Below are 72,089 nucleotides of genomic sequence, written 5' to 3'. Positions count from 1 at the left end.
TAGTCTCCTCAATTAGTGGTTCAAAAAGTTCATTTCTCACTGAATTACTTAGATAGCTGCAATTACGTAAATTCAATCATATTGTCAAGCTTGTTTGAAAAGAAACAAAATGTTTCGTTTGTAAATTTGCGGAGACGCCTCAAATTTTAGCATATTTTAAGTCATAAAACCATGTGGGACATGCCAGCTTTTAAAATGGAGTTTAAGATAATTATATCTAGATGCCTTTAACAGTTTAAAAGAATTTATAGCATAGTGGAGGAGACTATAGAAGTAAACACCCTGTGAAATACTTACAAAGCTATTGATCATTCTAAAGGTAAAGAATAACTTACAAAATATTTTTTCACTTAGAAAATAAATAATTCTAAGACAGCAAGCATACAGAAGAAATTCATACAATATTAGCTAAATATGGTCATGACTAGATGACTGTTACAGAAATGTATAAAATTACAAACTGTAAAACAAAAATGCCTAAGTTGTAATACTCTTTCCAGGGCAACATCCATGACATGAATGCAGATTATCTGCCCCATCTCTTGTAGAGCATCTTAAAGGTTCTCATCAAAGTAGAAAGACTGCTTCTCAGATGCATTTGATTCAACTCTCTTTGGAAAAGAAAACACTTCATTAGGAGGCTTTTGCCAGTGCACATATAGACTAGGATCACCTGAAATTATTAGTTCAGAAAGGCAATCAAAGGACCGTAAGTCAAAAATCCTACTTGTGGTGTATAAACTAATGTCAAGTAAAATGGTCTATAATATAGAAGAAGATTAATAAATGATATTGATAGCTTAATGTTCCACAGAGGGAAAATATTCAAGAAAAGTCAATCATAAAAGAAAGAATTTTTATATTTGAGGGATCAGGGAAACAAATTAAAAGTAAGTTAATACATATATCCCAGGGTTTTTCAATCTTGACACTACTGACATTTGGGGCCAGATAATTCTTTGTTGTCTCTGTTTGGGGGGGCTGTCCTGTGCATTGTAGGGTGTGTAATAGCATCTCTGGACTCTATCCATTAGATGCCAGTAGCTCACCCCTCCTGGGACAACAAAAATGTCTCCAGACATTGTTAAAAGTCCCTTGTAGGGGCGAGAGGGCAGGATAACCTGGCTGAGAATCAATCATACATTCCTTTAGTGTTACTACTGTGCTGTGAAAGAAACTCCTCTACGGAAAGGGTTTTTCTGTAGGTATGGCTGTTTTGCTTTAGTCTGTTTCGTTAAATATTATTTGCTTGGTTGCACATGTAGAAATAATTTGAGACTATTTTCTGCTTGGATAGAACCTTTATGATCAATATACTGGATTGACTGAAGAATACTGAGTAATTACCCTTTAAAACTATATCATGTGAAATTATTGTTTTAAATTTAGGCATGCCTTTCCTTCTGGAACATTACATGTGAAAGAAGTCAAACTTAAGTTTGAAACTTGTACTTTTAAAAGTTTACTTGTCCGTCTTGAAAAAATAGGTATTTTGACAACTGTAATAACTGGACATTACTAGAACAATGCTAACACAGGGGGTTAACAGCTTGCACTTGTACAAAATACTTGAAGTCAGTCAGAAAGCCATTATTATGACCTTGTGCTGACCACATTCTATGAAGTGTTACATGATCAGGGACAGGGAAGTTGGTTAATGGAAGTTATATAGTAGCTAGTTGTATCCTTGTCACACTTCATCTAAACTGATACATTGCAATGGTCCACACTGCTCAGACCTGGCAATTACTGTCCAATTCCAATCTATTCCACACTGCCATTATAATGAAAAATAATTAGGAGCCTGAAAATGAGTTTTCACATGAAATGGTTTCAGTGCTTGGACACAATCGCCTTTGGCAGATGGCTTTGGGTTTGCTTTAATATAATAAAGACAGTTAATCATCTCTAAAGAGTGCACTGAATGAATAAACTTTTAACACTACTTTCTACAATGAAACTCTTATACTGATCAAATGTTTAATGCTCAGGGGTGGAAGTTGCTTTGGTAGAATTGTTTGGAATGAGCACAAAAATCACTGGAAAATAAATGCATCAGAAAAGAAGAAAATCGATTTGAATTGATCATCTATTATTGATGAAGAAAGATTTAAAAAGCTGAACACTAAAATCAGCTACTCTTCCTGAACACTGTTGCTATGATAGATTACGGTATTTTCAGATGTCTTTATGAACACCTGATTTTGGTAAGGCTGAAATACATCACTTTCTAACAAAAAATATACCTGTGTTACATGGAGCAAAGGTATTCTCTTCAACAAATGGTGCTAGAACTGGAATCCACATGCAAAAAAAAAAAAATGAATCTAGAGGCAGACCTTACACCATTCATAGAAATTAACTCAAAATGGATCATAGACGTAAATGTAAAACGCAAAACTATAAAACTTTTAGAAGGTAACATTAGAGAAAATCCTCGGTGTAGTGATGCCTTTTAGATACAACACCAAAGACATGAAGCATGAAAGACTCATGAAAGAAGGAATTGATAAACTGGACTTCATTGAACACTTCTGCTTTGAGAAAGAGGGTCAAGAAAATTAGAAGAAAAGCCACAGACTGGGAGAAAATATTTGCAAAAGATATATTTGATAAAGGACTGTTATCCAAAATATACAAAGAACCCTTAAGACTCAACAATAAGAAAACAAACAACCCTATTTAAAAAATGGGCCAATGATCTTTATGGACACCTCGCCAAAGAAGACACACAGATGGCAAATAAGTATATGAAAATATGATCTACATCTTGTCATCAGGGAAATGAAAATTAAATAGCAATGAGATAGCACTACACATCTATTAGAATAGCCAAAATCCAGAACACTGAAAACATAAAATGCTGTGCAAAAATGTGAAGCACCAGAAATTCTCATACACTTCTGGTGGGAATGCAAAATGCTACAGCCACTTCAGAAGAACAACTGGTAATTTCTTACAAAATTAAATATACTCTTACCATATAATCGAGCAATCACACACCTTGATATTTACATAAAGAAGCTATAAACTAATGTCCACACAAAAACCTGAACATAGGTATGTATAGCAGCTTTATTCATACGTGCCAAAGCTTAGAGTCAACCAAGATGTCCTTCAGAATGTGCATGGATAAGTAAACTGTAGTACATCTAGATAATTGAATACTATTGAGTGCTAAAAGAAGAAAAAAAAAGCTATCAAGGTATAAGAAGACATAAAGGGACCTTAAATGCATATTACTTCTGGAAAAGGCAAAACTATAGAGACAGTTCAAAGGTTAGTGATTGCCAGGAATGGGGGTGGGAGTGGGGAGATGAATAGGCACAACACAGAGGATTGTTAGGGCAGTGAAAATACTCTGTATGATACTATAATGATGAATACATATACATTTGTCCAAACCCATAGAATGTACAGCATCAAGAGTGAATCCTAAGATAAACTATGGACTTTGGGTGATTATGATGTGACAATGTGTGTTCACCCTTGGTAACAAATACACCATTCTGGTGAGTGATGTTTATAATGGGGGAGGCTATGCATGTGTGGGCATAGGGGGTATAAGGAAAACCTCTGTACCTTCTTCTCAATTCTGTTGCAAACCTAAAACTGCTCTAAAAAACTAAGTCTTTAAAAAAAAGTTTGTGAGTGTGTATACCTACCTACCTAAATATAAATAAATATGTATTTATATATACAACATATATAAATTATAAATAACATATAATGTATATGTAATTTTTAAATGAATACATAATTTCTCATGAAGGGAATGGAATCTGTTAGAAAGATAATTCAAACTGTACTAAGCTGTATATCATTTATCAACCTTTTCTGAGAACAAAGGATAAGTGAACTTAAATTCACATTTCTCAACTGGAAAAAAATATTTTACTAGAAAAGTAGAAAAATACCAATGCTTTAGAATTAAATCGATTTATTAATTGTGTGTTAATCAATATTGAATTCCACTGTGAAGAGCCTATATTCAGAAATGAACTGAGCTATGTTCTGAAAGTATTTTTCATAAATAAGATTGTCATTGCCAGTAACTTGGTGGTTTTATTAGAGATTCTATTTCATAAACTGATAGCATTTAAAGGTACTCAGCTGGGGTAATTTTTCTTCTTTCAATGACTTAATTTTGTAAATTCTGAAAATTTTGATCCTCATAGTTTCCAAACTAAATAATAATTTGAATATTTATATTCAGCAGCACTACTGATGGCACAACTTTTAACTTTACAGATATGCTTAGATCAACTCTCTTTACTGTCCTTTCTGGTTATATAAATATGTTACATCATAATCAGCGTTTGAGGTTTTGATGTGTTTTCCTTGAACTGCCTTTCTCTGAAGGGTAAGTAGTACTTTCTGAAATATACATACTTTAAAAGAATGGCAATACAAGTCTAGAATGGAATTATTGTTTTCATCTCTGGTTACTCAAAATGCTTTATTAGAATCAATGTTTATAAATTTTGAAATATAAATGTAAATCTGTAACTAGCACTGCAAAACTAGACACGCCACTCTTTATTTAGTATTGGCTGTTCACTTTTATATTCTATTTAGAGATTTGACTGGTAGTTTTCTGCTGTCCCCGTTTTCCATGAAACAACATCTTTTGGTGTTCTGGGTACAGAACTTTTTTGTTTGTTGGTTTCTTTAAGTCTTGATGTGCACACATCCACAACCCATGTTTCATTCCTGCATTTCAGGTACTATTAATTGTTATTTTGATTAATAATTAGCATGCTAGTTTAAGAAGTATCACTGGTTATAGTTAAGGAGCACCCTTCTTGGACCCTTATAAGATTAAACCTCGTTAGTATTGATGAATAATATCATTATTATGTTATTATGTTTATAATATAATAATTATTATATTATTATTATTAACTTTTGTAGAAAGGATATTACAATGAAAAACATTCTGAAAATGTAGTTACTTTTTTATTGTTTAAAGCAGCATGACATGAAGTTTATTTCCTGCAGGCAAAGCGGGTGTAGGTTGCCCTTGTCACTGTCCCCAGCTAAGTCACCTTAGGCTGCAGCTTTAGACTTGCATCCGGATTCTTTGTGGCTGGGTGGAGCTAATCCGAAAAGCCTACCTTTTGGGAGAATAATCAGGGCAGTGCTTCCTCCACTTGGCCACTCTACTCTCCCATTCCTGAGAGATCACAGTCTAAAATCAAGACGTATCCTCACCTGGAGGAGGAGTCAGAACCATTAAGGCTGTTGCCATAATTAGCGCTGGTTCATCAACTCCTCCTTGGACCAAAATCTCTGATGGAACGTAATTTTTTCTTGTTATGTAACTGCGATTACCACCTCAGTGTTCTAGCAGGTGCTTATGTGAATGGATAACCTAACAGAATTAATCAATGACATGTATGAGAAAAAGTATAAGCTCTGAAATCAGGTAGACAGGCATGTGAATCCAGGATGCACTACTTAGTAGCGGTGTGACCCTGAACAGAAGCAGAAAAAAATAGCCCATGGGGTTTGCTAGAGTAGCAAATGCTCTAATACATGCGCATAGCAAGTAGAAGTGGATCTATGGCAAAGTAAATCTAAACAAATTCTAATATGGTAATTATTCTGTAATTTGAAAACATCTTTTCTTTGTGCCTCTCCATGTACTTCCTGGAATTTGATAGAGAAAATGAAGCACATCTAATGACTTGTGTATTCGTTTGTTTTAAAAAAAAAAGTGTGGCTTATTTTTCTCTATATGCACTACCAATAAGCAAATATCAAGTTAGTTCAACGGACTATGTATACATAGAAAAGACAAAGTGGAAGGTTGACAGAAGTTTATACTGAGCAAACATTCTAGATGAAAAAGAAGACAGAATTACTAAATTTGCCTTTTTCAGAATAAACTGACATAACAAGATACATTATACAAATTCAAAATTGATTTCAATTAATCTAAGACATAAAATTAAAGTATATTATGAATTAAATGTAAAGAATACAAAGGAGGTAATTACTTAAATTTTAGTACTCACTTTTTGAAGAACTTTATTTTTTATTTTTATTTTGAGGAACTTTATTTTTCAGTCTTTTTCTTAGTTGAAAAAACTTCTGGAATTTAAGCCTAGATTTTATCAGCTCAGAAGTAATGATTCTTTATTTTATAAGGGTAAATTCTAGATAAGATCAAAAGGAATTTAGTTTCTATCAGTTTCTTTTTCTGTTTTACTCAATACACATGTAATCTACCAAAAATACTAAAAATTCAGCCAGTCAAATAAATTAAAGGATTCCTCTTTTTTAGCAGAGGATTTTGCTATAATTTAAATATTAAATCTCCTATTGTACTAAATTTAATGCAATTATGTATTAATTACTGACAAAATTATACAGAGTATAAAATGTGTACACATTTTATACATTGAAACATAAGGTACTTCAACAATGAATTCCCAACGAAGACTAATTCCTCTAAATTATGTCAACAAAGGATAGGGAAATGTAGGAACTTCATCCACGTGCTACCTATAAACTTTTTTTTTTTTTTTTTTTTGGCGGTACGCGGGCCTCTCACTGTTGTGGCCTCTCCCGTTGCGGAGCACAGGCTCCGGACGCGCTGGCTCAGCGGCCATGGCTCACGGGCCCAGCCGCTCCGCGGCATGTGGGATCTTCCCGGACTGGGGCACGAACCCGTGTCCCCTACATCGGCAGGCGGACTCTCAACCACTGCGCCACCAGGGAAGCCCTAAACTTTTAAATTTGTTTTTAATTTGAGTGCTTTTGTGGTCTGAAGTTAGAGATTAAAGGTTTTTTCCAGTTTTTCTGTACCCAACATCTAATATATTTAATTTCTATTTGTGCTTTAGATAGATTGCATAGACAAGTGACAAACAAGGAAAGTTAATATTGATACTTAGAGACTTATTTAGGGTCTATTCCTTTAAGATTTTTGTTACAGTTTTATATGTATACACACACACACATATCTCTCTTTCCTTCTTTCAACAACATCTTTACTCCAATATATAGCAACTGAGCTGTGGAATTTGGTATCATTTGTTTATCGAAATATCCACTTTGAGCTGCCTTAAATTCATTTAAGAACTCTCTAAAGCTCCTCCCTATGGTAGTCCAACATGAGGCTCTTTTTATCTTGGTATGTTGCCATTTATCATTATCTTATGTTTATATTTGTTCAGCCAACTTACTATCCATGTGACAGCGCTCAGATCCAGGTCAATTTGAATTCATTTTGCAAGTCAACATCCATGAGATATGTCATTGACTGTGTTTCTTTACTTCAGCCTGAAAATTTGTATTTTAGTTCCCCAAACTAATTAAATTTATCTGGTAAAAGATGTTTTTCACAAGTTGCAAGCAATAAAACTATGAAAAAAAATAAGTTTCTTCCCCAAAATAAAACCTTTGTTTTTCAGATGCATTAATAAGGATTTTTCTCTAAGTGCAATCAAATGTTCATTTTTTTAAATGACAAATCTATTTTATCTCTGTGGAATTTCACCTAAAACCAGATAATATTTTTATTTAAAAAAAAACTGAAACATTGAACTTGTTGCAGTATGAGGAAACATGAAAGTCTGAAACTAAATAATATGTTTAATGATTAACTCTCAATGTTGTTGAAAGATACTTATGTGAAAGGGACTGAGGAAAATATGATTGGGCAGTTCAGAAAGTCCATCTTGAAAATAAGCTTGTGCCTTATATCCTAAGGTACTTAAACCTGAACCTTTAAGACCTACGTTCTAGAATGGGAGAAATGATCAGTCCTATAATCTAGAAGGTTCATCTTGTCATCAAGGAAGGGGATAGGTTTAAGGAGGGCAGAATTGAAGCAGATATCCTAAAGTTGCAATTTTAATAGTTCAGGCAAGGGGTAGTTAAGGTAATCTAAAATAAATACGAGGTGGACTAAATATTTAAAACCAAATACATTAAAAATAATGAAAATACAGGCAAATATTTAACTCATGTTTGGAATTAAAAGAGTTTCTAAGTACACACATATTTAAAGAAATCTTAAATTGAAAACATAAATTTGGCAAAAAAATGTATACATGGATTCATGTGAAAATATTTAAACTAAGTTAATAATAAAATTAATATCAGCTTCTCAAAACTGAGTAAAAGTCTGCTAAAAATAGTTAAAACAATTAAATTTTTAATTGTGTAGAGACAACATAAAATTTAAAAAGAAATATTACCAACAACTTCTTAGGAAAAAACTAGCAAAGATTAGTATAAGTAATTCCCCATAAAAGAAAACAAACTGATAATACACATGAAGTTTATTCACATTATTGATCAAAAATATGCAAATTAAATTCAAAATAATACACTGCTTAAACCCAGAGTACAATGTTCTCTCACAAGTTTGCTTAACTTAAGGCAATGCTCAATGGTGAGCCCTTCTAATTTTCATCAGTTTATCAATCTTCATAGACTTCAAGGTTGGTACATTTGTCATCTTTTCAATACATATTCATTGATTGCCTATTATGGTTTGGGAATGATATATGCATTAAGAATATAATGGTAAACAGGGTAATCATGACCCCCACGATCAGGAAATACATAATCCTGCATGGAAGAATTATTTAATGGGAAAAATTTTATTTCTAGATAATGAAAATCCTATTAATGTATCTTAATTTACTTCTAAGCCTGAGCCTGCTGCTTCTTGATACATTTTTACTCGCATATCTGGGTCAATATTTTACTTGAGGAGTGGGCAAAGTTAAGCCATAGTATCTCATCTGAACATGCCCATTTTTTCCAAAACCTTGTGTAGAGAGCCTTGACGGCATTGGCGAACTCTCTGAGGACTTCAAAGCTGTGGCCACAAAATTGGTTAGGAGCTTTAGCCCAGTTCTAACTTATGTCTCTTAATGCTTATAAAAGAGCTGTGGTTTAAATATCAGGATAAGAGTCAAGACCAGTAGGATGGTCATATAACACTATCACAGGAATACTTTTGGGTGCTCTGTTTTTTCTCACTCCAAGGTTTAGGTTAAAGTATTATTTTAACAACAACAAAAACTACTATGTTTCTGAAATTAGTCAGGGAATGGGTGACACAAGTGAAGAACATGAGAAGCAAGACTCTTCCTCTCAGGGACCTAAGGGCCTGGTTTCACGGTGCTCTTGATGAACTTGGGGCTCTCCTTCATGACTTTAAAAACAGAAGGATAAGTTTTGTTTGTGCTGGGATATAGCTTTATTGTGGGCACAAGGAGAATCCTCAAATCCATTCTCACTAGAGTCAAACCTAAACCATTAAAGAGCTCCAGATTCTTCTATCAAGGGGAAGAGGAGGTCTCTTATTAAATTGCTTTATATAGATTTTTATCCCTATGAATTTCTTCATGGTCCAAGGTTTTATAATGAATATGTATTAATTTTGTAATAAGTTGTAAAAGAGTATAATTTTTTTCACAAAAAGTGTAAGACTATCTCAGTACAATGAAAACAGAGAGAAATATATGCAACTGAATGCTTTCCACGAAGAAAGATACATAGGAAATTACCAATACGATATGGTGGGGGCAGGTTAGGCGGAAGTACAGTGAAATATAGGCGACTCAGAGTTCTAATAATAACTACATAAATTAGGAGAAAAAGGAGATAGGTGAAAGAATAAAACTTCACTTTTGGACTCGGCAGTTTAATGTGACACTGGGAGAACCATGTGGAGGGATCCAGTGGGAAGTTATATATTAATACAAGATCTGAAACTTGGGAACTTTTTGAAATATTTGGTGGATATTGGAGAAATTTTCAAACATTCCAGTCTTTAATATTAGGAGTGAATCTTTTGAGTTGCAAAATTGGACGTGATATTGTGCCTAATTTTATCCTACCATATCAGGAAATAGATTACAGCATAAGATTTTTAAATTAAAAAATTAATAATTAAAACTATTTGCCTTACATTTGAATATACTTACATCCTTTGATCTGGGCTCCTAGCATACAGCTCAGGGCTTACATGGCTTCCTAAGAATTCATTGGGAGTCAATGCCATCTCCACTACTAGTTTTGCTAGCTTTTCCAGGGCCTCTAACAAGAAGGGTAGATGCTCTGTCTTCTCAGTTGAGCCGTGCTTTCCCTTTAGGAACCTGTCTACCAGAATTAACACCAGATGCTTGCTTCTCCATTGTTCATGAACACAACTATTACCAAAGATGGGAAAGCTTGGGGAGAATTAAAAATATTTCTTTCTCAAGAAAATAAAAGTCAGCAGCTTCTGACTTACTTAGAAAATATTCAAGAGGTTAACCTGGGAAGTTTTCGCTTAGCTTTCTTTTTCTCTGACAATAATCATGCACATACATATGACTTATGATTTATATAAAGTTAAAATATGCCTTGATTGTGTATAAGTTATCCAAGACTGTCAAGCTTGTTTAGGAAAAACAGAAGGTGGGTATTAACTTTTTTCAGTGGGTATTTGGATGAAGACTGAAAATAACTGTTTTTCTTTCAATCAGTGCATTGCATTTTATAGGACATAATAACCTGCAGTGGAGTCATGTTTCTTTGCTTGTCACTTCACATACAGAATCCCACCATAACACCACCCAGCAAGCAACGTTATATTTGTAAAGGCAGCAATATGATATTTTTCCTGAAGTTTAAAAGGCAACTTAATTTCACATTTTGTACCTTCAATTTCAATTCAAAAATATGGCTTGAGCGGGCAAAGGTTGAGTATCAGATCTTGATTATTTTTTGTCATGGGGCCAAAGCTTGGAAACCATCTCAAGTTGACCTGTACTTTCATCTGCAGCCCCAAAGCATAATTGAACTGCTTACTCAGGATGCTGTGCTACACGCAATAAGGGGGCATAATGAACAACTGACTTCATAATTTAGCAGGTGTGCACAACTTCTCTGTGAGTATAGTTAATGAATTTATAAATAACTGCTCGAAGTCAGACATTAGGTCATGGTTTTATGTAGATGAATGCTATATACAGGGGAAAGCAACATCCTTTTATAAATTGTTTCATTTTGATGAATGAGACATACTGAATAATTGTTATTGCAGTTTTAGAAGAAATCTGAAAATTAACATTTTTATCAGTCATCTTTAAAAATCCCTCTATTTTCTTGATTCTTTGTTTATTAAGAATAGCTAGGAAATGATTCCCATTTTATAGTTAAGATATAAATGTACACAAATATTTTTATAAAAACTTGTTCGTATAACTTAAATATATTTAGTTGTTTTAACATCTGATAAATAGTTAAAGCAGGAGTATGTTTTTCAGGGAGAGAGGAATAAATACAATGAAAAATCACATGTATTTCCTTACACTTTCATGGAGCAACCATCAGCTGATTTCCATTGCTGTAGTAAAAAGGCCACTTTCTATCCTGTCCATTCGCCACCTTGCATTTAGCTCAGAAGTATTTCAAGACAAAACTGGTTGACAATTCACATATTTTAATAGGTCTGCATCCAAACTGGTGCAATAAAAAAGAACCTTGTGCATGGCTTAGGATTCACACTGACAGCACTGTACGATTATGTATCATTGAACAAATTAACTTGCGGTGAATCTGACTAGTGTGAAGCAGGACTTTGCTGTCATTGTGTGAGTTCTCTTGTCCTGGTTCTTTATCAGCCATCTTAACAAGTATAACACTCCTTGTTTTAAGCCTGTTGGTTTATTATAATTTTTACAGTGGACCTATCATTCCCATTGTTGGCAAATGTACACATTCTCTATTTGAAAATAATTTTACCAAGTTTTCACAGTCAAAAAATAAACTATTGCAAACTTAATGGGCTCCTGGAACAATGAAGCAAATCATGCACAGAATAAACATAAGAACAGAGGCGATTATGGAACATAAATGTTGCCCCTAATGTGTCAGTTCTTATGGCCATGAACTCTCCATGTTCTGAGTTGTCAAACATAACTTAGAGTCATGTACATCAGTAGGAACTCTGGTGACTGAAAAATATTGCTAAGGTATTTGGAGTTCTTAACAAACATTCTAAAACACCTGGGGAGCTTTTGGGGAGCACCCAGGAACTGAGGGTGCTTTTGGGGAGCACCCAGGAACTGCGGGAAAAGTAGGTCTGCTTTCCAGATTAGTTATGATAGCTGACTCAGCTTAACAAGGTGCTAACAGTGTAACCAACCAGAAGAACTGCTCCAGGACACTTGGCTTAAGAATTATATTTTATGTGGTCTGTTTCCTCAAAATCAAATGAAATCTGGCTTTAAGTTTCCACTGAGGAGAGTTAGAAGTCTGATGTCAAGTCTGACTGCTCCCTTTTCCCACCCATCCTGTCCAGCGTGCCCCAGAGCCCACCTTGGTCACCCACAATGGCTCATGGGGCTCCCATTCTTCTTCTCCCAGAGCGGCGCCCCCTGCTGGCCCTTCACCACACCGCAGGCACTGCTCCTCTACAGAAGGTAACTAAGCCATCACCTCTTCCAAAGTCCTGTCTTCTGAGTCCGAGTGGGAGTGGGATCCTGGCCTCCACAACCTGCCGGATCCCTCAGATCCAGGCGGAAGTCCTCTCTACAGAAGGCTATGGAATTGATAACTCAAAACAAAAAGCCCTAACTGTCCTTCCGGTGGGCTAGAGGGAAAATGGTCTTTTCATCAATTTTTGCTGAGACTGTAGCAGCAAAAAAAGACAAAATACCAATTAATTCACCACCAGCTCTTTCCAGTATAAAAGGTGAGTGACTGCTACTGTCACCTTCCCTTTGCTCTTCTCACTTTCCCTGCGGAGCTGGGACTGTTCAGATGAGAATGTTCCCCTTTCCTCCTTGGGCTCTTGTTACAGCGTCCACACTTCTTCTGTATATTTTGATGCTGCTGATTCGTTAAGCAACTATAAATTATATACACTGCTTGCCAACTCCTATAAGAAGGTTTAGATAAAAATCTACGCTGCTTTTTCTTAGTACCAATTTTTTTTTTTTTTTTTTTTGCCGTATGCGGGCCTCTCACTGTTGTGGCCTCTCCCATTGCGGAGCACAGGTTCCAGACGTGCAGGCTCAGCGGCCGTGGCTCACGGGCCCAGCCGCTCCGCGGCATATGGGATCCTCCCGGACCGGGGCACGAACCCGCGTCCCCTGCAGTGGCAGGCGGACTCCCAAACACTGCGCCACCAGGGAAGCCCTCTTAGTACCATTTTTAAAAGAAAAGTAACTATGCTGAACTTCAAACTGGTATTTTCCTCCTCTTCACTCTCAAGCCCTTGAAACCAGTGTCATATCAAACAGTTCAGTCCTGAGTTCTTACTAATGTTTTCACCACTGCTTTGCCAAACTTCAGGTTACAATATGGGGAAGACAGAGCAATGATAATTGTATAGGTAACCAAAGCTAAAGATTGTGTTAGACAAGTAGCGGTAAAGGTCTGAGTCAGGGCTTTCACTAACTAGGCAGCAGACTTATAATGGAGAAACTGGGTTGGAAAAGGTTTTGTTCATTTTCAACAAAATATAATACTTTTTTAAAATTCCCTTTAATAGAAAAATGAAAGTTTTTCCAATACGTTTGAAGAACAGATTTAATTGTTTCTTATCAAAGGAAAGCTTGTCAGGTTGTTCATCTCAACATGGTCTACCTGCTATTGAGAATCAAAGTTAAGAATTATGTACTCTTAGTTTGCTTATAAAGAACACACATAAAGGGGCTTCCCTGGTGGCTCAGTGGTTGAGAATCTGCCTACCAATGCAGGGGACACGGGTTCGAGCCCTGGTCTGGGAAGATCCCACATGCCGTGGAGCAACTAGGCCCGTGAGCCACAACTACTGAGCCTGCGCGTCTGGAGCCTGTGCTCCGCAGCAAGAGAGGCCGCGACAGTGAGAGGCCAGCGCACCGCGATGAAGAGTGGCCCCCGCTTGCCACAACTAGAGAAAGCCCTCGCACAGAAACGAAGACCCAACACAGCCAAAAATAAATAAATAAATTTATAAAAAAAGAACACATTAAAATTTAGGCTTGAACATGTTAGGTGGAAATGAATGAATAGAATATCTTCGCCGAGTGTGTTATTGGGCTGAGTTATTAGCAGACTCTTTATAAATTCTAAACTTGGTTATAGCAGTAAAACAATTTTTTTGTTTCTTGGTCTAAACCTAATGCTGAATAAATTTTAATTTGAGAAGACACCTATTTTAGTATTAAACTAACACATTAAAATCCCACAGGATTTAGGCAGGAATTTATGAAATGCTATCTGACTGCTCTCAAATGTTGCCTTAAAGTAAGTAACAGTGGGTTCACCTGAGATCAAGTCCAATTTTTCTCCACATTTACCTTTAAATCTTAATTCAAAACATCTTTGAATTTTCAAGATTTGGTTATCATAACAGATAAAATAAAATATATTCATTTCTTCAACTCAATGACTTGGATTCAGTTTGGCTGGAAAAACGTATGACACAATTTTAAAAGTATAACTCCTCTGCCTCTGATGTAATTAGAAAAGTAGCATTCCAGGTGGTCTGAAAATAGAAAAATGTGGCAAAGAAGCCTGTAGCATGGCAGTCTTGAATTTAGGAGATTATTAATGATGTATATATAGACTGAGTCACAGAGACTTCAAGTATTGGTAATAAATGATAGCTTCCTAAGAAGGACTGAGTATGAATTGCTAATGTTATTCATTTTCTTTATCCATTATAAAGAAAAGATTGCCTCTCTTCCTCTAGACTAAGGTTTAGTTTTGTCTATGTGTAATACCCAAGTGAAAAAATTTTCTTTTGACTAAGACACAGTTATGAACTAAACTGATTTATAGCCAGTTCAGAAGCCAAGAGATTAGCACCAAAATAGTGGTGAGATAATAAAATACTGAACTTGGACAGAATCCAGATTGCTCAAATATGAGTTGGGAAGAAACTGCTGATCAGCTAAGATAGACCACAAAGGCTTGTCTCTGGATCCACTATTAGTAAGAATGATGATTCAGACCCATTTGGGGGTTGCTTTCACTCAAGTTTCCTGTCTGCCTGTTCAAGTGGTATACCCCAAATTGAGAATACGCAAATAGTTCCCATGCCTGGTGTCCCCTTATTTCTTAGGAAGGATGTTTTAAGTTCAGTTGTCAATCCACACCTATGAGGAGCAGAGAATTATTTTAGACTCACTATCTCTAGGCTGGAGAAGGCAGCTTTAGCACTCAGGGTAGGCCTTATTCCCATTTAAGAAAATCCTTGCTTCCTTAAGATTATAAATTTCCATGTTCATTTTCTACTGCTTCACTGGGCATACAAATACTCTGACTATGGTTCCCTACGGCTGTTTCTCATAATAAAACAAAATTCAAATATTTCCATATTAAGAGACACAAGGCGGAATAAATGGATTTTAGAATGCCAACTCTCATCCCATGAGGTTTGACTTCTTTTGACACTTTCTGATGATCAATTACATCCCACCATTGTTGGCTTCATTTGTCAGCCCTACCAACCCAAGCATACAATGTGGCTTTCCCCTTCATCTCCTAGTTCATTGTTGAAACAAAATTGAAATAGTGAAAGCTTAGTTATGTAGAAAAGGGAATAAATAGAGAATACATAGTTCAATAATGTGCTTTGCAAAGACTGGTTACCACTGTCACTTTGGGGTTCACTTGGCGGGCACTGTCACATCAATGCCAGCCTGCTCCACGTGGCAGCAACCATCTGCCCCCACTGCCAAGAGGTTCTTCAAGCACAGCACGTGTTCAAAGTCCAGACTTCAAAAGGGAAGCTGAGACAAATTATGGTTTGTTTGAAAAAAAAAAAAATCCCTTGATCCCTCAGTGCTTCGATTGCCTCCCCAGAAAATGACATGGAATTAAATAAACACACTCTTCAAAAAGAAAGAAGAGTTTCATGACTAAATAAAGGCCTGGGATGGTATAAGCAGATTCTGTTTAACATCAGGGTATTGCCACATTCATCACCGAAAATAATGCTAGTAATTATTTTATGTACACTTAAATTCAAAATATATATGCTTAATGTAGCAAGTTTAATTTCAAAAGGTGAAACAAATATAAACACAGAAATGCATACAAGTCTTTTAAATAGACATTACCTGCCCGTCAGCAGCTATATTCACAGGCAGAGATGTCCAACGACAACTGGCAGCTTGTGTACCCAGTAGTTGGTGGGGCCAAGAGAAAACCATGCCCAGCTGAACTCTGGGGGAAATGCTTAAACTTTTCATACATAGAAGTTAAGATGGCTGGAAGCCGGGCATTCAGTCTAACATTGTCAGCATATATAGACTATGGTGTTGGGTGATCTGAATGTTGGACATGCCTTTGAATCGCTGGTCATAGATGAAGACCTTATTTGGATTAGAGCTGGGAATGGGGGCCGTGGGCTTTCTGGCTTCTGCTGGGAGCTAGACATCCATGGTCTCTGCCATGTCCCTCTAGCCCACTGACTCGAGCACTTGAAATGGTATGTTCCTAGTCCCTAGTAGTATAAATGGATTCCATCTCCCTAGGCCTACCTCCTTCCCTCCATCCCAAATATTATGCAAAAGTTGAGGCCTGCTGCAAGGGCTGATGTCATTGTCTGGGCAGAACTTTGTCCCAACATTCACCCTCTTGTCCCTCTGGAATTCTATTCAGGAAGTGCTGGGATGAGCAAGCAAAGCCAGTTAGTTCTGAGCAAACACGTGATGTGTATAGAGTTCGTCCTCATTTTGCCACTTACTGGCTCTGTTACCTAGAGCATCATTTGACCTCTCTGAACTCAAATTTCATCATCTGTAAAACACAGATAGTAATAGTAACTACCTAATAGTGTTTAGCAGATGAAATAATGTCATGCATATAAGATGCTTGTATCCTGTCTAGCAGAGAGGAAGTTCTCAATAAATTGTAGCTAACATCTTCCAGCAGAATAAAAAGCCCTACCTAGGAGGTTCTCTTCTGTACTCTACTCCCTCACTTGATCTTCTTCAGTCCGATGATCAGGTACATAATGTTTTCATGTTTTGTTCTACAAAATGAATTGAAAAACAAGGAGCAGAGTCGACTTCTAACCTCAGGATAGTTATACTGGGGAAATGTGTTTTAAAAATACTGTTAATGGGCTTCCCTGGTGGTTCAGTGGTTAAGAATCTGCCTGCCAATGCAGGGGACACGGGTTCGAGCCCTGGTCTGGGAAGATCCCACATGCCATGGAGCAACTAGGCCCATGTGCCACAACTACTGAGCCTGAGCTCTACAGCCCACGAGCCACAACTGCTGAGCCCATGTGCCACAACTACTGAAGCCTGCGTGCCCTAGAGCCCGTGCTTTGCAACAACAGAAGCCACCACGATAAGAAGCCCACGCACCACAACGAAGAGTAGCCCCCGCTCGCCACAACTAGAGAAAGCCCAGGCGTTATAAGACCCAACGAAGAATGAAGACCCAATGCAGCTACAAATAGATAAATAAATTTGTAAAAAAATAAAACACTGTTAATTTTTGTACATTTCTTTCCAAAGATGAAACATGCCTCTTATTCTCTTTCACTAAAAGAAAACATAAGCTAGAATCAGAGCCTGTCTGGCATTTTTTTAAATGCGCAAACATGTGTTTACTATTGTGCAGAACAGCTGTAATTTGACTGCAGTTGGCTGATTCTGATTATGTTTGGTTTATGTCCTTCAAGAGCAGTCACAGAGAATTTACTTATTTGTGTTTTATATCATTTTAAAAATTATCTTCACAAAGCCATTACGTGTGGAAATGTTCTCCTTCCTTTTACCTTCATTATTGTTTAGAAAAGCAACTGTATCATGCAAAGTGGCTGTTGAGTCTATAATCTACCAAATTCATGGGGATGGTATTATAATGTCTTAGAATATATCAAAATTCAGAATCATCATCTCATAACTATTTTAGTGCATTTATAAAGATCTACTAATGTTTCTGATGCTATAAATATATACTGTGACAAATATTATTTCAACATTAAAAGAAAATTAAAGAACTTAGTAAATCAGAATGAATCACTAGAGACTGCTAAGAAAAGAATATATGCAAGCATCATTTTAGGACTTCTTTTTTTCCTCTAACATCTTCTCCCTCATTCTTTTCCTCCCGTGGATTTTTTTATTCCTACATCTTTTTAATTATTTTTTTAATCCTTATAAAGCTCAGGAATTAAAATAAATAAATAAAACACAGGTCAGTTGCCATTTTAATAGGGATTTGAGAACAACAAAAAGATAAATGTACACAATGTTATTTTAATGACTTTTATGTTTACTTTCTATTAGAGAAATACATTTTTCATAAAGAATGCATTGTGTTGATCAGGCGACTGATGAACTCCTGGTGGGCTTCTGGTGAAGACAGCAGCAAAGAAAAAAAGAAGAGAGAATTGTGGGGTGTATATCACGACTTCGGGTACACAGAGTCAATTACAAGGGGATAAAAGATGATACTTCAATGTTACTCATGAAAGTAAGATTCTTGGGTAGCTTTCAAATTAATATGCCAGCCCAGATTTTTCTGGCATAATGAGAACATCTTTTATGTGTCAGAACAGATTCTGATTATAACTAAATAAGTGAAAGCTGAGATATGCTGATAAGGTGACCTTTATCATAAAGTTTAAGAGTAATTGTCTAAAGTACTTTTAGAGAAGGCAAAAGATGAATAGGAATAAAGTATGTGAGTCATAGGGCTACCTGACCATATAATTCATGTTTATGTTTGAATAAAAATTGCAATTTCAAATACAAATAAAAGTCCACTTAAATGAGATGCTTATGTCATCACTTAATGCTTTTTTCCCCTCTACCAAGAATAATCAAGATTACTCTTTGGGGCTTCCCTGGTGGCACAGTGGTTGAGAGTCCGCCTGCCGATGCAGGGGACGCGGGTTCGTGCCCCGGTCCGGGAAGATCCCACATGCCGCGGAGCGGCTGGGCCCGTGAGCCATGGCCGCTGAGCCTGCGCGTCCGGAGCCTGTGCTCCACAACGGGAGGGGCCCCAACAGTGAGAGGCCCGCGTACCACAAAAAAAGAAAAAAAAAAAAGATTAGTCTTTGGCTAAGTCAGACCTTATGCTCACAAATACTTTTGCCTCATAAGAGTTTAGAACATTTGGACACATTGTTGTTAAGATGGCTTATAGCTATCTTATAGAAAGCATTCTTTCTTTTATTGCTTATAGCCTTATCTTTATGAAATCACTCTTTAAAAAGTATACTGTTTTATTTTGTAAATTCCATCTAAACATGAAATCAAAATGGATTTATTTGTATATTTTGGTCAGATTTGGGGAACTGCATTCAGTGTTTGGTGCCATATTTAGAGTGGGGTGTTTTCAAAGTAGGCTGTGTCCTGGAGACATTGTACTTGTGCTCCTTTCAAAGCAGTTCTAGGAAGCAGTTCTATTTAAAAATTACATATTGAAAACTCCCTTATCTGCCTATTGTATTTAGTTTTGGGGATGATACAGTGAAGTATTTGGCACTGACCTCATAACTTTTTTTGGAAAAGTGCTTCTACAATTCGTTTTTCACATTTTCATGTTTTTTTCTACCTAGCATGCTTTTTTCCTCCAACTCTTCCCTCATCATTTCTCTCCCCTTCTCCAAATTCTTTCATTCTTTAAAGCCAAATTCCAGTGTCATCTCGCTCATAAAAACTTCCTTGAACCTACTTCAGTCATATATATATTTTTTAAATTTTTCATGGAAATTTTTCCATAACCATCTTAGAGCACCTATCACTCTCAAATGAGCCATTTGAGTGGCTAAGATTATAAGCTCTCATTGAAGTGTGAGGCCCAGGGACAGGTAATGATCTGGTACATTGCATATGATAAGTACTCAATCCATACATGTTCTAGAGATGTTGCCTGAATATAGCATTTTCCTAATATGTAATAATAAATTAATAACAAAAACTAATTGCATGCATGTATGCATGTATTTATACAACAGTTACAACACTAACAAGTTCATATTGATGACAGGGTCAGCTGGGTAGTTATTTAATTTGGTCACTGAAACTGATACATTTACTAATTGTCACTATTTGGTCATTTTATTCACTATTTATTTTTCATTATTCATAATAATATGAATAGTTTGCATAATGATCAAGTTTGCTTAAGAAGGACAAACATGACAATATTAAAATCCAGTGTTGTCAAGTCACTGAACATCAGAAAGATGGTGCCAAACAACCTGTGACAAACTAAATCGTCATCAAGCAGATCTTATTCTTGGTCTTATATTTAGTATATTACGTGGCCCGACCCAAAATTTCCAAAGATTTCACAGGAATAAAAGTGGAAAAAAGTAAAACAAAAAGCATGCATGTGAAGTACCAGAATTTTTAAAATTCTAGTACTAGTACACAACCATACTTACTGAAAGTTATGGATCTCTAGTCAAGGAAAATCCACTTTAAACTTACATAAAAGTGTGGAAATTTCAACATCAAGTCTTCAGAAATTACACTGAAATGAGACATTGAGATCCCTTCTTTGGAAACAGTCTCTATTGCTACAGCAATAGTTTAATCATATATAGTCACGAACAGAATTTTATTTCTGTGGACACATTTTCCATTCCTTCCAAGTATTCAAAGACAATACCCAACCATAATGAGAGGATGTTAATGAAAGAACATAATGCAAGAACACAGGCTACTCATTTCTACAGGATTCCACAGTTATCTGAAGTCACAGAGTGGTAGAAATTCTGTAACACGCAGAAGCTGAAATGCCACTGAGAATGTTTCATGTTACCAACAGAAAATAGGAAAATGGAAACCAGCATGCATACTTCCTCTATATCATCTGCACTCAATAAATCCTGAGTTAAATTCTTACTTTATTTTTTCCTTATGACAAATATACTTAAGTAATTGGATGTTTCCATCTTATGGAACTGGGGATTTACTCATATTGAAATTCACAATCATGGCTTTTCATATGGAAATGTCTATTCCTCAAGTATACCAGGAAAAAATCTAGTTTTTATTACTTCAAACTTTGTAAAGTAAGACCAAATCCTGGTGTCACATAATGTATAGTGCATCGTTTACAAGCATTTCAGATTATAAGGAAAATTTATTTACCACAAATATGATGATGGCTCCTTTGAAAACAAGCACACTTTTAAAACTGAATCATAATGGATCTAAATATTTATAAAGGATATCTTAAGTAATATACTGAGTGCCTACAGGACATATTGCATATAAGTACATATTGCGTGTAAGTACACATCTAGGGAATAATGTTTGTATTCTGTGAATTTTATATCTTCTTACTAATCTTAATTTATCTCCTGACATATAAGCAAATTTAGGCTAAGCCTCTTTTATCCTGGACAGAGCATTTTTCCACAGTCTCAAAACTCTGTTAACTACTTATACTATTGAAATGAGGAGCTAATAAATAATAAATGGAGAATAACAAGCCTACCTTTTTCATTGTTTTGTAACTATATTTTCACATTGCACACGGAATCACAGACACTCAAAATCATATCATAGAATTATTGGGGTGAAAGGGCATTTAAAAGGTCATCTAACCCAATGAGTTATAACTTTATTTTACCAACAGAACTCTTTTTTTCTAAAGAGCTTTGTACATGGAACCCCCAAATTTGAAACAGATGCATAGTGTAGCAGCTCTGGTTTAAGAGAAGTATGCTTGGCCTCATTCCCTGAAGCAGAACTCTGAAGTCCCCCAAAGCACGGTTTGATGACCACTGATCTGGGTGATTTGTGCAATCGGCTCAGGATCTTTTCTAAAACACTTTTTGCCAGATAATCATACTGTCACTTCTGTAATAGTTCCAGGGACAGGATATACTTTTTTTGGAAATGTATCAATCATTATGAAATAAAACTATCCCCTATATTAAACCTCCAAGTAACATTTCTCATTATCTAATTCTTGTTCTCTTTGATTATTTTATATAATAACCCTTCAGACATTTGAAGGCAGTGTAGCCCTATATCAATCTGGGCAGAAATAAACTTGGCTGAAAGTGTTTACATTTCCTATCTGAAGGAGTGAAGTAGGTTCTGGCCTCTGCTTTGATCTCCTTGGGTTATGCTTTGTCCAGGAGACAGAGTGGCTCTGCCCTTTGGTTGTAGTCATGAGCAAAAAGGAATCATATAATGAAATCTAGATGAAGTTTGGGTTCTGATTAAAGGAGCCCCAGGAAGATATAAAGAGTCTAATATTTTCAAGACCTTGGGATCAGGCAGGTATCAAAAACCAGTCTCAAAGCAAGGGGGACTATAATAGTAATTAGACAAGACAGATGAAAACAGTTTGAGAAACAGAAAATAGATTGAAAGTTGAAACCTTATGTTGAAGGCAAAGAACATTTTATGGAAGACTTTATCTCATATACAGGGAATGCACTAATTAAATATGATAAATGTTTATGTGTTTCACCTACTCTGAGAGCCATCATTCTAACTATAAAAGTCTAATGGAATCTTTCAGGTCCATATTGTTATCAATAGCTATACCTGTCATCCATTTGTTTGGGGTAGTAACTCTGACATTTGAATTCTCAGCCCAGTATTTTTCAGTTGTTCTTTTCAATTTGCAGTAGTAACACCGCTGCAAGCTGAATACTTCCCATCTATCTCCTGGCCCTCACTTCTCATGGATTTTTCAATCAGTTAGTCGGTTCAAGTTCTGTTCTATTTACTTTCCATTATGCCATCATTGTTTTCTTAGAAAGTGAGGTTGGAGGTTACCCCAGTTTGGGAGCTAGATTTTCAATGTTTAAGAATGAGTAAACAGGGGCTTCCCTGATGGCGCAGTGGTTGAGAGTCCGCCTGCCGATGCAGGGGACACGGGTTCGTGCCCTGGTCCGGGAAGATCCCACATGCCGCGGAGTGAGCGGCTGGGCCTGTGAGCCATGGCCGCTGAGCCTGCGTGTCCGGAGCCTGTGCTCCACAACGGGAGAGGCCACAGCAGTGAGAGGCCCATGTACCGCAAGGAAAAAAAAAAAAAAAAGAATGAGTAAACAGAAAAAAAGTCAACAACAGGCTGTATAACTCCTAGAATAAAACATAAGGGAAAATTTCTTGACGTTGTTCTTGGTAATGACTTCATGGATATGACACCAAAAGCAGAGGCAACAAAAGCAAAAATAGACAGGAGGGAGTATATCAAACTAAAATGCTTCTGCACAGCAAAGGAAAATATCGACATAATGAAAAGGCAACCAACCTACAGAATAGGAGGAAATATTTGCAAACCATATATATAAAATCAGGTTAATTTCCTAAATGCATAAGGAACTCCTTCAAGTCAATAGCAGAACAAACAACCCAATCTAAAAAATGGGCAAAAGACTTAGACATTTCTCCAAAATAGCAAAAACGTACTATATGAAAAGAGGTTCAACATTATTAATGATCCAGGGAATACAAATCAGAACCACAATGAGATATCACCTCACACTGGTTAGAATGATTATCATCAAAAAGTCAAAAGACTTAAAGTGTTGCAGAGGATGTGGAGAAAAAGAAGGCCTTTCTACACCATTAGCAGGAGTGTAAATTGGTACAGCTACCATGGAAAACAGTACGAAATTTCTTCCAACAATTAGAAACAGAACTATCATATGATCCAACAATCCCACCTCTGGATATACACCCAAAATAACTGAAGTTAGGATCTCGAAGAGATATCTGCACTCCCACGTTCATTGCGGCACTACTCACAAGAGCCAAGCTATGGAAAAAAGACAAACACTCTTAGAGAAAATGGGAGCCGAAGAAGAGACAGGAAGGAAAAATGAAGAAGAAAATATAAGTATAGGGCACAAAACCCGGAAAAGCTCAATAACTGACTTGTCAACTGCATTAGGGATTGTTAAATCAGAACTGGCATGCATAAATTTAAATACATGATGAAGAGAGCTGGGAGGATATCCCAGGATGTGCGAGACGGGGAAAAGCTGGAAAAATCAAAGATGAAGAGGAGAAAGTACAGAGATCAGTCAACATTAGTATAATTGCTATACTTGACAAGAACAAACAGAACAGAAATGATAATCAAGCATATTACAGGAGGGTTCTTTCCTGAAATGAAAGGAAACTGAGTGATCAGATACACATGCTTCACTACATATCATCAAATGAAATTAAATGAGATAAGAATTTAGACACCCCAGAGTGAAATATTTCAATCAAGTCATGCTGAAAAGTACAAAAATCAGATTGACTTTCACTTAAAAATGAAAAAGTTTTGAGATCCAAGAGTTATATAACAAACATTAATTGTCATTCATGTGGGAAAGCAAAGAAAGACATGTATAAGAGCTGAAAAAAGTAAACTTTAACCATAGAGGTTTCCTGAAACCTTTTAGTTTAGAATTAAAGTGAAGGCATCAGGAGCAGGCAAGTCACAGTACAGGATCAATAACAAGGACTGAAATAATTTAACGTAAAATTGAAGGTAGTTTATTATAAAAACAGATGAAAGCAGAATATCATTTGTCAAAAGTAATTACAGTTACTGAATAAATATATGAATATAATGAGAATTAGAGTATACTCTCCCAGATTTGAGCTAAAACATCTGAAATTCAGAAAATCTGTTCTATTCAAAGGACAACTATATTCTCAGATTTGCTAGGAGAAAATAAGCAGAGTGTTTACATTTTGAGGTTGATATTTTTAAAAATATAGATGTGTTCTAAAACTCTATTAAGGAGGACAATAATTGAATTAAATAACTAAGCATGTATACCCCTCCTAATCACTAAAAAAAGAAAAGAAAAGAAAAAAGGAAAGAAGATTGAGAACAAATGCCATGTAATACACGATTTTAAAAAAAGAGAGAAGCACACTGTGGCATAAAAATCAAAATATATAAATGAAATTCCATAAACTATATCCAAGTTAAAAAATAGAGCCTCAGATTTGGTTAAGATAGTAAATTGGAAAGAAATATAAACTAGAGGTTTAACAGTAGAAAGATGGTTAATAACAACCCAAGCAAATATTTGGTTTTAAAATGTTAATGTCCAATATTGGCAAAAGTGTTACAAAATGAACACTGTAGTATAATCTTTGTGTATTGGTCAGCTTTTTTCTTGTCTATGCTGGGGCTACATCAAAATGTCAATGGATTACAAAATTCGTATTATATGTGAATTACGGTTCTGTTCTTCTCCACTTGGCTCCTTCATTCTGGGATACAGGATGAAGTAGCAGATACTGTCTGGGACTTATTCACGTTCTAGAAGGAACAAGTAACAAAGGAGCCAGGCAATGACTTGTCAAGCTTTTGCTCAGCACTTAACGTTCACATTTCATTGGCCAAAGCAAGTTACACATCTAAGTCTGAGGTCAATGGGTTGGAAATTATATACTTCCCACTGGAAGGGGCACTGCACATGCAAAAAGAAGAATCAATCAAAATATAACTATCCATTGGTAAGCACCAAAATCATGGTGATACTCAAAATACATACACACTTTTAATAATGGAGATCATGGCACACATGGAGCTTGGCTGGCTATACAAAAAAAAAACCCACTGTGCCTTCTTTTTCTAATTTAGTTATGCTGGGGGTTGAAATATCTTCATTGTGGTACCCAGTGATTTTTTTTTTTAAAGCTTTACTTATACAGCAGAAATAAAAGCAATGAGTTGAGTCAACCAATTCGACAGGTAGTTTGAGTTCATACACATGAAACAGCTAGTTAATTAGCTATATCATTCATTTTCAACCAATTGTTTTGGCATTGAAAAGTCAGAGCCTGGGCTTTTTGAAAGTGACATATGCCTTCCTATGTTATGAGTGAACTTTTATCTTTCAAATTAGAAACAAAAACAACAACAAAGAGAAAACACATTTCTTTTGGTCTACTCCATATGGGTAACTGACATTATCACAGCTAGAGTTGAGCACAGCCTAGAATATGTAATTTCTTTTTGTAAAATATTATTTTCATTTTGAGAAAGAGCAGTATTTGGCACTGCATCAATTCTGCTGCTTTTGTTCATCATTTGTTTGAACAAAAGTAATTATGTTTACAACAAACTAAGCATCAGAATTTTTCTTTTGTTTTCTGGTAGTGTATTTTACATTCAACTACCAGTTATGTCACTAAATATGTCTGGTTTTCATTATTTTCATGAAAAGAACAATATTCATTTTTAAAAATTTAGCTACAGCATGTTTGGGTTTATTCATGAAAACTGATAATTATTATATTGAAAAAGTCTATACAAATGCCTCAAAAACAAATTATTAAATACCGATGACTATTGATTTTGAGGTAAATTTTAAATCAGTAAACCTTTAATGAATACTGAGTAAATTTTAATTTTATATATTAAATGTGACAAAATTATTTCTTTGTCACCATACTTTAGCACCAAATTGAACTTAACATGTTCCAAATAATAGATGCCATTTATAAGTGTCTTATGATCCCTGAAAAATTCAAGTGTTTCTCAGGCATGACCTGTGGCCAAAATATGTGATACAGGATGTGGAGCTTTTAATATTCACATTTTATTGGTCAACTTCTACTGATTCTCCATGGTCACTTTAGTATAGATAGATTAAAAATTCCTAAATTTTATTTTGAGTAACAGGTACAAACTCAAATCTAAAAGTTGAGGGTTAGATCAATCATAATCTTTTTCTTAAACTTTTACCAAGATCACAAACAAAATTAGACTCATATTTTTTATTATTGTATCCATGGGGGAAGGACTGGTTCCAGGACACCCCAACGCCCAGCAGATACCTAAAGCTATGGACGCTCAAGTCCCTTCTATAAATGACATAGCATTTGCCTATAATCGGTACACATCCTCTCATATACTTTAAATCATCTCTAGATTACTTATAATAGCTAATATAATATAAATGCTGTGTTGTAAATACAATGTAAATATTTGCTGATGCACAGCGAATTCAAGTTTTGCTCTTTGGAAACTTCTGGATTTTCTTTTTGAATATTTTTTATCCTTAGTTGGTTAAACCCATGGATACAGAGGGCCAACTGTATTTGACTTTAAAAGGCCCAATTTACCACAAAAATTACCAGCGTTTAAAAGAAAAAGGTAATTTTCCCAAGTTCAGTTATTCCACAGGGTATTATAAAAAGGTAATAACCATTTATGTATCCATTATGAAACTTCATCACATGACTTATTTACTATGTCTCAGTTTTCTTAAGAGACAGAAGAGTAAAATGATAGCACCTTCCTTTATTTAAAAAGGATTCCTTTATTGATTTGTTTGACTGATGTTGCTTTTGTGGGGTTTGTTATTATTTTTAAGTGATATGTTCTAGAATCTGATTATGAAGTATAATCTTGGATGTTAGATTAAACTACATAAAATTTTAAATATAAAAAAGATTCTTGGGGCTTCCCTGGTGGCACAGTGGTTGAGAATCTGCTTGCCAATGCAGGGGACATGGGTTTGAGCCCTGGTCTGGGAAGATTCCACATGCCGCGGAGCAACTAGGCCCGTGAGCCACAACTACTGAGCCTGTGCATCTGGAGCCTGTGCTCCGCAACAAGAGAGGCCGCGATAGTGAGAGGTCCGCACACCGTGATGAACAGTGGCCCCGCTTGCCGCAAATAGAGAAAGCCCTCGCACAGAAACGAAGACCCAACACAGCCAAAAATAAATAAATAAATAAATAATATGGGAGTCCATGTATTTAAAAAAAAAAAAAGATTCTTTAAAAAAATTAATTAACTTGATTCTTCAGAGCCATTGAGCAGAAACTACAGAGTTCCCACATACCCTCAGCCCCCATATACAAACAACCTTCCCCACTACTAACATCTTACATTACAGCAGTACATTTGTTACAGTCAACCTACACTAACACATTGTTATCGTCCAAGGTTCATAGTTGATATTAGGATTCACTTTTGGTGTTGTATATTCTGAGTTTTAACAAATGTATAATGACATGTATCTAATATTGTAGTGTAATACAGAATACTATATTGTCCTAAATATCCTCTGTTTTCATCCCTCCCTTCTCCTCAGTCCCTGATAACCACTTGTCTTTTTTTGGTCTCCATAGTTTTGTCTTTTCCAGAATGTCATTTTGTTGGAATCATACAGTGTGTAACAATTTTAGATTGGCTTCTTTCACTTGTAATATACATTTAAGTTCCTCCAAGTCTTTTCATGGCTTGATAGCTCATTTCATTTAGCACTGAATAATATTACATTATCTGGTGTACCATAGTTTATTTTTCATTCACCTACTTGAAGCACATCTTGGATGCTTCCAGCTATTGGTAATTATGAATAAAGCTGCTGTAAATAATTGTGTGCAGGTTTTTATGTAGACGTGTTTTCAATTCCTTTGAGTAAATTCCAAGGAGTGTGATTACTGGATTATATGTTGAGAATATTTAAATTTGTAAGAAACCACCAAATTGTCTTCGAAAGTGTCTCTGCCATTTTACATTCCCATCAGCAATGAAAGAGAATTCTTGTTGCTCTACAGTCTTGCCAACATTTGGTGTTGTCAGTGTGCTGATTCTGGCCATTCTAATAGGTGGGTATTGGCATCTCGTTGTTTTAATTTGCATTTTTCTGATGACCTATAATATGTAACATTTTCACATGCTTACGTGCCATCTATATATCTTCTCTGGTGAGGTATCTGTTAAGATTTTTGGCTCATTTATTAACTGGGTTGTTTGTTTTCTTATTCAGTTTTAAGGTTTTTATATATTTTGGATAACAGTCCTTTATCAGATGTGTCTTTTGCAAATGTTTTCTTCCACTCTGGCCTGCCTTATTTTCTTGACATTCTCTCTCACAGAGCATAAGTCTTTAATCTTCATAAATTTCTTTCTTTCGTGGATCACACTTTTGGTGTTGTACCTAAAATGTCACCACCATACACAACGTCATCTAAGTTTTCTCCTATGTTATCTTCTGACATTTAAGTCTATGATCACTTGATTTAATTTGCAAAGTGTACAATGTCTGTTTATAGATTTTATTTTATTTTTTTGGCATGTAGATGTCTAGTAGTTCCAGCACCATTTGTTGAAAAGATTACCTTTACTCCACTGTGTTGTCTTTATAACTTTGTCAAAAATTATTTGACTGTATTTATGTGGGTACATTTCCAGGCGCTATTCTGTTTCATTTATATATTTGTGTATTCTTTCACCAATACCATCCTGTCTTGATTACAGTAGCTTTACACTAATCATTAAATTGGGTAGTAACAGTCTTCTGACTTTGCTCTTGTCTTTCAAAATTCTGTTGGCTATTCTGGGTCTTTTGCTTCTCCATATAAACTTTAGAATCAGTTTGTCAATATCCACCATATAACTTGCTGGGATCTTGATTAGGATTGTTGTAAATCTGTAGGTCAGTTTTTCATTTCATTCATCAAAGTTTTATAGCTTTTCCCATATAGATCTTGAATATACTTTGTTAGATTTACACTTAAGTACTGATTTTTGAATGGTGAACCAACCTTGCATACCTGGGATAAATCCTTCTTGGCTGTGTTGTAAAATTCATTTTATGTTGCTGGATTTCCTTTGCTAATATTTTGGTGAGGATTTTTACATCTATGTTCATGAGATATACTGGTCTATAGTTTCCTTTCTTGAAATGACTTTGGTTTTGGTACAGTCAAACCTCATTTTATTGTGCTTTGTTTTACTGTGCTTTCAGATACTGCGTTTATTACAATTTGAAGACTTGCAGCAACCCTGAATCAAGCAAGTCTATTACCATTTTTCCAGCCACATTTGCTCACTTTGTGTCTTTGTGTCAGTTTGGTAATTCACTCAGTATTTCAAACTTTTTCATTATCATTATATTTGTTATGGTGATCTGTGATCAGTGATCTTTGATGTTACCAATATGACTTGCTGAAGGCTCAGATGATGGTTAGCAGTTTTTAGCAATAAATTATTCTCTAATTAAAATATGTACATTGTTAAGACATAATGCTATTGTACATTTAATAGACTACAGAATAGTGTGAATGTAACTTTTATATGCACTAGGAAACCAAAAAAATTTATGTGACTCACTTTACTGTCATATTCACTTTATTGTGGTGGTCTGGAACCAATGAACAATATCTCCAAAGTATGCCTGTATTTGGGTAATTCTGGCCTCATAAAATGAATTAGGTAGTATTCTCTCTGCTTTTATCTTTTTGATCAGTATTATCATGGTATATTTTTCTCCATCTATTTACTTTTAATCTATATATGTCTTTAAAGTAGAACTCTTGTAAACAATCTACAGTTGGGTCATGTTTTTTCATCCACTCTGACAATCTGTCTTTTAATAGGTATGTTTAGATAACTGACACTTCAAGTGATTAGTGATATAGCTGGATTACAATCTACCATATTTGTTACTATTGATATTTTCTATATATTGCTCTTGATCTTTGTTCCTATTTTCGTCTTCTACTCTTTTTCTTACTTATTTACTTTTAAATGAGCATTAAATATGCTTTCATTTTCTCTCCTTTCTTAGCATATAAATTATACTTCTGTATAATTTTTACTTTTTTCACTGGTTGCCCTAGAGTTTGCATCATACATTTACAACTAATCCAAGTCCACTTTCACATAACACTATACTATTTCATAGGTTGTGCTAATACCTTATAGAAACAAAGTAACCTTAATTCCTCTCTGCCATCCTTTGTATCCTTTATTTCACTTATACATAAACATACATATATACTTAGGCATACATACACAAATGTGTATATATGTAAAAATAAGCATACATAATTAAACACATTGTTGCCATTATTATTTTTGAATAGTTAATTATTTCTTGGATCATTTAAGAATAAGAAAAAAAAGAATAAGAAAAGTAAAAACTCTTATTTAATATTCACTCATTTCTTTTCTGATGCTCCTGCTTTTTTATGTAGATCTGATTTTTTTACCTATATCAACTTCCTTCACTCTAAAGAACTTCTTTTACACTTGTTGAAGGTCAAGTCTAATGGCAAGAAATTATCTTGATGTTTATCTCTGTAAAATCTTTATTCCTCCTTCTGTTTTGAAGACTAATTTCACAGGGTACACAATTCTAGGTTAGTAGTTTTTTCTTCTCTCAATACTTTATCTGTTTGCTCACCTGCTTACATGATTACTGAGGAAAAATTAGGTGTAACTCTATTTTTGCTCCTGTATAGGTTCCTCTGGCTTACTTCAAGATTTTTTCTTTATGCTTGATTTTCTCAAGTTTGACTATGATATGCGTAGGTGTCATTTTTCTCCATATTTATCTTGCTTGCCGTACTCTGACCTTCCTGGGTCTGTAGTTTGGTGTCATTAATTTGGGAAAATTTTCAATCATTATTGTTTCAAATATTGCTTCCATTCCTTTCTCTTTCTCTTCTGGTATTCCCATTACATGTATGTTACACCTTTTGTAATTATCCTGCACTTCTTGGATATTCTGGGGGGTTTGGTGGGGGTGGGGGGGGTCCAGTCTTTTTTCTCTTTGTTTTTCAATTTAGGAAGTTTCTATTGATATATCCCCAAGCTAGACATTATTTCTTCAGTGATGCCTCGTCTAGCAATGAGCGTATCAAAGGTATTCTTCATTTCTGTTACAATGTTTTGGACCTTAAGCATTTCTTTTCATTCTTTCTTAGAATTTACATCTCTGTGCTTCCATTGTCCATCTGTTCTTCATGCTGTCTACTTTATCCATTTGAGCCCTTAGCATATTAAACACAGTTGTTTTAAATTCCTGGTCTGGTAATTCCAACACCTCTGCTGTATCAGAGTCTTTCTTTGCTCTGATTTTTCAAACTATTTTATGCCTCTTAGTATTTTTTTCTTGAAAGCCAGGTCTGATGTACTGGGTAAAAAGGAATCTGGCAAGGGCTCCTGCAGAGGATTCTGCTCATGGGTTTCTGTTGAGTTATGATTTCCTATATTCTCCTGTATGTCTCTCCAATTTGCGGGGGGGGGGGGGGGGGGGGGGGGGGCAATAGTTTGCCCTATGACCTAATTTCTCTGATAGATCTAAGAAGAGTTGTTCATTTTTCAGTCTGTTCAGCTTTTTTTACTTTCTGTTTACTTTCTAGAGTGACAACTTTCAGGCTCTTTACCGGCTGCACTGGAAATAAGAAGTTCATATTTGATTGTTAATGAAGGAAATTTTAAGACAACCCTTCACGGTCTGGTTTAGAAAGTGATACCTAGATAAGAACCATGTGCAGACAATGCAGTAGGAGTTTATTAAAATCACCTCACATCACACTTACTAAAAAATATTTTTAGTTTTGGTTCTACAACTTAGTTAAAATGCTAACAACCAAGGCTCTCTGAATAATTACATTCCTATCCTTAAAAACAAAGCAATAAAACATATGGAAAAATAAGTTTTTTATATTCACTTACTCTATTTTAAGGCATTTGAAGACATGGAAAATGCTTTGAAAAAGTTCTTTTATTCATAAAAGTCAAGTAGTTAAGAACAGCATGCAAAACACATTTGTTATGATGATCTCACATCCTTTTATACTGTTGTTTATTTTATCACTTATTTCAGTGGAATTTGTAGAAATTGATTTTTTAAGTTAATTTAAATTAATATTTACATACTTCAGTGAAAGAAATAACAGTACATAACCCAATCAAAAAATGGGCAGAAAACCTAAACAGACATTTCTCCAAAGAAGACAGATGGCCAATAGGCACATGAAAAGATGCTCATCATCACTAATCATTAGAGAAATGCAAATCAAAACTACAATGAGGTACCACCTCATACCACCTCAGAATGGCCATCATTAAAATGTCTACAAATAATAAATGCTGGAGAGGGTGTGGAGAAAAGGGAACCCTCTTACAGTGTTGGTGGGAATGTAAATTGGTGCAGCCACTATGGAAAACAGTATGGAGGTTCCTCAAAAAACTCAAAATAGAGTTGCCACATGACCCAGCAATCTCACTCCTGGGCATATATGCAGACAAAACTATAATTTGAAAAGACACATGCACCCCTATGTTCATAGCAACACTATTTACAATAGCCAAGACGTGGAAACCACCTAAATGTCCATTGACAGATGTATGGATAAAGAAGATGTGAGATACACACACACACATACACTCACACACACAATGGAATATTGCTCGACCATTAAAAAGAATGAAATATGCCATTTGCAGCAACAATGGATGGACCTAGAGATTATCATACTAAGCGAAGTAAGTCAGAAAGAGAAAGACAAATACCACATGGTATCACTTATATGTGGAATCTAAAATATGACACAAATTAACATACCTACAGAACAAAAACAGACCCACAGATATAGAGAACAGACTTGTGGTTGCCAGGGGGAGAGTGAGGGGGAGGAAAGGAGTGGGAGTTTGGGATTAGCAGATGCAAACTATTATATATAGGATGGATAAACAACAAGGTCCTACTGCATAGCACAGAGAACAATATTCAACATCCTGTGATAAACCAGAATGGAAAAGAATATGAAAAAGTATATATATATGATATATATATGTATAAATGAGTCACTTTGCTGTACAACAGAAATTAAACACAACATTGTAAATCAACTATACTCAAAAAAATTTTTTTAATTAAAATCACTTGTCATATACTCTAACTTATTTAAAGACTTTGGTAATGAATAATAATTATTCCTTGATAATGCCAATTATGGTCCTAATTTCTTTGATATTTAGTATCAATGGCAATTCACATTTTCACACATTCTGTTAGTAATAGCATTACATTAACAACCAAAATCCCAAAAATTGATACATAACGCTTATTATGTGCTTGCACAAATATTCATTAGAATGTTGCCTTAGATTTTCAAGTAGCTACAATATAGGTAATATGACGATGTAATCAAAAACTAGAAATGTTTCATCAAAGAAAATGTTCAAAAACAGAAATGTTCATCATTAAAAAATAGCAATCTGTTTGAAATTATGAGATGTTATGTCATAATATTTTCTTTGAGGTAAACAGATCAGATCTACATTTTCAGTATTCACCTGAGCCATCCTCATGGAAATGCATTCATGACTATACCTCCTCCACCACTCTGGAATTCAACAACTAATGAATGCAACTGTGCATGGCTCAGTTTTAGAAATGAACACAGTTACTCAGAGAGAAAATTTGACTAAAGTATTATGATGTATTTTGTTCAGGTAAGTTCATTCCCTTGATAAAATATTTCTTGGTTTTGTGACCTTCACATTCAATCCAAAGGTTATTTGGGAAAACAGGATTAAATATGAGAATCAAATATGATCCTAGGGACTATTGTCCTCATTAAGGCTACAGGATACAACTTCCAAAAATAATTCTATTGCAAAAGAAAAAGCCAACTGTTATATACGTGTAACATATAGTTTGCCATTTAGATAAAAAGTGTGAGTTACATGTGTATAACAGTGGCTTCTTTCTTTTTTATTAAAGTTATTAATACATGTGTCTATGTATAGTTTTCCCTGGTTCTATTTTATACCCTAAAAATAAGGATCATGGATGTCAAAATAAAATAGAAAGTTAATGAACTCACTCCAACCTTAGCGCACCCACACAGTGGATCTGTCTAGAGCAACCACCCACTGGTAATGGTGGGAGCATCATCTAGGCTTGAGATGTCTCACTTTAGTTCTGGCTAAGTGGTGAGGGACAGTGACCAGGACTTCAGGATTAACTACTATAAGTAACATGCTGAGTACTTGGTATTTTCCCTAAGTATTGGCTCTATGTAGAACAGAAGAAATCTGTCAAAAAAGGGAATATGGGAACTTATGCAAATATTAATATATAAAGAGAAATGTAGCCAGAAAGTAGAAACATATTTTGAACTTCCAAACAAATGAACAAGGTCATATTGAAGTTATATATTGACAGAGGTATAAATATTTGTATGTGTATGTAGCTACATATATGTGAGTATACAGATAGAAAGACAAATATATAGACATATTTTATATGTAATCATATATATTATACATATAACTTGATTATAATTTAAGTCATTTTCCCATTTCACTATATTGCTTGTTATTTGGATGAAAGCATGAGATGGAAGAATGTGAAGGGAAATATTTCAAAACAAATATTTGTACAAAGATTTTTTGGTTTATGAGCCAAAATGTCTTTTTATTAAAAATCAGCAAGCATTTCAATGACCAACAACACTCACTATGCTAATCAATTCCAATAACACATTCAAATCCATTATGGGATAAAATGTATACCACCTACAATCCTGAGTGTGGGTGTTCTCTGTGGACATTAAATCTCTTCAATAAACAAATACCTTACAAGTAATTTTGTAAGCCATATACCATGTACAGCCTAATTCACAAACAATGAGGGCAGAACAATCCATCTCAAAGGTGAATTTATTCATCAGCAGGTGTGTTTCATGGCCTAGGTGGAGAGTCATACTTTGGCAGGTAGTATTGGTTCTTTTTATTTTTTTTTTAAGAATTCTAAGGCAGAATTGTACTTCATTTTTGTTCCAATTCGAGAAGGTTAGCAATTATGTGGCATTGGAAGCACAATTTTGCCCATGATTTCATCAACTTTATATGAGTCTTTAAGCCTAAGTAAACAAATTTAAATACATATCACCTTTAAAAAGTGAAATTAAGCATAAATTGCTATACATACTAGAGTTTGTGACTAAAAAGCAAAAGTATATCTCACAATTAAGCTCTACAAAAGCAAAGTGTTTATGAACGTAATATCAGAATAAGTACAGCAGGAAAATGTATAAAATGTATTGAAAATAATTATTTATTAGTGTATCAACTATCCACACAAGTAATTTTTGCTCCACCTACTATTACAATGTAGCTTGAATCTGACTAACACTCCTGCAGTGCTATCTGGAAAAAATGGAGAAGTTATACTTTTTTAGAAAACAGAAGCACATGTTTTGAGCTCTGCATTCACCACAGCTTTTTATCTGAGGGCATTTTCCAAATCAAATCAATAAAATAAAGCCCAAGCAAAAGCAGCAGTCTCAGTAGAAAGAGCATAGTGTTCAGGCCTGGCAAATGGTCTGGGACTTGCCAGGCAATATCCCCCTCAAAAAACAGACCAGTAGAGAAGTAGCCCACGAATCTGCATCTAATGTTCCTAAAATCACTGGTGAGGTTCTAAATTGTACTCTCACGGGGCATGACTCCAATGACCCAATAGAAAACATTTGTAATATTAGTGAGCTGAGCAGTGATTTCAGCAGCCGTGCCTGTTGAGCAAAGATTCTGGAATTTAAACTCCAGCAAGGTGGAATGACCTTGGTTAACACCTCAGGATTTCAGCTGAAATCTTAAAGGGCTAGGAATTGGAATAAAGTTTACATTTTAGGACTAAGAACCAAAATCCAGAGTAAGGGGCATACCTTTGGAGTAAGGACAAAACTGAAATAGGTCAGCTCTAACAAAGCCTAAAAACAACTCTTTTTTTTTTTTTTTAATTAGCGTATAATTGCTTTACAATGGTGTGTTAGTTTCTGCTGTATAACAAAGTGAGTCAGCTATACATATACATATATCCCCATATCTCCTCACTCTTGGGACTCCCTCCCACCCTCCCTATCCCACCTCTCTAGGTGGACACAAAGCACCGAGCAGATCTCCCTGTGCTATGCGGTTGCTTCCCACTAGCTATCTATTTTGCATTTGGTAGTGTATATATGTCCATGCCACTCTCTCACTTCGTCCCCTGTCAACACTGTGAAAATGACTATATTACCCAAAGCGATCTACAGATTCAGTGCAATCCCTATCACACTACCAATGGCATTTTTCACAGAACTAGAACAAAAAATTTTACAATTTGTATGGAAACACAAAAGACCCCGAATAGCCAAAGCAATCTTGAGAAAACCAATTCTTAACAGGATCAAGTTCTTCTACCAGTATTCTATCTGCCAGCCAAAAGGAAAATTAACCATCAACAAGAACCTCTTTAGGTTTTATCCACAATGTCCAACAATCAATAGAAATTTGAAAGATGTGCTAAATATCAGAAATACATAACCTAAAGGAAATAAAATGAAATGAACTAAATGAAACAGAATGACTAAAATGAAATAAAACAGACACTGGAAATACATATTGCAGTTGACAGACAGGGACTTTAACCGTGATTAATATGCTTGAGAAAATAAATAGAAAACATCAAGTAGATGAAAAGTTAGAAAATTTCAATGGTAGGTTTAACTCTATAAAAAAAGAATCAAATAGACATTCTAGACATGAAAAATGAAATATCTGAAATTAATAATTGGATTGACTTAAAAACAAACTGAACACAGTAAGGGAGGATTAGGGAAGAGGACACAAATCTAAAAATATATCAAAACTAAAATACAGGAAGAAAAGAGAACGGTAGTAACAAAAGAAATACGTGGAACACAGTTAATAGTTCTAAATTAATGATACTCTAGTCCCATGGAGAGAGGAGGAAAGAATGGGAAAAAGCAATATTTGAAGAGATAGTAGCTACAAGTTTCCCTACATTGACGAGATGCATCAACTCAATGGTTTAAGAAACTCTGTTAACTCTAAGGAAATACGCAAAGATAACTGTATCTTGCTAATTCATATTAAACTTCTGGAAAAAGAAAATAAGACAATGAAATGAAGCCAAGCCAGACCATTAAAAAAATATAGTTTGTTCTTTTCTCTAATAAAAGAGCATTAAACCAGTAAAATTTTATACCAAAATTTTAACTGAAGCTATTTAAATCTTTTAAAGGAATTCATTTGAAATATTTTATTTTCTATTAGAGCAAAGTGATCACCCTAATAATTGCACATACGTTTATAATTAAATAGTACATTAAATGTGCATATTAAACTATATCTATATGCCTGAAAAAATATCAAATATAAATGAAAGATCTGGCATCATGTTTGTTTACACCCCTCTGAGGGGAAAAGTGGAGTACAATAGCTTTAAGAGCTATTCACTTTCTTTTGTAGTGGACTACAGATGTACCTGGATAAACAGAAGGAGATGGCAAGTTAATAATGTTCAGCAGGATAGGGGAAAACAAGGATGAATCCATTAACTATAAAATGGTCAGCTAACCCCAGTACTTAGTAGTAATATGAAACCATCATCAAATAAGTTTGCAGTAACTAAGAAAAACATAAAATACTAAGAAGAAATAGCATGGTTCTGTGAAAAGGAAAAGCAAAATTAAATGCAAGGTTTATTTCAGTGAATTGTGCTCATTAATTTAATATTTCACAACTTAAAACCAAAGTTTACCAACCACAATGGTTTGAATATTGAAGAAAATTCATTTTGCTGAAATAAATGTTTTCATCCAAAATTAACGATAGGGAAAAAAAAATCTCACTTTGGGGCTCTAAATAGTAGTAGGACTTGGGATTTCAACTCAAAATAACTCTAACTTTCTTAAACATTTATTTTTCAAAGATATTAAAAATCTTTAAAAGTCTCTCCAATATCAAAGGCAGTATAATCTTTCAATTCTGAACACAGTAGAGAATTACAGCTAATTGATCAAGCAGGAAAAAGTCTATTTAAAAGTAGTCAAATGAATCTCTTTTTGGAATTGGGATGAATAGGGAAATAAGCAAAGAATATTAAATTCATAACATGAAAATGAATACTAATAAGTCTGGAAAGCAAGTCATAGGATGTTCAAATGGCTACTTATTATCAGAGAAGTTGACATGCAATGTATAGTTGAGAGAAACTACAGGGAAAGATTTAATACACAGGCCAGGAATGGCAATAAGCCCATCTTCATAATCCTCAAAACATTATAGGGTCGTATTTCTACTACCCTTTTTTCTAATTGGGGAAATTGAGCCTTAGAGAGATTTAATTCGTTATTCCAGTATCCACAGCAAGTGAAAGCACATCTGGGATCCCACCCAGGTCTTCTGAGGTCTATCTACTATGTGCAATAGCAAGCTTCACTTGGCAGAAAGCATCTAGTCTTTTCCCAAATATTCTATTAAAAGAGAAACAATTCTAAGTTCCATGCAGTAAGTGAAGTGAGAACAAAATTACTAAACAGCTATACCCTTCCAATTGTAAAAATATCACCTACATTCCTGGCTCCATCAATTCTGTTTCAGGTCTGTGAACAATGCATCCAATCTTTCCTATTCCGCACCAATTCACTTGCTTCCTTGTTTGTTTATTGAGCAAGTGGTGATTGGAGTTTAGATTCTTTTTTTATTATTATTATTTAATTTTATTTATTTCCTTTTTACGCAGCAGGCTCTTACTAGTTATCTATTTTATACATATTAGTGTACACATGTCAATCCCAATCTCCCAGTTCATCACACCACCACCACCCCCTCCTGCCACTTTCCCACCTTGGTGTCCACATGTTTGTTCTCTACATCTGTGTCTCTATTTCTGCCTTGCAAACCAGTTCATCTGTACAGTTTTTCTAGATTCCACATATATGAGTTAATATACGGTATCTGTTTTTCTCTTTCTGACTTACTTCACTCTGTATGACAGTCTCTAGATCCATCCACATCTCTACAAATGACCCAAATTCGTTCCTTTCTATGGCTGAGTAATATATGTACCACATCTTTATACATTCGCCTGTCAATGGGCATTTAGGTTGCTTCCATGACCTGGCTATTGTAAACAGTGCTACAATGAACACTGGGGTGCATGTGTCTTTTTTGAATTATGGTTTCTCTGGGTATATGCCCAGTAGTGGGATTGCTGGGTCATATGGTAATTTTATTTTTAGTTTTTTAAGGAACCTCCGTACTGTTCTCCATAGTGGCTGTATCAATTTACATTCCCACCAACAGTGCAAGAGGGTTCCCTTTTCTCCACACCCTCTCCAACATTTGTTGTTTGTAGATTTTCTGATGATGCCCATTCTAACTGGTGTGCAGTGATACGTCATTGTAGTTTTGATTTACATTTCTCTAATAATTAGTGATGTTGAGCAGCTTTCCATGTGCTTTGTGGCCATCTGTATGCCTTCTTTGGAGAAATGTCTATTTAGGTTTTCCGCCCATTTTTTGATTGGGTTGTTATTAATAGTGAGCTGCTTGAGTTGTTCATATATTTTGAAAATTAATCCTTTGTCCATTGATTCATTTGCAAATATTTTCTCCCATTCTGATGGCTGTCTTTTCATCTTGTTTGTAGTTTCCTTTGCTGTGAAAAGCTTTTAAGTTTTATTAGGTCCCATTTGTTTATGTTTTTATTTCCATTACTCTAGGAGGTGGGTCCAAAAAGACTTTGCTGTGATTTATGTGTCAAAGAATGTTCTTCCTATGTTTTACTCTATCTGGTCTTACATTTGGTCTTTAAGCGATTTTGAGTTTATTTTTGTGTATGGTGTTAGGGAGTGTTCGAATTTCATTCTTTACATATAGCTGTCCAGTTTTCCCAGCACCACTTATTGAAGAGACTGTCTTTTCTCCATTGTATATCCTTGCCTCCTTTGCCATAGATTAGTTGACCAGAGATGTGTGGGTTTATCTCTGGTCTTTCTATTCTGTTCCACTGACCTATATTTCTGTTTTTGTGCTAGTACTGTATTGTCTTGATGACTGTAGCTTTGTAGTACAGTCTGAAGTCAGGGAGTCTGATTCCTCCAGCTACGTTTTTTTCCCTCAAGACTGCTTTGGCTATTCAGGGTCTTTTGTGTCTCCATACAAATTTTAAGACATTTTGTTCTAGTTCTGTAAAAAAAAAATGCCACTGGTAATTTAATATGGATTGCATTGAATCGGTAGTTGGCTTTGGGCAGTATAATCATTTTCACAATATTGATTCTTCCAATCCAAGAACATCGTATATCTCTCCATCTGTTTATGTGATCTTTGATTTCTTTCATCAGTGTCTTACAGTTTTCTGACTACAGGTGTTTTACCTCCTCTGGTAGGTTTATTCCTGGGAATTTTATTCTTTTTGTTGCAATGGTGAATGGGTTTGTTTCCTTAATTTCTCCTTCTGATCTTTTGTTGTTAGTGTATAGGAATGCAGGAGATTTCTGGGCATTAATTTTGCATCCTGCAACTTTTCCAAATTCATTGATTAGCTCTAGCAGTTTTCTGGTGGCACCTTTAGGATTCTCTATGTATAGTATCATGTCATCTGCAAACAGTGACACTTTTACTTCTTCTTTTCCGACTTGGATTCCTTTTATTTCTTTTTCTTCTCTGATTGCTGTGGCTAGGACTTCCAAAACTATGTTGAATAACAGTGGCGAGAGTGGACATCCTTGTCTTATTCCTGATCTTAAAGGAAATGCTTTCAGTTTTTCACCATTGAGAATGATGTTTGCTGTGAGTTTGGCTTTTATAATATTGAGGTAGGAACCCTCTATGCCCACTTTCTGGAGAGTTTTTATCATAAATGGGTGTTGAATTTTCTCAAAAGCTTTTTCTGCATCTATTGAGATGATCATATGGTTCTTATTCTTCAATTTGTTAATATGGTGTATCACATTGATTGATTTGCACACGTTGAAGAATCCTGGATTCCCTGGGATAAATCCCACTCGATCATGGTGTATGATCCTTTTAATGTGTTGTTGGATTCTGTTTGCTAGTATTTTGTTGAGGATTTTTGCATCTATATTCATCAGTGATATTGATCTGTAATTTTCTTCTTTTGTATTATCTCTGTCTGGTTTTGGTATCAGGGTGATGGTAGCCTTGTGGAATGTGTTTGGGAGTATTCCTTCCTCTGCAGTTTTTTGGAAGATTTTGAAAAGGATAGGTGTTAGCTCTTCTCTAAATGTTTGATAGAATTCACTTGCGAAGCCATCTGGTCCTGGACTTTTGTTTGTTGGAAGATTTTTAATCAGTTTCAATTTCAGTGCTTGTGATTGGTCTGTTTATACTTTCTATTTCTTTCTGGTTCAGTCTCAGAAGGTAGTGCTTTTCTAAGAATTTGTCCATTTCTTACAGGTTGTCCATTTTATTGGTATAGAGTTGCTTGTAGTAGTCTCTTATGATGTTTTTTATTTCTGCAGTGTCCATTGTAACTTCTCCTTTTTCATTTCTAATTTTATTGATTTGAGTCCACTCCCTCGTTTTCTTGATGAGTCTGGCTAAAGATTTATCAATTTTGTTTATCTTCTCAAAGAATCAGCTTTTAGTTTTACTGATCTTTGCTATTGTTTTATTTCTATTTCATTGATTTCTGATCTGATCTTTATGATTTCTTTCCTTCTACTAAGTTTGGGTTTTGTTTGTTCTTCTTTCTCTAGTTCATTTTGGTGTAAGATTAGATTGTTTTTTGAGATTTTTCTTGTTTCTTGAGGTAAGATTGTATTGCTATAAACTGCCTTCTTAGAACTGCTTTTGCTGCATCCCAGAAGTTTTGGATCAGCGTGTTTTCATTGTCATTTGTCTCTAGGTATTTTTTGATTTCCTCTTTGATTTCTTCAGTGATCTCTTGGTTATTTAGTAATATATTGTTTAGCCTCCATGTGTCTGTGTTTTTTACGTTTTTTTCCCTTGTAATTGATTTCTAATCTCATAGTGTTGTGGTTGTAAAACATGCTTGATATGATTTCAGTTTTCTTAAATTTACCGAGGCTTGATTTGTGACCCAAGATGTGATCTATCCTGGAGGATGTTCCATGTGCAATTCAGAAGAACATGTAATCTGCTGTTTTTGGATGGAATATTCTATAAATATCAATTAAATCTTTCTGGTCTATTGTGTCATTTAAAGCTTGTGTTTCCTTATTAATTTTCTGTCTGGATGATGTGTCCATCACCGTAAGTGAGGTATTAATGTCCCCCACTATTATTGTGTTACTGTTGATTTTCTCTTTTATAGAGGTTAGCAGTTGCCTTACATACTGAGGTGCTCCTATGTTGGGTGCACATATATTTATAATTGTTATATCTTCTTCTTGGATTGACCCCTTGATCATTATGTAGTGTCCTTCTTTGTCTCTTTGAACAGTATTTATTTTAAGGTATATTTTGTCTGATATTAGAATTGCTACTCCAGCTTTCTTTTGATTTCCCTTTGCATTCCATCCCCTCACTTTCAGTCTGTATGTGTCCCTAGGTTTGAAGTGGGTCTCTTGTAGACAGTATATATATGGGTCTTGTTTTTGTATCCATTCAGCAAGCCTGTGTCTTCTGGTTGCAGCATTTAATCCATTCACATTTAAGATAATTATCAATATGTATGTATTACCATTTTCTTAATTGTTATGGGTTTGTTTTTGTAGGTCCTTCTCTTCTCTTGTGTTTCCCACTTAGAGAAGTTCCTTTAGCATTTTTTGGAGAGCTAGTTTGGTGGTGCTGAATTCTCTTAGTATTTGCTTGACTTTAAAGCTTTTGATTTCTCCGTGGAATCTAAATGAGATCCTTGCCAGGTAGAGTAATCTTGGTTGTAGGTTCTTCCCTGTCATCACTTTAAATATATCATGCCACTCCCTTCTGGCTTGTAGAGTTTCTGCTGAGAAATCAGCTGTTAACCTTAGGGGAGTTCCCTTGTATATTATTTGTTGTTTTTTCCTTGTTGCTTTCAATAATTTTTCTTTGTCTTTAATTTTTGTCAATTTGATTACTATGTGTCTCACTGTGTTTCTCCTTGGGTTTATCCTGTATGGGACTCTCTGTGCTTCCTGGACTTGGGTGGCTATTTCCTTTCCCATGTTAGGGAAGTTTTCGACTATAATCTCTTCGAATTTTTTCTCGGGTCGTTTCTCTCTCTCTTCTCCTTCTGGGACCCCTATAATGCAAATGTTGTGGTGTTTAACGTTGTCCCAGAGGTCTCTTATGCTGTCTTCATTTCTTTTCATTCTTTTTTCTTTATTCTCTTCCACAGCAGTGAATTCCACCATTCTGTCTTCCAGGTCACTTATCCGTTCTTCTGCCTCAGTTATTCTGTTATTGATTCCTTCTAGTGTATTTTTCATTTCAGTTATTGTGTTATTCACCTCTGTTTGTTTGTTCTTTAATTCTTCTAGATCTTGGTTAAACATTTCCTGCATCTTCTCGATCTTTGCCTCCATTCTTTTTCTGAGGTCCTGGATCATCTTCACTAACAATATTTTGAATTCTTTTTCAGGAAGGTTGCCTATCTCCACTTCATTTAGTTGTTTTTCTGGAGTTTTACCTTGTTCCTTCATCTGGTACATAGTCCTCTGCCTTTTCATTTTGTCTATCTTTCTGTGAATGTGGTTTTTGTTCCACAGGCTGAAGAACGGTAGTTCTTCTTGCTTCTGCTGTGTGTCCTCTGGTGGATCTAGTGCTTAGCTTTTTGACTCAGGTTTTCAGCAGTGACCATGAAGGGAAGGAATTGAAAGAGAATGAAGGTCCATCTACCCTGCCTTCCTGCTGTATCAGTCACCTTCTTTTTTTCACCATTATTTTGGCAGAACCATTTACTTTATTCTGGTCATAAACTTTCTGGTGTATTTATTTTGATGTTCATAGGATGCTGTTCAGGGTTATCAGTAGCAATGCCTTTTACTCATCACGATGCAGTAGACTATCAGAATAAAAAGCATTCATTTCCTGTTTGCTTGTGTTTCCATCCTCTGAAGGTTTTCTGGATGAAATTCTTGTAGTAGTGCTACACTATTTCTCAGAGCCCATTTTCCCTTTATGCCAGTGTAATTTATAAGCTCAGCTTAGTTCCACTGTCTTTTCAGGATAATAAATGTTTTAAGAAGAACATGGTAATTCTAGGATAGTGTATAATTCTGCAAAATATTCTCTTATGAACCCCTGTGTCATTTACAGTGGCCATATCTGGCATTCTTCACCATGAGATTTCATGTCCAAGAAAATGAGACTGATATTAGTATAAATTGAAATATAACTGTGATTCACCATTATATCACATATACAGAGGCATTCTTTCTACTTTTTACATAATTTGTTTGTTTTTTAATTCATTTCCTGATGCTATCACCTTCCTAGTTTACATTTATTCACATTGGCAATGTAGAAGATGCTAAAGCAAGAGATGCCAGCCTCTCTGGCCCCTGATCCAGAGTCCCATTATAAATATTGGAAGACACTATAGGCCAAAATGTGATCAAACCTTTGGGTTTAGTAAACTGTAAGAGCAAAATCATCCAAGCACTTATTTTAAGTGAAGTACAATAGAAAATGTTTGTAGCAATTGTATAGTCATAAATTTATTATTAAAGTATTTCTTAGGATTATAATAAAACATAATATATAAGAATATGTATATTTATTTTATTGAAAACAACCTTCACTCAAATGTTAATACTATTTAAAATTTCAAGATAATGGACTAAACATATAATAAAATTTCTGCCTTCCCATTGGAGCTATAGAAACATTAGAAAATATATATTAAAACTAATAAATGCATAATAATTCAAAAACACAACATAAGAAATTGAGGGCTTCCCTGGTGGCGCAGTGGTTGAGAGTCCGCCTGCTGATGCAGGGGACACGGGTTCGTGCCCCGGTCCGGGAAGATCCCACATGCCGCGGAGGGGCTGGGCCCGTGAGCCATGGCCACTGAGCCTGCGTGTCTGGAGCCTGTGCTCCACAACAGGAGAGGCCACAACAGTGAGAGGCCCGCATAGCGCAAAAGAAAAAAAAAAAAGAATGAGTGAACAGAAAAAAAGTAAACAACAGGAAATCCAGGAGCAACATCAGGCCACTGAGATACATTGGGACACAGGAGTACAAAGCACAGAGGAGGGTGTAGAAGAGCATCCTCATCATCAGTGTCACCATCAGTACCACACGAGTTAACATTATGGAGCACCTACTATCTGCCTGGCTTGGCAGATGTTTCGTCAATATTCAAACCATTGTGGTTGGTAAACTTTGGTTTTAAGTTGTGAAATATTAAATTAATGAGCACAATTCACTGAAATAAACCTTGCATTTAATTTTGCTTTTCCTTTTCACAGAACCATGCTATTTCTTCTTAGTATTTTATGTTTTTCTTAGTTATTGCAAACTTATTTGATGATGGTTTCATATTACTACTAAGTACTGGGGTTAGCTGACCATTTTATAGTTAATGGATTCATCCTTGTTTTCCCCTATCCTGCTGAACATTATTAACTTGCCATCTCCTTCTGTTTATCCAGGTACATCTGTAGTCCACTACAAAAGAAAGTGAATAACTCTTAAAGCTACTGTAGTCCACTTTTCCCCTCAGAGGGGTGTAAACAAACATGATGCCAGATCTTTCATTTATATTTGATATTTTTTCAGGCATATAGATATAGTTTAATATGCACATTTAATGTACTATTTAATTATAAACGTATGTGCAATTATTAGGGTGATCACTTTGCTCTAATAGAAAATAAAATATTTTAAATGAATTCATTTAAAAGATTTAAATAGCTTCAGTTAAAATTTTGGTATAAAACATCTCAAATAAACAACCTAACCTTACACCTAAAGCAATTAGAGAAAGAAGAACAAACAAAACCCAAAGTTAGCAGAAGGAAAGAAATTATAAAGATCAGATCAGAAATAAATGAAAAAGAAATGAGGAAACAATAGCAAAGATTAATAAAACCAAAAGCTGGTTCTTTGAGAAGGTAAACAAAATTGATAAACCATTAGCCAGACTCATCAAGAAAAAAAGGGAGAAGATTCAAATCAATAGAATTAGAAATGAAAAAGGAGAAGTAACAACTGACACTGTCGAAATACAAAGGATCATGAGATATTACTACAAGGAACTATATGCCAATAAAGTGGACAACCTGGAAGAAATGGACAAATTCTTAGAAAAGCACAATCTTCCAAGACTGAAACAGGAAGAAACAGAAAATATAAACAGACCAATCACAAGCACTGAAATCGAAACTGTGATAAAAATCTTCCAACAAACAAAAGTCCAGGACCAGATGGCTTCACAGGCAAATTCTATCAAACATTTAGAGAAGAGCTAACACTTATACTTCTCAAGCACTTCCAAAATATAGCAGAGGGAGGAACACTCCCAAACTCATTCTACGAGGCCACCATCACCCTGATACCAAAACCAGACAAAGATGTCACACACACACAAAAAAACTCCAGGCCAATATCACTGATGAACATAGATGCAAAAATCCTCAACAAAATACTAGCAAACAGAATCCAACAGCACATTAAAGGGATTACACTCCATGGTCAAGTGGGGTTTATCCCAGGAATGTAAGAATTCTTCAATATATGCAAATCAATCAATATGATACACCATATTAACAAAGTGAAGGAGAAAAACCATATGATCATCTCAATAGATGCAGAAAAAGCTTTTGACAAAATTCAACACCCATTTATGATCAAAACCCTCAGAGAGTAGGCATAGAGGGAATTACCTCAACATAATAAGGCCATATATGACAAACCCACAGCCAGCATCATTCTCAAAGGTGGAAAACTGAAAATTTCCACTAAGATCAGGAAGAAGACAAGGTTGCCCACTCTCACCACTATTACTCAACATAGTTTTGGAAGTTTTAGCCACAGCAATCAGAGAAGAAAAGGAATCCAAATCGGAAAAGAAGTAAAGCTGTCACTGTCTGCAGATGACATGCTACCAGAAAACTAAAGGCCTCAGATCCTAAAGATGGTACCAGAAATTTACTAGAGCTAATCAATGAATTTGGTAAAGTAGCAGGATACCAAATTAATGCACAGAAATTTCTTGCATTCCTATACACTAACGATGAAAAATCTGAAAGAGAAATTAAGGAAACACTCCCATTTACCACTGCAACAGAAAGAATAAAATACCTAGGAATAAACCTACCAAAGGAGACAAAAGACCTGTATGCAGAAAACTATAAGACACTGATGAAAGAAATTAAAGATGATACAAACAGATGGAGAGACATACCATGTTCTTGGATTGGAAGAATCAACACTGTGAAAATGACTATGCTACCCAAAGCAATCTACAGATTCAAAGCAATCCCTATCAAACTACAAATGGCATTTTTCACAGAACTAGAACAAAAAAAATCACAATTTGTATGGGAACACAAAAGACCCCGAATAGCCAAAGCAATCTTGAGAAGGAAAAATGGGGCTGGAGGAATCATGCTCTGTGACTTCAGACTATATTACACAGCTACAGTAATCAAGACAGTATGGTGCTGGCACAAAAACAGAAATATGGATAAATGGAACAGGATAGAAAGCTCAGAGATAAACCCATGTACATATCAAACACCTTATGTTTGATAAAGGAGGCAAGAATATTCAATGGAGAAAAGACAGCCTCTTCAATAAGTGGTGCTGGGAAAACTGGACAGCTACATGTAAAAGAATGAATTAGAACACTCCCTAACACCATACACAAAAATAAACTCAAAATTGATCAAAGACCTAAATGTAAGGCCAGACACTATAAAACTCTTAGAGGAAAACATAGGCAGAACACTCTATGACATAATAGAGTATGTCATAATAAAAATACTATTAGAAACTGAGAAAAAAAAAATTGAGATGTGCCTAAAAGAATGAAGGAGAAGGAAAGCCACAATTGGAAGCCAAGATTAGAAGTATAAGCCAGTCATCATCAGAAAACCTACAAACAATAAATGCTGGAGAGGATGTGGAGAAAAGGGAACCCTCTTGCACTGTTGGTGGGAATGTAAATTGATATAGCCACTATGTAAAACAGTATGGAGGTTCCTTATAAAACTAAAAATTGAACTACCATATGACACAGCAATCCCAGTACTGGACATATACACTGGGAAAACAATAATTCAAAAAAAGTCATGTACCACAGTGTTCATTGCAGCACTATTTACAATAGTCAGGACATGGAAGCAACCTAAGTGTCCATCGACAGATGAATAGATAAAGAAGATGTGGCACATATATACAATGGACTATTACTCAACCATATAAATAAACGAAATTGAGTTATTTGTGGTGAGGTGGATGGACCTAGAATCTGTCATACAGAGTGAAGTAAGTCAGAAAGAGAAAAACAAATACCGTATGCTAACACATACATATGGAATTTAAAAAAAAAAAATGGTTTTGATGGACCTAGAGGCAGGACAGGAATACACAGATGTAGAGAATGGACTTGAGGACACAGGGAGGGGGAAGGGTAAGCTGGGATGAAGTGACACAGTGGCATGGGCATATATACAGTACCAAATGTAAAACAGATAGCTAGTGGGAAGCAGCCGCATCGCACAGGGATATCTACTCGGTGCTTTGTGACCACCTAGAGGGGTGGGATAGGGAGGGTGGGAGGGAGACGCAAGAGGGAGGGGATATGGGGATATATGTATATGTATAGCTGATTCACTTTGTTATATAGCAGAAAGTAACACACCATTGTAAAGCAATTATACTCCAATAAAGATGTTAAAAAAAATAAAAAGAAATAAAAATACTATTAGAAACAAAAAAAAAATTGAGACGTGGCTAAAAGAATGAAGGAGAAGGAAAACCATAATTGTAAACCAAGATTAGAAGTATAAGCCAGTTATCCTCAGAAAATCTGCAAACAACAAATGCTGGAGAGGGTGTGGAGAAAAGGGAACACTCTTGCACTGTTGGTGGGAATGTAAACTGATACAGCCACTATGGAGAACAGTACGGAGGTTCCTTAAAAAACTAAAAATAGAACTACCATATGACCCAGCAATCCCACTGCTGGGCATATACCCAGAGAAACCATAATTCAAAAAGACACATGCACCCCAATGTTCACTGCAGCACTGTTTACAATAGCCAGGTCATGGAAGCAACCTAAATGCCCATCAACAGACAAATGGATAAGGAAGATGTGGTACATATATACAATGGAATATTAGTCAGCCATAACAAGGAACGAAATTTGGGTCATTTGTAGAGATGTGGATGGATCTACAGACTGTCATACAGAGTGAAGCAAGTCAGAAACAGAAAACCAAATATTGTATATTAACTCATATATGTGGAATCTAGAAAACCAGCACAGATGAACTGGTTTGCAAGGCAGAAATAGAGACACAGATGTAGAGAACAAACGTATGGACACAAGGGGGAAAAGTGGCAGGGGGTGGTGGTGGTGGGATGAACTGGGAGATTGGGATTGACATATATATGCTAATATGTATAAAATAGATAACCAATAAGAACCTGCTGTACAAAAAATAAAATAAAATAAAATTCAAATTAAAAAATAAGTTATAAGCCAAAAAGCAAAACTTACCTAGGAAAATATCAGGGAATCATTTCATAGAAAATAAACACACCATCAGAAATATTTACAAAAACAAAAGTACATAAAAGAAAGAAATTGACTCCCACTAAAAAGTTACTAGAAAATCATAAAAAGACATTCAAATAATCATTATAAATATCACAGAGATAAAGGGGTCACACGAAAGGAGAACAATCATGAATATAAATCCCTTAGAGGTTTTGGGAAAGACACTATTGAATAAAGTCAAATAGATGGCATGAAAAGCAAACAAGACCCTCGAAGAACGAATGGACGACGCAGAACCGAGGATTTTTTATAAGAAGTCTGCACAAATAAAGAGAGAATAAGAGAAACGCACGACAGATGCTAAGTTTCCAAATTCTTCTAAAAGGGGATATAGAACGTGAAGATGTAGGTAAGAACACAGAAGAGACAAAACCTGATGCAATAACCGACTAGAATTTCTCAGAACTTACCATTCAGATCAGATATTGACGACTCTTGGACTGGGCGCAGTGGTGGCGGAGGAGTCCTGTCCCGCGGCGCCTGGCTTCCTCGCCGTGGGCCACACGGCGGGGCCCTCATCCGAACAGGAAAAGCCGAGGCTCAGCCCGCACTGACCAGCACGCAGACAGACAGGAACCTCAGCCGCTTCCCAGCCCCTGGCTGCCAGACCACCCATTCCAGCCGGGAGGTGCTGCAGAGCTGCTCCCATTGCCACCAACCCGACATCCTGCAGGCCGGCCTGGCGGACACGGCTCCCGTGGTCACCGCGAGCACAGGCTGATGTCCGTGGGCGCCGGGGTCTCTCGCAGCACCTGGAGGAGCTGCTGCCCCAGACCCCGCGAGTGCTGCCGGTAGGCTCGTCCAACCTGCTCTGAGTAGCCTAGGAGGGGGCCGTGGTGGGGAAGCAGGGCCGCCACTCCAGGAGCAACAAGCCCCGGCTCCTGCGGACCCTAATGGGGGCCTGCGGGCCGGGGGAGGAGGTGTCCCAGGCCCCCGTGGACGTCCTCACCCGCCTCAGGAGCAGCGGCGTGGCCTCTGTGTGCGCCTCCTGAGGCCTTGGCCGAAGGTGCCATCGAGCTGAGCATGCCCAGTGGCCTGGCCCACCGCCTTGCTGCTTAGACCCTGGCGGACAGCCAAGATGCTTCTACGGAAGCGGCAGCAGCCGGCTCAGCTGCAGATTCATGCGCGCACGCTGTGCGGCACCGCCATCCACGAGCTCGACGTGCCGGAGCAGGGCGGGGCGAGCAGCAGGAAGAAGGGCGCAGGCGCTGGGCGTGGACCACGGCCCCCCCCAAGTACCGCCCCCTCCCCTCCTCCCTCCCTGACGCTTTCCGGAGGACTCAGGTTCCTTGCAGCCTGCAGGCCAGTGGAGGAGGTGCTTGAGGTCTGGGAGGATGGGTGGAGGACGGATCCTGGCCAGCAGGGAACACAGCTGGATGTGATCCCCCTCCACAGACTCTAAGCTCCTGGTAAATGGCAGGTGGAGCTGGTCCTGACGACCCTTCCCTTGGTCAAGAGTCCTGGAGGGTCCCCTCGCCTGGCATCCAATTGACTGCAGGATTTGGTTCTTTAGCATACCCATGAAGGGACAAACAGACCAGGAAAGCCAGGAACTTGGGGCCCTAAGCAGGAACTTGGGTGGGGGCAGGCTGCCTGCAGCCCAGGGCTCATGGGGGCCTCCCTATCCTACGCAGGACCGAGTGCTGGAGACCCTTCCTTCCACCCACCAGCTGTGAGGCTCGAGGCAGAGCGATCTGCCTTCTGTCAAAGGGCTAACGCACCTGTGCAGCAGCCTCCCACCCACTCCCTGCGCACCTGCAGCTCTGTGCTGCCCTCCCTGGTGGTCTGCCCGCGACCCACCCACCCAGCCCTGAGCCCCCACCCCCATTCCAGCCTTCATCGACCTGCTGGCCCTCAGCCAGCCACTGTTTGTCTGACCCTGGCCCTTGTTAGAAGGGTCAGCCCAAGTCCATTTCTGCACCTGCTTTTTTTACTTTTGAAATGGCAATAAAGACGCTGTCCTATTAAAAAAAAATAAAAAATAAAAACAAAGATTCTAGGTATAGACGTACACAAGAGACATACTTAAAGGGGAAAAAACCGCCAGTCAAATACTAATCAAAAGAAAGTTGATATAATAATATAATATTAGAAAAAAATAAAATGCAAAGTGAACAATCATTGAAAGAAATAAGAACGATAACTCATTTTGATCAAAGGAACAATTCAGAAGAATATAAAGCAATTAATTAGATTATGCGTCATCAATATTACTTTAAAACTTATAAGAAAAAAGATAGTAATACAAGAAGAAATCGGCAAATCTACTCTCATAAGGAAAGGTTTCACACACTTCTCTCAGAAACCAAGTGAACGAATGGAACACCTCCTAAAAATAGGATACTGAAGAGCTGAACAAAGCAAAGCATTATAGAATTCTGCACTCAACAAAAAGAGCATGCTATTTTCAAGTACCTGTAGAGCATACAAAAAAAATCGATATTTTGCCTTAATGTACAGTTCAACAAATACAAACAACAAAAACAACTAACAGGACACATTCTCTGACCATAACAGAAAACAATTGGAAATTGACAACAAAAATATGGCCAAGAAACAAACAAATCACACTTCCCTAATTAGGTAATTTTGAAGATTAAATCACAACAGAAATAACAGAAAAGTGACAAAAATTGCACTAGATATGAAAAACTTGTACATTCCAATTCAAACAACTCACAGAGGGAAATGTATAGTCTTCTTTCACTTCCTCAACACCTCCATTTACTATAGACCATTATTTAACCAAGCCTCAATTTGCTTATCACAAAATTGTGTTAGGGCTGCCTCCATGGGCACTTACCTAGATATTAAGCCTTCAGTCATTGTGAATGCATTTTGGATAGACTTCATGCATTTAAACAGTACTGTGTTTCCCAGCAGTCTGTCAACTGTGCATGTATTTAGGTGCCTTGAAGCCCCCCTCAATCAGCCCTTTTGGAGCTTCAGAGAAAAGAAACTGTGGCCACCTTATCACCCTGTATTAATTATCTAGGGATGCTGTAACAAATGACCACAAACTGGATGGCTTAAAGCAATAGAAGATAATTGTCCATCATTCTGGATGTTCAAAGTCTGAAATCAAGGTTTTAAGAGGTCTCTTTCCCTCTAAAGACTCTAGAGGAGAATCCTCTCTAGCCCTTCCTGCCTCTGGTGTCTCTAGGCATCCCATGGCTTACGGCTGCATCACTCCAGTTGGCCTCCATCTTCACATGACCTTCTCTCTGTGTGTCTCATATATGGACACTTGTCATTGGATTTAGGGCCCACCCATATAGTCCAGAATGAGCTTATCTCCAGATCCTTACTGACATTTGCTAAGACTTTTTCCAATAAGGTAATATACGTAGGTGCCAGGAGTTAGGACATGAGAATGTCTTTTTGAGGGTCACTATTCAACCCACTATACACCCTTATATGACTCTCATTATCAACACCATCCTTTTATTCTTTAATTTTTGAGTTCCAACCACAATCATTTTTGTTGAATTATGGAAAAAAAACCAAAATTGACTGAATTCCAGCATACGAAGATAAATTGTGAAAATATGTCATTCCTTGCATCCAGCCAACTACCTTAACAGAGTGTCGGTCTAGTTCAGTCACACAGTGCACAGTCCTTTAATTATTGTACAGTTTCTGGCCCATCTGATTCAGAAATACTCTCTGATTTCTTGCAAAAGAACCAAAGTGGTAAATTTAGCCCATGAACTGTGAACCAAATGAGAGTTAGCATTTAGCTGAGTCATTAGAAGGTGCAGTGTCATATATTTCCAGCGGACTACCCAAGTTGAATTTTCAGGGAAAGCTTGAAAATTAGCTTCAACTCAATTCTCATTTTCAAAAGAAAAGTATTTCTAGTCATTTCTCCCAACATTGCCCATCACTCATGCAAAAATCAGGGAAGATTAGCTAAGAATGTTATTCTGTTCCTCTAAGATGTACTTGAAAAGAACGGTATTTATATATATTTTTTGGTGTAGTCACTTAGTCCCTGGTTTCTTTCCCTTTAGCAACCATTTATCCCTTTCTCTGGGTCATTCCTGGTTAAACCATTCTCTCCCATGGTGAGGTATAGGTAATAGAGATCCTTTTGCTGAAAAACCTCAGAGTGGCCACTGTGAGGCGCCCTAGCTTGCATACAAGGGTGTTATATTATTTAAAGATATATAAATAGTGTCTTGTACTGAAATATCCCCTTCAGCTAGGAGCTACAAATTCAACACAGACTCCGACACTACAGGATTTGATAACACAAAGGAAAGATTCTGAGAAATGTGAAAGTCAGAGAGAGCATAAACACCACCCCCAAGAAAACTCCTTTAAAGAAGACCCCCTCTCATTTCCTTTCGTGCTCACACATTCACCAGTTTATATAAGCCAACCCCTTATTTCTTTTTCTCCCTTAATTTTGGCATTAAATGTTTTAATTTCATATTTAAAGTTTCTATAAAATCACCACTCTGAGTGTGATAAACAATGTGATATTTACAAGCACCGCTGCCTCTTTATAGCCCATCCCTTTATAGTAGTCACTCTGAAGTGGGTATCTTGGACCAAATAAACAGGGGTGAGTGTTCCCAAATGAAATACATGTTGTTCCAATCCAATCTTTTAATAATATTCAATATCTATCAATTATCTCTGTATCTATTTTTCTATCTTTCTGACCACTTAAAAATTTGAACTTTTTCTCTTTGTAGCAATAGAGGTATCACATTGAAATTACATTAGAGAACAATTTATTTATTCTGCAAACGTCTTTATTGTCCCTTTTCAGTTCTACGGAAGTAAAACGATGTAAACAGGGACATTCTGGAGAAGAGAGCATATCAAGTTGCTCCTTTCCTTGGAAAAAGCATAGGATCAACTATGGGAAGTGGATAAAAGAAGACAGATCGCTTTTACTCTACATCTTTTTTGTATGTGCACATGTATCTTGGATGCCTCTGAGAGTATGGTGAAGACCTGTTCCCTTTGAGGCTCAGTACTTCAGAATATTTCTAAGGGAATATGGCCAAACAGGACAAGAGTTTTCCTCCACTCCCCAAGAAAACTTACCATGAAAGAGAGAAAAGTCTGTCCTGGTCCTCCTGATGCAATTCTAGGGTACAGGCTTTTGTAAGTGAGAACTCCTTGTTATAAAGACTGGATCACTTTGGAACTTCTCCCGGCCAAGCCATCCTATATGAGCCTTAGGGTAAACGACTGTGTGTACATGTGGTGTAAACAGCAGGGGAGGCCAGGTTCACCTTGCGTGACAGAACTGTGTGTCACACTAAGAAGAGAGGTCATCTCCCACAGTGAATCCCAAGAAACAACTTTGACATCACTTTTCCAAACAGGGTTTCTTCTAACATCACAACATTTTTTTTCCATTTTGTGTGTATGTGTGTGTGTGTCTGTGTGTACCATGAAACTAAAGAATTGTATATTCCATACTTTGAATTAATTAATAAGCAAGCACAAGGAAATGATACTTGTCTGCAGAGGGTGCATGCTGGAAAGTTGTATAGGAAAAATTTGAATATTTAGAATGAAGTCAAATGATGGAGGACCTTGAAAAGAGAAGAGAAAGGCTCAGATTGGTAAAGTAGGCAACTGAAGACAGCAGAAATTGTTAAGGTGTATAAGATATGGTTAAAGTCTGTTTAGGGAAGATTCGTTTGGTGGTGATGCTAAGATTCTTTGAAAGGAAAAAAAGTTACTTAATTTCTGTACATTTTAATGTCCTCACCTGTAAAAAAAAATGGTGAATAATAATACCTCCTATTTCACAAAGTTTGGGTGAGGAGTAAGTGAATTAATACATTTAGAACACAAATATGTACAGTCCTCAATAACATTATCATCACCATATGCAACCACCATCTCCACCATCCTCACCATCTTCATCATTTTCTTCTCTTTCCAAAAAAAGCACATGCAAAAAGAAAAAAATCCCTATAAATAGAGAGAGATAATCCAGGTTTATGATTCTTAAAAAAGTTTTACAGATGATGAGGCCAATTCCTGCATCCAGTCAGGAGCAGGACATGTTGGATAGACGACATAGTGGCGCAAACTGTCATTTTGTACACACAAAAACTTGTCATATTTGTCTTGCACATAGACTTATATGTAAATATAAGCATTAAAATACAATATGAAGTTAAATTTTTTTTTATCATTATGAGGCATCTTATCCATACTGCCTTTCTCTCACCACGTCTTGTAGAAACTTTATTTTTTCCTTTAAAATGTAGACTTTTTGAAAAATATAATTAAAGTTACTGTTAATTAATACTTCACTAGTTAAATTTTATTTTTGACATTTATTGTTTTCTTTCTAATTTTACAAGTAACACATGTTCATTGCAGACAACTAGAAATACATAAAAGCATAAAGTAAAAATTAATCCCCAGCCCCCAGAGACAACCCTCATTGCTATTGATGGTTAATACATCACTTTAATACCTATTTCCTCCTATGCTTTTTAAATTCAAATTACATACTTTATCTGTTAACTGAGAATACAAAATAATTTTCAGATAGTCAGCTAGAACACCTCATGAGTATCTGTGTGTTGTGTGTGTGTGTGTGTACCATACTCATTCTTGATTTCTTGAATTATAATACAAATTTACTTTGCCATAAAATAGATCAAATGTTAAAAAATTATTTAAGAAAGATTTTATTATATATCACTTTTCTTTAAGCAAGAGTTTTGGAGATTTTTATCCCTCTAAATATCCACGTACTTGCAGTAATAAAATGACTCTCCTTCAATTGTATCCAAATTCTTTACACAAAATTAAATTCATAATTCCACTTTTATAACTAGTGTTAAATTAACAGAAATTAAAATACATTATCACATTCCCAGATTCTTTTTTTTAATTAACTGCACAGCATACATATAACAGAAAACTGCATTATCAAGGGCACAGAAATTAGCCCCACCAGCCAATACCATACTTCAGTCAAGCTCAACCGACCTTATTACCTAGATTTGGCTGTGTACCCTCAGGCATGTTATGAACCACATGAGCAGATGACTGAATGAGAAAAAAATATCTCCATTAAGAAAAAAATTGAGATTTTGGATTCGGCTGCCTGTCCATTAGTGACATAAAGTGCTGACAAGCAGAACAAACAGTGAGCAATGTAATGTCAGGGCCTCTAGTGAAATGAAGTTTCATAACTTCACTAGGGTTGATGGATGGGTAATAATGACATTTTCAAGTGTAGGAATATACTCTATTAGGAACATCATAGAATTATTCTGCACAAAGTAGTTGTTACAGCTTGGTTGCTCGGGGAAGATGACTCCATAGAGTAAGAAAACAGTCATGTGCTTATAAATGTTTAATCAGGTTAATATTCTGTTGCTCTTCACCATGCCAGAGAACGTCACTTATTTGGAGTGTAATAGTTTAGAATAGAATTCTCTTAGACGGTCAAAGGACAGTAGAGAATTCTACAACATCAAATACTCAAATATTTGACATTAACAACGTTGTAAATCTGACATGAACAATTTATCAATTTACTGGGAAACTTTGCAAAAATGCATTACTGAGGGTGTTATCTGAATAGTAAATAATCTTTTAGGTCTTTGCAAAATGCAACTTACCATATTCGTTATAGATTAAATCACAAATACAACTATCAACTTTCAACCAGTCAATTTGCAATGGAACTGTGTGTCACTAATTTATGTCTTATCCTTAGACAAGCTGGTTGCAGTAACATGAGGAATAAAATTGGATGATTTTTGTAGCTACGTGTTCACATTTATACCATTTGGTCTTTAAGGATAAACAGGGAATATTGTTTTTTTAAGAAAGGAAGATTTGCTGGCATCAAAACTCACTTCAGGGCTCACAGAATCACAATTTTTTAAAAAAAACTTTTTCTAAAAAGCATAGAGTGCCTATGTTTGAATGGTACTTGGCTACTCAGATGTCCCTGGGATTATGATTTCCAGGATCCGTAAAGACATTTCAGCCCCACCTGAATAATAAAAATCAATTGATAAGGAATTTTCATTACAGTCCTAAATTTTACAAGTGATGATTTTACTCTAAAACTTTCAGCAGATGATACTATGCAAGTCATGTATTATAGAAAACCAAACAACTCAGTAAAGTTTGATTGCCACAAAATAACATTTTCTAATTTGTAAGCTTTTATTTTCTAAATAATTTATTTAATTATAAAATTAAAATAATCTTGTTTTAAATGTTTGTCTAAAGTGAGATTGTTCAACCACTTCACTTAGTTTATTTTTCAGCTAAAAAAAAGAATAAACTTCAAAGTTGAAGAAATGAACCATCCTAGGGCAGAAAAAATAGAAGGAAAGAAAGAGAGAGAAAGAGGGAGGGAGAGAGGGAGGGATGGAGGGAGGGAGGGAGAGAGGGAGGGAGGAAGGATATTGTGAACAAAGAATCATGAGGTCAGAGAAAGATTTATCTGAAGTCTTTCTGTAATCACACATCCAGAAATGAGGATATGACGATGGAAACAGTGATATTTTCCAAACATTTTACATGTGCCATGTACTGTACTAAATAGATACTCATATAATCTTCACAATTATTCCAGGAGGTGGATACTACTGTTATCTCCATTTTATTAAAAAAAGAAGAAAGAGAGAGAGAGAGGGAGGGAGGAGAGAAAGAAGGAAAGAAAGGAAGAAGGAAATTCAAGAACTACAAAACTCTTTTCTTTCCATCTCTTTTTCTTCCTTTGTCCTGCCACCTGCCTTCCTTCCTTCTTCATTTTTTCTTTCATTGCTTCCTATTATGGGTACAGTGTTCATTACATAATGCCCCTGATGACCTCACTACCTTGTAATAAGCGGGGGAACAACTGTCAATGGTACCTGAGAGTTTTACTTGCACTATTCTATTTTGTATTTATGAAAGGCAGCTTCATAATTAAAGTCCAGGATCTTCTGCAATTTAAATTCATCTGATATATCGATCCAGAGATGCTGTCTGACTCTGGCATGTATTTTTCTACATTGCTGAACATGCCAACAATGCAGCATTTCTCAGCCTGAACTGTATCCTCAGGAGGAATTCAGGGCTGGAATTGCTTGGAGTATTACAGGCAAAGTGTTCACTGAGAGGGAAATGGAGCAAAAACAGTTCCATTGCCTAAATAAATTAATTGATTTAAGACATAAGAAGGAAAAAAGGGAAAATTTTGTTGACTACCCACTATTTAACTCTATCTTGAAGAGTAGGTTTAAGGGGGCAAGTGTCTGAGCGTTTCCATCAGAGGTGTCCTTGTTCATACCTCTACACAGAACAATTAGTGTGAACGGTTCTGAGGTACACAGCCCTGCTCAGGCAACCACATATTTTACAACATTTATTGCTGAAACTTCAAACTCTATTTCCTTAGCAGGATCCCTGGACTAACTTCTTAGTGTTAGCTGTACAGGCATTTCTATCAAAATAGCAATTGGATCTAGAGTTAGTTTTTGATACTACATGAGAATCACAGGCATCCCTTGGGGAAATATATCTTCTAAAAATCTATGGGTATTGACCACATGTCTGCAGATGTCTTTTATCACTATTAGTTGCTTTTATATGTCAACTATGAAATACCTTCTAACACATTGAGCTATTCAGGTTGAAATTGCAGGGAATTGCACGGTACTGGTGAAAATCTCTCCCTTGTGAAAGGCTGGATGCAAAAATACAGTGTTCCAGAACTGTTTTATATATGTCTGTGTACATATGTACATGATACTTTAATATTCCTCATTCAAGCATTTCATTCACTATGACAATAAATTGTCATGTTAGTCACTTTTTCTATATGTAAACAGGATACATGAAGATGACAGATGCAGACACAATTCTGTATTTATCAAAATAAACCCTCATATCAGCCTAAACTCTAAGTTGCATTTCAAGAAAGAAAATTCAAATTGGCTCAACATAAAAGTGGAAAACAACAGCTTACATAATTTAACAAGTCCAGGAGTGGGTATCTGGCTTCAGGCTTAGGTGTTCATTGATATCTCTCTCCCAATTCTCTTTTTGGAATCTCTCCCAAGACTCACAGAATTTTATTTATTTAATGTTTTAGAGTCAGTCAGCTATGATTATTTATTTTTATAGATGCTAAGATTTTCATGTTTTCTCACGTGAAACATTCCTCTAGGTCAAAAGTAGAGAGTATATAAAGTTTACTCAGGGAACTATCACTTGCATCTGTGTTCTCCTGTCATCTCCTTTCATCACCATCCTAGGGTCATCCATTTTCTTCAGGCTTTTAAATTTATTTTCCTAAAACTACAAAGTTGATTTTGTGATTTTTTTTCAGTTGCTCTATTTCAAATGTTATTATCTCCTATTATTTCTCTCTTTTTTTGGTATTTTTTCTCTTATTTATTATTGATCATTTTAATTAGTGGTTTACTTATTTTGATTATTTTTCAAAAACTCGGCTTTTTAATTGATTAAGTAGTTTTGTTATTTCTATGCTTTCAACCTCTTCGATCTCACATTTTATATCCTGACTCTGCTTACTTTGTTTTTTCCTAACTTTTTGAATTATATGTTTAATATGTTTATTTCAGTCTTTTATCTTTATTAATATAGTTACTTAAACCTATACATTTTCCTATGAGCATTGTTCTAGCTGTTCCATGAATTCTTATATATAAATGAGTGCATGACAATTATTTTCTAGCAATTTTGGAAGTTTGGTTTGTATTTTTCCTTGACCCAAGCAATGTTTAATAGACATTAGTTTTTTTAATTGTCAGATGAAAATATCTTTTTTATTTTATTGTTATTAATTTCTAGTTTTAATTGCCATCAGTGTTGTTTGTATGATTTCTATACTATAGACCTTATTGAACTATTCTTTGTGCCATGACATAGATGTAGGTGCATAGAATATTAAATAGGATTGACTTTCACAAATATTTCATGAGAACTTGAAAGATGTGTGTGTGTGTGTATACCTTGCTTTCACCAGTAGTAGTAGTACATATATGCTCATAAAAATCTTTCTCACTCATTATAATATTTTGATCTTCCATAGGCCCCTTTACTTTTATACACTTGTTTTAGCTTAGACTGAGAGAGGTATTTCAAAATTCTGTCTTAGTTTGTTTCCATTTTTCCTTGCCTCTCCTTTGGTTTCATTATTATTAAGGTGCCACTATGTTATTTGGTGCATAGATAAGTCTTACATCCTCATTTTGAAATGAAGCTTTTTTCACATTATAAATAATCCTTTTTTTTTTTTTAATTGCTCCTGGTGCTGAATTCTGCTATGTCATATATGAAGATCACAAGCCCTGGTTTCATTTTGTTTCACTGTCAGGTGACTTTGACTCATCTCTTCATTTTTAGGCTTTTGAAATCACTGTTAGATGTATTTACAGTATAAAGCATACAGCTGGGTTTTGCTTTATGACCCAATCTGAAATCCTTCTTAGCAGGTGTGTTAAGTCAATTATATTTATCTACATGATGCATACTTGGTCTCAAGTTTTGTTTTGTTTTGTTCTTTCGTGGATTATTTACTTTGGTTCTCTCACTATAGGCTTGTTTTCTCTGCTTCCTTTTTTTTGGTAAATGTCTTTAGTTTTCTTTGAATTTCTTCTGCTTTTAAGAAGGTTAATATTTTCATTTTAGTGCCACCTTCACAATAATGTCATTACACAGAGCTTGTAGACCTGTTTTCTTTACTTAAGCTTCTCCTTCTTTTCTCAACTTTAAACTCTTTAATTTCCATCTTTTATCTCAGAGACAATCAAATATAGCTAATTCTGCTTTACACGTCTTCTCTCTCTTCTCCTCCTATATTTTTTAGTTGCAATATTTCTCTTAGATTGTACAACAAATAACATATAACTCTCCCATCCTTATACCCACATTTATTTTAGTCTTAATTCTCAATTAAACATTATTTAATGCTTATCACCAGCTCTTTTGCTGAAGTTGCCTCAACCATATGTTGGTTGGATGAAGCTCATTCTCTACTGTCCTGCTGTCCCTTTTTCACATTTTGCTTTGCATTTGGGAGTGGGGGATGGAAGCGCTGTATTATTATTATTTTTTTTTACTTTCCAGTAGCCACTGCTCTGTTCCACTGGGTCTCAAATGAGTTCCTGATACTTCCACTCAAAACTGGGTCTTTCCTTCAGGGGTAAATTCAAATGAATATCATCTATGTTCTACCAGCACTCAGATTCTGCTGCAAGCTCTGGGGCAGTCCCTAAGGAGGAAGATTATTTTAAAAGATCATCTTTTTAGTCTCCTAAATTTTAGGCTGCTCTAACCTACAAAACTCCCAACTTTAATATGAAAGAAATCTGTTATAAAGACTTCCTTTTACCGTAAAGAATTTGACAAAAATTTTAATTAAAACAAGAAGAAAAATGGAAACCACTAAAACTACAATCACATTCAAAACTGTATAAATATGGTTATTTTATAACATAAAATTTGATACGTTCAACAATAATTTATTTCCAAAGTGCTCTATTTCTGGCACCATCTGCTTACCTCGGGAAGAAAGTCCACATTTTCTTGTGTTTAAATGCATAGTACACTGATTTAAAATGTGTGTCACATAAACAACGCTGGTATATCCCAATTTATATTTACAGATGGTTTACCCCCAAGTGTTTCTTAAATAAGTGTGAAGGGGGAAAAGCCAGAATTTAATAAAAATAACCTCAGTGCTTCTTAATAGAGACATGAGTCAGAATAATTTCAGTTCCTTAAGTTTTCAAGTTTTAGCTTAATTTTCTATTACACTCATTATTCTTTTAAATATTAAAATTCTTAAAAACACTTTTAAAATCTCATATCCCCTAGGCATCTCCAGATTTGAAAGGAAATAGCAAAAATAATTCTGAAATCAGTGACATTTAATGAAATGCATTGTGACTCCTTTGGAATAAAGAAAACTCAGTTTTGTTAATGTTGGCAGGTAGAAACCACTCCTTCCCTTTTACAATTTACACTTCATTCTCTAACATGGATATTAAGGAGGTATGTATGTGTAGAGAGTGTGTTTTCCTTTTGTTTGGAAGCTTGAAGTGAGGAGAAAACAATCTTCTATGACCTGTGATGGGCATCCACTTGTCTAAGATTATTTTGGGATTGAAAAAGGTAAATGAATAAACATGTGCATTATGTAGGTAAGTACAAAGATGTCTTATGTACTTATTAATAAATAATGAGACATATAAGTATCACTGGAAGAGAAATGTTTTTGAAAGTCTTTCATATTATCTTTGAAAAATAGTATTATAAGTTGAAGTAAATATGAATATTTTTCTTTAGTATAATCCTTCCTAAAATTATAGTTATTTTTTGAAAAATAGTCTTTCATAACTAGCACAGGTAATAGGGTAAATTATACCAATGGACCACAAAATAAGATCACTTTAGTTTTATCACATGACAATGACTATTACTTGAAACATGTCACTTTCATTTCATATTCAGGGATGATTTTCCAAGGTCAGAAAATTATAGAAGGAAAATAATTGCAAAGGTCTTTTCAATAGCATTTTCTCCCCCTCTATACCTAATAAATGAAACAAACAAAATATAAATACAAGTAAAATGGTTAAATATGCAGAAGTCTAATTTTTATTTTAATATTGTAAAAGTAATTGTCAGGATATTAAACGCTGATAACTCATTTAGTGACCCGGGTAGAGTAGCTAATGTACAGGAGGAAGAATCATTTTCCCCCTATTCTTCTGAGTTTTTAGCCGAGAACACCATAGTTAAAGATATTAACAAGAGAAAAACAAACAGAAGTTTATTAACAATATCCTTATGTGTACATGGGTAATAGGGGGAAATGAGTATGTCCTTAAGATGGCTTAGAATTCAGAATTAAGTACCAGCTTAAGAGGAAAAGTAGGGGTTGGGGTAGGCATTTTAGGAGAGTCAGTGATTTTTTAGGAAAGATGAATGGGCCCTTAGACTAGGTGGAAGGTAAGACAGTTTGTGACTAAGTTTGTCTGGGTGTGGTGTCAACTTCTAGTTTCCTCTCCTATGATCAGACTCTGTTGATGCAACTCCCAAGGAGAGGAATTATGACTCAGTTCCTTTTGGAGGAGCTGTCTTCAGGCCAATAAGGAGAGTTCAGAGAAAGCTTCTCCCTGCATTTACTGTTTTTCAAGTGTCTATAGCTCCAAAAAATCAATAAGTTAAAATATTGTGGGGTGGCATATTCTGCTACTCTTCACAATCTAAGGACATGTTCCATGTAGGAGCATGATTTTTCAATCAAAACGTTTCTTCTGATCCCAGATCAGCTCCTGACTTGCTGCATGATCATAGGCCAGCCACCAAGTCCTCCATGTCTCAATTTCATCATCTCTGTTTTTGTGACAATAATGAATATTCTGCATGTCATGGTAAAATTTAAATGGAATGGCAGCTCTGAAAAGTAATTTGAAAATTCAAAAGCCCTGCACACATGCTCAGTCACGTACGTGGAGTCCTTGGTTTTCTTTTGCAGTAGGAATTAATGGATAACACAATCCAGCCCCAGGACCTCTTTCTACATTTGTTCTCTAAGTTTTTATATACAAAGGGATGCTTGGAATAACATTCACATAATATTAATGATAATTATCTCTGGATGGTGGGTTTGTGGATTTTTTTTCTGCTTTCCTTTACATTTTCCTATATAGTTGAGTAGTTTTATATGAAGTATAAATTATTTTACAAATAGATATTTTCCTTAGGCAAAATTTAAGGACAAATAAAACACAAACAGAAAATTTCCAACATAGTGCTATATCTAAGATACATTTTAATCACCATAAAATATTCCTACATAGCAAAAATTTAAAGGGTATACAAATGATCATAGAAGTTATAAAATGCTTGCTCTTCTAGTAATGAAATAAATGCACGTCTTTTTTGAAAAAGTTTGTTATTGTAAAACTGCTGAAAACCAAAGTCAAAATGAAGATCTTCAGGCAGTGAAGGTGGGGTGGGGGAGCATATTACCTGCAAATTAGCAACAATAGGAGTAACAGCTGACTTCTCAACATAAACAAGAAAAGCCATAAATTAAAAGGCAGATTCTAGAACTCACATAAAATACATAGAGACAACAATTACCAAGGCAATCTTAAAGAAAAAGAACAAAACTTGAAGATTTATGCTCCCAGGTATTAAGAATAATTACCAGGATATATTAACTAGGACAGTATAGTACTAGTGCAAGGCGAGAAAAATAGGCTAATGAAAGAGATAAAACAGAAAAAGGTCCATGTAAATAATCACCTTAGTTTCTTTTTGTTGGTTTTTTTGTTTTTTACCAAGTGAGGCTGTGATGCAGTAGGGAAAGGACGGAACTTTCTATAAATGATGGTGGACCAACATTAAAAATTTAATCACCGCAATTTCCTCCTATGCATAAAAAATAAATCTTAAGCTACTCCACACAGTACATGAAAATAAATTACATATGGATTACATCTAATGTGAACAGTATTACAATCAACATTTTTTAAATAAACATAAAGAATAACTTCATGTACTAGAAGTAAGTTAAGATTTCTTAAGAAGGACCAAAAAAAAAAAAAAGAAATAAAAAAGCAAGCCATAAAAAGGGACAGACATTTGCAATGTATGTAACGGACATGATCCGTATCTAGAGTATGCAAAAGATTCCTATAAATCAATTTAAAAAGGCAGGCAATCCAGTAGAAAAATGTGTTTGAACAGATGTTTCATACAAAAGAATATCCAAATGTCCAATAAACACACTGAAAAGAAGCTCACCTTCATTAATTATAGGATATCCACATTAAAACCACAATGAGGGGCTTCCCTGGTGGCGCAGTGGTTGAGAGTCCGTCTGCTGATGCAGGGGACACAGGTTCATGCCCCGGTCCGGTAGGATCCCACATGCGGCGGAGCGGCTGGGCCCGTGAGCCATGGCCGCTGAGCCTGCGCGTCCAGAGCCTGTGCTCTGCAGCAGGAGAGGCCACAGCAGTGAGAGGCCCGCGTATGCGTACCGCAAAAAAAAAAAAAAAACACAATGAAATGCCACATCACACGCACACCAGAATGTCTACAATGAAAGCAACAGACAATACTAAGTGTTGACAAGGATATGAAATGTGGAATTCTCATACAGTGCTTGTAGGACTTTGTGAAACTGTTAGGCTTTATTTAGTTTATCTGAACATACATGTACCCTATCACCCAGCAATCCTACTCTAAAATATATACTAGCAGAAATGTATACATATGTTCATCAAATGACATATATATGAGAACACTCACAGCATCACAATTCTTTACAGACAAAATCTAGAAACAACACAAATGTCCAGTAATAGTAGATAAATTGTATTTTTTCATGCAAAGCAATTCTCTATTGCTACATGTAACAACATAGATGAATTTCATAAATATAACTCTAGGTGAAAGAAGCCAGATTCAAACAAGAGCACACTGTATGATTTCATTTCATATGACTTTAGGTTCAATAGCAATAGAAACTAAGGTGTTATAAGTCAGAATAACCATTAGTTTTCAGGGGAGTGACTAGGAAATGGAAGGAAAGGACATCTGGGATACTAGTAATTTTCTAATTCGTGATCTGGATAGTGGTTACACAGGTATATTCACTTTATAAAACCCATGGAATTATAAGCATAACATATTTAAATTTTAAAAAGGAAAAGCATTCAATGTGATAGTTTTCCAGCTATCATCATTTTTTTTTTCAGGACAATATCTGTAGTCAGAAATGAGGCAGGAAATAATTTATAATTCACTTAATGGAATAGATATTGATGTCAATTTTCCGGAAACAATTGGATAATATCTAGAAAAAGCTTTAAAAAAGGATACCCTTTTATCAAATAACACAATTTCCAGGACTTTCACCTATAGAACTAATCAGAGATACAAAAATAACCTTATGTGAAAGAATATTTCACACAGTAATATTTCTGTATCTAGACATTAAAAACAAACTAATTATTTAGAGATTAAATGCATATATCATGATACGAATTTTGATGACAGGCTCAAAGCCATTTAAATTCATACATTCAGATAGCATTTTCTGACTAGTACAATCTTAAAATTAAAATACTAAATGATAAGCTGGTTACAAAGCAGTATACAAAATGATTAAAATTATACTTAAGAATATATTTTTATATATGAAGCTAAACACAGTTTCCTCTGAGTAAGGAATTGATTTTCTGTATTACTTTTTTCATATATTCTTATATTTTCTAGTTCTAAAATAAGCATATATTACTTTTATAATGGAATTCATCAGGTATATTTTTTAAAAAGTAATCTAATAATACAAAAGTCTAAAGCAGGCATTTACAAATATATACAACAACACTTTAGCATCGTTTATTTTTTCCACTTTAAATGAATGTATGTCTTCAGATTTTCAATCTGTTTTCATACTATTGTATCATAAATTTTACTAAGCTTTTCTTTATACTGTTTGTTATTCAAGTTGTTCCCAATTTATTTTGCAAATTCAGATAATACTACAACAAACAACTTCCAGATATAACTTTTGCTACTGTTAAATTAGTTCCTTACTATAACATACGCAGTGTGAGAATCCTAAGTCAAAAAGTATAAATGAAATATCCAGCAAAATTTAATTTGCTAAAGAATATTTAACTTACTACTTTGAAAGTATTCAAGTCTCTCTTACGCATACAGGGGAAATGAATATCTGAGTGTTAATAAAGTTGAAAGGTTATCAGTGAGGGCTATGATCAAATATAACCATAAAAAGGTAAAATATAGTTGGTGGAAGAGAATCCCATGTTTGAAAGGAAAAAAATGCAAACATTTAGTATGTGCCATCTGATTAAAGCCCATCATCACAGCCACGTTGCCCATTGCTAGATCAAGCCCTAAATAACTATTGTTCTACCTCTTTGGATTACACACGCTTATTAGTTAGTTGTCTCCAGTTGTTGGCTGAGACTTAATTCAGGTCAACACTCAAGATGTTGTGTACAGAAAGCTATTATCTTTAAATCTTGGTAGGATGTGTCTGCCTTTTGTAGCTTCAAATTGCCCTGCCTTTATTGTCACCATGTATCACGTTTGTATCAAATTTCCCTTCTACTATTTTCGCTGCCTCATCTATATCATTATGTATCTCCCAGCTTCAAGCCCCAGTTGAGCTCTTTCCTTAGATTAGCTTTCCCCAAGTGTATTACCTTGTGTTTTCCAGGCTGTGTCTAATTTGGTTATGTTCTTCTATATCTCACACTTGCTGATCACTCAATAAGTGTAACGTAATTGTTTGAAATCTACTGCTACACTTTGTTTTGGAATAGTTCCCTGAACTCTAAATACCTGGGCATGAAAATAATTAAGGTGAAGTACTGAATACAATTGATTTTTTTTGTACAAAATATTCAATATGCTCTTTAGATTTAAGGCACTAAAAAGGCTTCCTCTGGATGATATTAAAACCCATTCTGGGCTTCCCTGGTGGCGCAGTGGTTGAGAGTCCGTCTGCTGATGCAGGGGACACGGGTTCGTGCCCCGGTCCGGGAGGATCCCACATGCCGCGGAGCGGCTGGGCCCGTGAGCCATGGCCGCTGAGCCTGCGCGTCCGGAGCCTGTGCTCCGCAACGGGAGAGGCCACAGCAGTGAGAGGCCTGCGTACGCGTACCGCAAAAAACCCAAAAACAAACAAACAAAAAACATTCTGTTGTTAATGCATATTCTGTAAATCCTACTGTTAACACATTTATTTTCATTGACAATAGTACAAATTTATTCTACTTACTATCCAGAACTCTTTTAAGTTACAACTAAGTTACCAGTGTATTGCAAAATGTTTTGATGAACACAAGAGTGAGGAATTGGGAAGAAAATAATATTTAACCATATCACTGCAGAGGAAATTGGTATTTACAGGGTCTACTAATGTAGCTGTCAAGGAGACAAATGTAACTCAACCAATTTGATGGAGTTATGTTCCTGGACCAATTTATCTATATTGCAGAGGGATGAGCAAGTCAATTTTTGATACTGAAAAAATCAGGTAGAATGTCTGTCAATTCTAAAACAATAACATGACATTCTATATCACTGTGTGATAAGTACAAATGGCATATTTTTATAATATATCATTTTATCCAGTCTTAATAAAGTATCTGTTCTTTAGAGATATAGTCTTGGTTTGAGACCAATCAAATATTTTAATAGTAAAGATAAAATGAGACACTGCAATAAAAGTAACGAACATTGATGAGGACCCTCTCCTTCCAGAAATGTTCACGCCCTCAGTATCCACGATAATATGTCTTACGTTGTCTCACATTTCCCACACCCAAAGAAAACTCCTACAAGAGAAAAAGGAAAAAGCAATTATTAGGAAAGGAGATCCTTGAGCATAAAGAGAATTCTCATAGAGAACCTAACCCTCTGCTCAAGTTATTTAATCTACATCTGTGTATTTCAAGTTACAGATGAGATGGGGGATTTGAGCAATCCCTGTATGTTTTCTTTACCATTCTTTCTTCTTATGTACAGATTAGAGGCAAAAAAACAATAATTCTTAAACTAAAATGTGCCTGTGGTCTTTATTTCTACAACACTATAGAATTTGTTACAAGATAGATAATGTTTCCATATACAGAAGTTTAACTGCTCAAATGGAAAGAAAAACATATAATAATAAAATGGTTTCACCCAGTCTGTCATTCCATAGCAAGGAATATTAGAGAAAAACAATTTCAACATTCACTTTCAACAGAATTAATTTCAAAAAGCTATGCTATAATTTTCTAATTTGAGTTAAAAAAATCAAATCATCAGAATTAATTTAACTGGTTTCTCTATTTGGAGCATCGGAAGTCACAAAATTGCTGTTGTATTTAGCTAGATTTCTTCTGCTCCTGAGGGAGACCATATATTCAAAATTATTGCCTTACTTTTCATACATGTATAAGAAAACTTGAAATTGAAAACGGACAAAATTAATTTGGATGAAGTAAATTGATCTAAATGAAAGGTCACGCTTCACAGAGTGAAATATACCACATTTTCTGCAGCTGTACATTTTTGATTGTCATTTTAGGCATGGCCCTAAAGTAACTACTAACTTTTTAATAAATATATATATAAATTAATTTATTTAATTTTGACTGTGTTGGGTCTTTGTTGCTGCGCAAGGGCTTTCTCTAGTTGTGGCGAACAGGGGTTAGCCTTCCTTGCGGTGCCAGGCTTCTCATTGCGTTGGCTTCTCTTTGTTGCAGAGCACCGGTTCTAGGTGCACAGGCTTCAGTAGTTGTGGCATGCGGGCTCAGTAGTTGTGGCTCCTGGGCTCTAGAGCTAACTTGTGAAGTAGTATTGCTGATACTTCATATGATTTTTGTATTCTGAGGAGTCTGTACTCAGTGATATAAATATACACTTGCTGGAAGCCTCCTCAGCATCTACTTCACACATATCTTCAACCAGCGATTGTTTTACAGCTGACCCCCCGGCAGGCTTCTTGCATCTCCCCAGCACAAGACATAGGTCATAGTATTATTGGTCAGCATGTCAAGTGGCTGGCAGGGAGAGCAGTGTCTAATGCTTCTCTCATCATCACCTGACATTAGCGTTGACTCTCTTTAACCACTTGTGTTCAAGGGTCATTCATTTTAGCAGTGCATACCTTACAGTGTTGTCCTTAAAGAGAAAAGTTAGATATATTACATTAGGAAAGTATTGGACAGAAACAGGCTAATGCTGATCGTCTTTCAGATTTAATCATGTGTTAAAGTAAGCACTCTGTTCTTTGCACATATGTTGCACATACTAATAGAAGAGACCATAGCAGAAACTGAAAATATAAAATACCATACCAGTTTTGATATACTTCTATAACTCTATTAATAAATTTAAAAACATGAAAAATTTAGACAGATGCTAAAAAGGATGGGAAACCTTGACAATAAACACAAAATGAGACTGTCTTGGGAAAACAAGACCTATGTTCACCAATGCCAATGAAGCTTAGAGTTTAAGTAATTATAGATCTTCTTCTAAGGCATGTTCTTTCTAATCCCATTTTGCCTCCAATCTGCTTTCCCAATCTGTTATCACTGGTCTCTGAACCCTTTTTCCCATCTTCTATGCTTCTTCGTTCTCCAAAACTATTGTCCTGTGCTCTTTGAAATGTACAGTTAATCCTTAAACTCTTCTCTGTTTATTTCACATTGTTGCCATGACATAAACCTGGCTGTTTCCCAGTGAGACTATTTCCCTTGACGTCTCCCAGAGTAACGAGTCTTTTACTCCTCACTTCTCAAGCAGAGAAACTTGGGACCTGCAGTGGAAAGTAGCTATCTCTTGCTTCTTTCAAACCATTTTCCAGCAACTTTCCTCAAAAACTGCAAATTTGCAAAGTTCATGACATCAGACTACACCATTTACTTTTCCTTTCTTGTGGTCTTGGATGTACCTCATTCACTGATGACTTGATATTGAATCAACACAAATCTAAGAGCCCTGAAGGAATCATGCACGTATCTGTAAAGGATAACTGGACCCAGGCACCCCAAGTGACTTTGATTAAAAATAGAATAATAAGAAATTGGGATAAAGAATTTTACACTTTAATTTCTTTGAACTGTAACTCATAATAACAAGAGTCTATGATTTCAGACTTTATTCCTTTGATTTTAATGTTTTTTGATTTTAACTCAAAAGAATTTAATTTCTGAATCTTATTTTCTTCCTGGAATTAATTTGAGGACATTACATTTGAATTTGAAGCTATCTACTTTGTTAGCATTTTATTATTGAAGAGTCTTTATGCATTTGAAGTATATTAATGTTGTCATTTAACTTCACTTTAGTATCTCTGAGA

The 72,089-nt window shown here is 35.6% G+C and overlaps 1 pseudogene; it reads left to right on the top strand.

Moving 5' to 3' along the window:
* Nucleotides 1-12,618: 12,618 nt before the first annotated feature.
* On the top strand, nucleotides 12,619-51,620 carry LOC132437169 (pyrroline-5-carboxylate reductase 3-like; annotated as a pseudogene).
* Nucleotides 51,621-72,089: the final 20,469 nt, after the last annotated feature.

The sequence above is a fragment of the Delphinus delphis genome, chromosome 14 (assembly GCF_949987515.2).
Source record: "Delphinus delphis chromosome 14, mDelDel1.2, whole genome shotgun sequence".
In the NCBI taxonomy this organism is placed as follows: domain Eukaryota; kingdom Metazoa; phylum Chordata; class Mammalia; order Artiodactyla; family Delphinidae; genus Delphinus; species Delphinus delphis.
Note: the sequence above shows the minus strand (reverse complement) of the source record. Positions and strands in the feature narration are given on the sequence as shown.